Source organism: Lactuca saligna, chromosome 2 (assembly GCF_052625555.1).
Source record: "Lactuca saligna cultivar CGN05327 chromosome 2, ASM5262555v1, whole genome shotgun sequence".
Taxonomy (NCBI): Eukaryota; Viridiplantae; Streptophyta; class Magnoliopsida; order Asterales; family Asteraceae; genus Lactuca; species Lactuca saligna.
This window is the reverse complement of record NC_136418.1, coordinates 29,756,116-29,828,204: the sequence shown is the minus strand read 5'-3', so window position 1 is coordinate 29,828,204 and position 72,089 is coordinate 29,756,116. Positions and strand designations below refer to the sequence as shown.

Genomic DNA, 72,089 nt, shown 5'->3' with positions numbered 1-72,089 from the left:
TACATGCTCTCAGCATATCTTCCAACGTCTGAATCGTTCTTTCACTCTGACCATCAGTTTGCGGATGGTAAGCAGTACTCAAACACAACTTTGTACCCAACTCCTCTTGTAGACTCCTCCAAAACCTCGATGTGAAACGACTATCACGATCTGACACAATAGTAAGAGGGACACCGTGAAGTCTTACAATTTCCTTCATGTAAGCATTTGCGAGCTTATCCATAGACCACTTCTCGTTGGCTGCTATGAAGTGTGCACTCTTGGTGAAACGATCCACGACTACCCAAATCATGTCGTGACCATTCTTCGTTCTGGGCAGTTTAGTCACAAAATCCATGGTGATGTCTTCCCATTTTCCCATGGGTACAGGTAAGGGTTCTAAACTCCCATACGGTTTTTGATGTTGTGCCTTAACCCTCGCACATGTTACGCACTCAGCCACATACTTCGCAACATCGAGCTTCATCGTCGGCCACCAGTAGTAGGGTTTTAGGTCCCTATACATTTTAGTGCTATCGGGATGAATCGAGTACATGGTCTTGTGTGCTTCTTCCATTAGAAGATCTCTTATTCCTCCCGTCTTAGGTACCCAAATTCGATCTTGGAATACCTTCAGTCCTCGACTGTTCGTACCGAACACTAAGGTTTTTCCCAAACGTTCTTCCTTTCGGTCATCCTTCTCTAAGGCTTCTTCTTGAGCTTTCCTGATACTTTCCACAATCGTCGAGATGACTTCAATTCTTAACGCTCTTGGCCTTTTTCTTTCAAGATTGACTTTCCGACTGAGAGCATCAGCAATAATATTTGCTTTACCTGGGTGGTAAAGTATCTCACAGTCGTAGTCCTTGAGAAGTTCTAGCCAACGTCGTTGCCTCATGTTCAACTCCTTCTGATTAAAGAGATACTGGAGACTCTTATGATCAGTGAAGAGCTTGCACTTCGTGCCGTAGAGGTAATGCCTCCATATCTTTAAGGCAAATACTACCGCTGCCAACTCCAGATCATGAGTGGGGTAGTTCTTTTCGTGCTCTTTCAATTGTCGAGATGCGTATGCTATCACCTTTTCTCTTTGGGTCAGAACACAACCCAACCCGACTCCAGATGCATCACTATAAACTGCGAAATCTTCGACTCCATCGGGTAGAGAAAGTATCGGTGCTTCACATAACTTCTTCTTTAGCTTCTCGAACGCCTCATCGTGTTTCTCACTCCATGTATACATAGCTCCTTTATGGGTCAAAGCTGTTAATGGAGCAGCTATCGAAGAAAAGCCTTGGATAAATCGTCGGTAATATCCGGCTAATCCTAGAAAGCTTCGAATCTCCGTGGGACTCTTCGGACGTTCCCACTTCATTACAGCCTCGATCTTGGTGGGGTCAACCATTATTCCTTCTTGGTTAACAACATGACCCAAGAATTGGACTTCCCGTATCCAAAAGTCACATTTGGAGAACTTTGCAAAAAGCTTCTCCTTCTTTAACACCTCCAACACTTCTCGTAGATGCTTGCCATGCTCTTCCTGGCTTTTCGAGTACATGAGAATGTCGTCGATGAACACTATCACAGATTTATCGAGGAATAGTTTACAAACCCTATTCATCAAATCCATGAATGCTGCGGGAGCATTGGTTAGTCCGAATGACATAACCAAGAACTCGTAGTGTCCATACCTTGTTCTGAATGCAGTCTTCTCAATATCCTGCTCTCTCACCTTCAGCTGATGATATCCTGACCTAAGATCGATCTTTGAGAAGTAGCTCGAACCTTGCAGCTGATCGAATAGATCATCAATCCTCGGCAATGGATACTTGTTCTTCACCGTTGCCTTATTCAACTCTTGGTAGTCTATGCACATCCTCATGCTTCCGTCCTTCTTCTTCACGAATAACACCGGAGCTCCCCAGGGTGATGAACTAGGTCGAATGAAACTGCTGTCCAACAGCTCCTGAAGTTTCATCATGAGCTCCTTCATCTCCGTCGGTGCTAATCGGTAAGGTGCCTTTGCTATCAGTGTTGTTCCTGGTAATAAGTCTATACGAAACTCTACTTGCCTATCAGGTGGTAATCCGGGAAGATCTTCGGGAAAGACTTCCGGATAATCGCACACAACCGGTATATTCTGCACCTCTTTCTTTTCTTTCTTAGCATCGATTACGAATGCCAAGTACGATGCACATCCCTTGGACAAACATTTCTTGGCTTTCATCAAGGAGATGATTCCAGAACTCACTCTGCGTTTGTCCCCGTACACCATAAATGATTCCTTTCCGGGTGGGTTTATCCTAACTATCTTCTTTCGGCATAATATCTCGGCATCGTTGGCGCTAAGCCAATCCATACCCAAAACGATGTCGAAACCGTTTAACTCTATGGGTAATAGTTCCTCCTGGAATTCGTTTCCGTTTAGGTCAATGACGATGTTCCTAATACGATTACTAACAGGTACGAATTTGCCACTGGCAACTTCTACAATTAGGGCGTTATCAAGTTTTTCTACAGGTAATGCTAATTTCGCACTAAATTTATGCGACACAAAGGAGTAGTTGGCTCCGGAATCAAACAGTATATTTGCAGGCAAACCATTTACAAGAAAGGTACCTGAAGCGACGTCTGCTGCCTCCTTTGCAGCCTCGAGCGTCATCTGGAAGGCTCTCACCTTCGGCTTTGGTGGTATGTTGGGTCTTCCTGCCTCCTTCTTCTTCGGGCAGTCCTTCAAAATGTGCCCTTCTTCATTACACCCATAACAGGCCTTCTGGTTAAGGGTGCATTCATTGGCATAATGCCCAGGCTTTCCGCATTTGTAACAAGTGACCCCTCCATCACACTTCCCAAAGTGCTTCTTCTTGCACTTGTCACACCACTTTGCTTCTGATCCTCCTCCTCTCGAACCAGGTTTCGAGAATCTACTATTCTTGTTGGACTTCGAGGATCCATCGAACTTCCGTTTCTCACCGACCTCAGCCCTTTCCATACCTCTTTCCTTTTGTTGGGTCTCCACATTCTTAGCTGCTCGAACAGCTGATTTCAGAGTGGTTGCCATCTTGACTGTTGGGCCAAAGTCAGCCGGCAGTCCGTTTGCGAATTTCTCAATTTTAGAAAGTTCGGTTGGCACTAGGTATGGAAACAACTTCATCTTTTCCGTAAATGCAGCAGCATAGTCATCGATGCTCATTCTCCCCTTCTTCAAATTTTGGAACTCATTGTTCAGATCAATCAGGTCTATCTCTGAACAGTACTGCGCCTTTAGTTGTTCCAAGAACTCATCCCATGACATTTTCAGGGCTTTTCCTCGTGGCATCGTATCTGCCAATAACTTCCACCAACTCAAGACTCCAGTTTTCAATTGTCTCACAGCGAAGATAGTCTTCTGCTTTTCGTTGCAGTCGCAGTTGTCAAACACCATCTCCATCTCGGAGATCCAGTCCATAATCTCAACAGGCTTTGGGCTTCCTGAGAGACTTGGTGGTTTTGCACCCAAGAAATTTTTGTACATCCGCCCATCCTTGTTGTTTCTTCCTTCTGGGCCATCCTTTTGTTCACCTTGAGTCCCTATTTGACTCACTTGACGGCTATAGTTCCCTTCCTCAGATGGCTCGAGAACTGGCTCCGTCGGTTCAACATGTATGGTAGGTTCGTCTCTATTCTCGCGGAGCATCCGTCTCATTTCTTCCCTTTGTTCAGCTAGCATAGCCTGAATCATGGCTTGAACTCCAGCCATGGTAACTGGCTCAGGTGCAACTTCTTCAACAATAGGTATTTGCTGAACTACTGGGGGTTGGTTCGTACCTCCATTTGCGTTCACGTTTCCGCTACGGGTCCTTGCCATCATGATCTATACACCGAATAAGGTGAATTCAGATCTTTATTTAGGAGAGACGTTTTAAATTGTCCTTATCACTCCGAAACGTTTACATGCTAGTTCTAATATCGTAGTCGTACATTTAGAATCCTAAACACATAAGATTTCCAGATCCAGTCGGCAACAGACCATAGATCCGAACAAAATAACGGCATATCATGCATAAAGCGTTTAGCACATAAAAGCATTTTAGGCACAATTCCTAAAATAAGCTAGTACTCACACCTCACAATCATCGCTTAGCATTCTAAGTTTAAGTCTAGAAATCCTACAAATTCCTAGTTCGCTTAAACTAATGCTCTGATACCAACTGTGACATCCCCAAAATCACGGCCAGAAAAGACCGGTTTTGTTTATACTTTATTTCAAAATCAGAGTTATCTTTTAATAAAAGGGTTGCGGAATTTGTCCCAAAACAATAATATGATAAAGATTTATCAAAAGCATTTCCATAGAAATATATTTCATTAAAAGACTCGGGATGTCATGTTCGTACAGATCAAAAGTATAAACAGTACAATATAAGCCTTACTACATTATTTCATATCTACAGGCCTATATCCGTAATCCCTCGTCCAAAACATCACACCTATGCTCATGCGCCACTACCTGTAATGCATAAAACTGAGTGGGTCAGGCTTGGGAGCCTGGTGAGCACATAGGGTTTTCAACCCACAATAAATAAGTTTATTAATTTCATCAATCAACAATAACCCGATTACCTGTTCCCGTTATCCTCACTTTACGTCCCTAAACACCTATCATAAGGGACCTAGCCTAAGGATCATCATCGGGACGAACACTACTGCTAAGGGGATTCCTCAGCAATAAATGTCCTAATAGGCAACCATGTGGGGGATGGAGTACACCGGTGAACACATCATTCACAACACCTACAGGTTGCGAGCCTGCTAGTGTTCCACTGGACTGTCTAGAAGAGTCCGTGGTCGTCATCTATACTCCGCTAGATGACTGGATCAACAACAACAACATCGAGGCCTCTCATCATTTTATCACACATCACCTATTACATCTACCCATGTTTTACCTCAACATTCTCGTAGATATAAAATACATATACAGTTTAAATCATTGAAAACATGTATAACAACGTTCATCTAACGTAGATAGCAAGTATTCAGATAATATGCACACATAGCACGTAATTTATATAAAATACTTCATATCTATGTGTAAGCTGAAAGTAACTATGCACTCACCGGAAAAGGTGGTGATTCCGAACTCAGACAGCGCTTCGCTTCTTATAAAGAATTTTTTCTTCAACGAAACCTAATATTATTACCACTAGAGTTTAGTTTATTATTCGTCGAGACTAATTAATAGTCTAGCTATTATTATTATTATTATATAAGCGTCAAAAAAATACTTATATAACCCATAATAATAGCCCAAGTATTTATTATAAGTTCCTAATAACGTTACTATAATTAAATAAAAGTTATATTAAAAATAGCGTAGGCGTAGCTCACTTACTACGGGTTTTATAGAAAACCGGCCTTTGCTTGGAGCAGCGTTCCCGAGCCGAAAAGCTCTTCTTCTCAGAGCCTTCGAGCACTCCGGGGCTTCCGCCTCGTGCTAGGGAGGTTCCCTAGGCTTTTCGGGGGATTTTGGGGCTAGAGAGAGGTTCTAGAGAGAGAGAGAGAGTAAAGAGAAGAAAGAACGGGAAAGGTGTGAAGAAAATGAGGGTGGGAGAGGTGGTATTTATAGGGTGAAATGTGGCTGAACTTGGTGCCACATGTCACCATCTGGTGGCAAGCCTTGGGGAGAAAGCAATGACCAAGATTGTGCCACATCACCCATTTTCGCATAGCACACTTCCGACTTCTAAAATCCGTAACTTTCACATACGACCTCCGTTTTTGACGTTCTTTATATCCACGCGTAGGTAATAACAAGATCTACAACTTTCATTTTTACACCGTTAGCTAATTCTCGACCGATCTTAAATTTAATAGTACAAGGAGATTATACTGTTAAACGTCTGCGTAAAATTAATAACTTCTACATACGGACTCTGTTTTTGTCTGTCTTTTTATCGTTGATTTCCTATTAATGAGATCTTCAACTCTCATTTACGTTGCGTAAGCCAAAAACCGCTCGAACTAAAATTCGAGTTTCAGGCCGTGCACTACTAAGCCGAATCTTAGAAAAATCATAACTTCTTCATACGAAGTCAGATTTGGGCGTTCTTTTTATCGATGTTCTTAGTTTAACATATTCTACGACTTTTGTTTAGATTGCTAAGGCTAAAAAGTCTTCTATCGTAAATTCACTATTTACGTCTCCCGGTGTCGTGTCGGTTTTGCCGTAAAACTTCGGCGAGCCATAACTTCTTCGTTATAGCTCGGATTTCGGCATTCTTTATATGTACGGAAACCTTGAGACATATTCTACAACTTTATGTAGAGATATCGGGATTATCTCACACTTTAATTTTGACGCTCATTTTTATTCTTTATTAATTATACATTTATAATTAAATAATAAACACATAAACACACATAATTCACATAATACTCAAATATTTCATATTTATTACTTCAAAAAGAGTTACAATAGTTGACCTAGACTATTACATTGACAAAAATGCTTAGCCCTGAAAACCCGGGCGTTACAAGAATGGACACGCATTAAGTCGCCATTTTATAAGCAACAACCTTATACCTACCTTATAGACCGGCTTCGTGAATGAGGCCTACTAACGGCAAAATGACTTGTTCTTATACATATATATAGTAATTAACCATTAATGTTATAAATAGTATAAGGGTTGAATTTTAACTATTAAAACTCTAAGGGTTGGAATTAAAGTTTATTAAAGTGTGTGAAACTTTACAAATTCCAAAACTTGAGGGCAAGTTTTGTAACTATGCAAAACTTTCCATTTCATAACTTATGAATTAAAGGTTCATAAAAATGAAGACTCTTCATTTTCATGTAACTTATGTGTTTTAAGTGTGTGTTAAATAAAAGTGACCTTTGGAAATCCATAACTTGAGGACAAATTATGGACTCCATTAAAACACATAAATTATCAAGAATTAATTCTAAACAATTCAGCAAATAATTCCTATCATTTTCTAAATTCATAAGAACATGAACATGATCATCAAAATTTCAAGAATTATATGAACACATAAAATCATGGAATTTTGATATATGCTATTGTAAATGGATTAGAACAACCATTACACCAACTAAAATAAGTATTTAAAACACGAAAACAGTTTAGGGTAATGTTTCTAGTCCATTTCCAGCAGCAAAAGTCGAAAATATGCACTCTGTCGATCCTACTCGTCGAGTGCATGAACCTACTCGGCGAGTAGGTTGAAGATACACATGGACTCGGCGAGTCCCCCCATGGACTCGGCGAGTTCATCAGTCAGACAGCAAGTTTTTCGACTTTTTCAACTATTTTGCATCAAGTATCAAACAAGCAAGCCTAGGCTCTGATACCACTGATGGGTTTTGAGCAATCTAACACTTCCTAAGTGTGCATGCTACCCTAATAAACCTTGGATCTATGTTTGTCTAAATACATGCAAAATAATAATTTTTCCAAGGTTCATAACCTATCTAACATGCCATGGGGTACTTTTAAACATAAAAGAGTTAGAAGAGATTACATACCTTTTTGATGGGATTGATTCTTTGGAGTTTGAGGGCCAAGCACCAATAATGTGAATGCCTCAAATGGAATCACAAATCACCACAAACACTTGGAAAACTTTGAGAGAGTATACACACTCTTGTATTTTCGGCCACACACAAGCACACACACTAGTTCACTAGTCCTATTTCATGCTCCATAAGCATGCTTATATAGTGTGCATGGTTAGGGTGAAACCCTAATAACCCATGTCTTTTCCTTTCCAAGGATCCATGGGTTGAAAGCTCCATGGTTCATCCATGGACTTCCATATAAGCCTAGCCCATTAACAAATGAGTATTAGCCCACACTATATAAAACCAATAGCCCATAATCTAATTAGTCTTCCTTTTAATCTCTAAATTAGTTCATAATTAATTTAAGACTAAAACTAATTAAATAACATAACTTCATATTAATATATTATAACTTATAATATATTAATAAACATATGTGTATAACTCTCATAAAATTATCCATAAATAGTTCGGATGAAATGCAACCCAAATGGACCATGCCGGGTCGGGTCAAGTATATACCAAATAAGTTATGGACTTGGACACCTTATCCAACACCATGAAGAAGGCCTTAAACTCGGTGAGTTGGATGAACAACTCGGCGAGTCCTATGAAGATCGTCTGGTACTCGACGAGTTGTTCTTCAGACTCGGCGAGTCGTATGAACTGTTACTGAGTACGAGGGGTTTAAGTGTTGGAAGTCAAACCCTTCGTGTTTGCACGTAGAATTAGCAATCTAACGTGTCACAATAGTCCCAGAAGCCCAAATCCTCATGAAGGATGCTCAAATGAGGATCTGGAAGCGAGTAGGAGGTCTGCTCGCATGGACTCGGCGAGTCGGATCGCGAGCCAGTGTTATCGTTCCAAGTAGCGAGTTAAGGGCGACTCAGTGAGTGGGAAAAAGGACTTGTAGAGTGGGACCGGGTTAGTGGGAGAAGGACTCGACGAGTCGGTGCCATGACTCGGCGAGTCCAGTCAATTGGAAGTTGACCTTGACCAAGGAGTTGACCTTGGACCAGGGGTGGGTCAGTCATCTGACCTAAGGGTGTGTATGAGATGCTAACCTATGTTTATGATTTATAGCCGGAGGATTTGCGATTCAGCAGTCAGGCACTTAGCAAGTAGACTACAGCAACTACTTTCAAGGTGAGTTACCTTCTAGTAGTGGTGGGTCTATGGCCACAATGCCGACCCACCAGTAGGAGGTGTATGTTAGGTAATTGTCTTTGTGATATCATCTAGGTTTGCTACTACCTGATACGTTATATGATGACATGATATGTGATAATAGTAGAGTTCGGTCGTTAGGACCGAAGGGTAGGCCAGGCACCCCAGCTATGTCTAACAGTATGTGATGAAATGTTTATATGCCAGTATGATATGTTATATGTGTTAGTGGTAGTAGGAGGGGAGCAGTCCCCGAGTTTCGGTTGTTAGGACCGAAGGGTAGTCAGCACCCGAGAACGGCTTGACATGGGTAGTTAGCACCCCAGAACTGGTTGACATGGGTAGTCAGCACCCCATAATGGCTTGACACGGGTAGGTCGGCACCCCAGAATGGTCGTACTGGGTAGGTCGGGCACCCCAAAATTGCCTGACAGTATGTATGCTATGTGATTATATGGTATGTGGTACAGTGGGGGAACTCACTAAACTTCGTGCTTATGGTTTTCAGTTGTTGTTTTAGGTACCTCTTCTGTAAAGGGGAAGGAGCTGGCGCAGTAGCAGCGCATCACACACGCTCTTTTGATTTCCGCACCAAGAGTCATTATGGGATTTTGTACTCTGACATTTTCATGTTTTATGTTTTTGTTTACGGCCACGAGACATGTTTCATCGAATATTATGATCGTGTGATATTTTGTTACAAACGCTTTTTCAAATCGCTTAATTAAAAAAAAAAATTGGCCCATATTTTTGGGATGTTACTGTCACACCCCGAAAATCAAAGGCGGAAACAGTTCCGGGGTGGACTCCACATTGTGTATCAAATCCAATGTACATAGTAATCACAGTAAACAACCATTATATTACATATACATGAAAGTTTACATTTGTTTAAAAAAGTAAAGTTATACAAGATATACATATGCATCATATTAACAAAAGTTGAGACGAGTCTTCTTAGCACTCCGTCTTCACCAAAAGATAACGTCGGGTACCTGTCTAACTTGGACCTGAGAATACAAGCGGTTTGAAAATCAGCATAAAGCTGGTGAGTTCATAAGATGTTTGTTTTTCTGAAAATGTACCAATTTCCTTTAGTTTTCTGAAAAGGTTTGCTATCCAAGAAAATCCCATATTTTCTTATGTAAAGTTAGTTTAGTTATCATTTGTTACCAATATGATTACGTGTTGTATTTTACCCCAGGAAAATCCCATATTTTCCTAATTGTAAGACCGGTTGTATATCACAAAGTATAGTTTAATACACAAAACTATATATTGAAAATCATGGGATCACTATCCCGAACGAGATATAAGATAGTTTGATATATATATGAAAATACCGATTAAAGACCATGGGACTACCATCCCGGACTAGATACAAGATAATTTGATATATATGAAAATATAGATTGGGAACCATGGGATTACTATCCCGGACAAGATATAGTTTTAAACCATGGGATTATCATCCCGTACTTGATATAGATCGAAATCATGGGATTACTATCCCGAAATAAATATAGATTGAAAACCATGGGATCACTATCTCGGACAAGATATAGGTGTAAACCATGGGATTACTATCCTGTAATAGTTATAGATCCAAAACCATGGGATTACTATCCCGTATAAGATATAGTTAAAAGCCATGGGACAAACATCCCGTACAAGTTATAGATACCATATAAAAAGTAGATACGGAATCAAAACAAAGTCAAAACCAAACCCAAAACGATATTGTGAATAAACTTATATTAATACATTTTGTGAGTCGGGTAACCATGCTGATACGACAATGAGACCTCCTTGACGCTTGTCAGACGTCGAATGATATCCAGAAATTTGTCACCCCAGGCGTGCCTGCCTAACTGTAGCTAGTAGTTAAGGTGTGGGATTGTCAGTCCCGAGTAGATCTATTCACAAATTCCTCGCTCTCCCTCCAGGAGACTCTGGTTACACTTCCGGGGAGGATTTACTGATCATCCATAAAGGGTAGTGACTAACTGACAGACTAGTACTAAACTATTCACAGGGTTCTCATACGATATCAAACATACAAAAGATTATGAAACATAATACAACGAATATAGATATATACAATGAAACTATCTGGCAATACGTTCAAATGATACGGAGATAAACTGAATCAGACATAGTTTATCTAATAACTTTATATACATATTAGTACATGATAAAACGAACACTAAAGAACCCCAAATTATTCCCATAATAATTTGATTAGTTTGGTTATTTTCTTAACTAAAATCCATTTAGTTGTAGTTGATTAATCATTCCTTATGCTCAGCATAATACATAAGGAGTAAAAGTGTTTATAAGTTTTCCAGATATTATTTGAAACACATCAATGTTATAATTCGAAAACAGTTGTAGTTTGCTTGTATTCCCCCTGAAAACATTGAAAAACACGGAAAAGGGCGTAGGGGTGTGAACTCACCGAACGAGAAATGTGACGATTTCGGACGCTAAACGTTGGTCCGGGCCTTGCAAACGCATGAGGTTCCTAAGTATAATGTAAAGATACACATTTGTATCTAATTAGGACTTAGATCAACTATTTGTTAGGGACAATTACTTCTAGTCGTGAAAACACCCCGATACAAGTGTTTTGAGGGACCCGGGTGGCGTTTAAGGACGTGTAATGGCACTAAGGACTTGGAACTTGAGTTTACTCCCCATGACTAAACTTATACAAGAGTTTTTGGTCTAAAACACCCATTCCCCATGAGTTTACATCCGTAAACTCATGGTAGGGTAGTTTATGGTGCAAAATGACTTCAAACACTTAGGGATAAATGTTAGATTTTGGTTTAAGGACTTGGAATAATTTTTAAACACCAAATAGACACATTTAAGGGAGTTTACGGCCTAGCATAGGACTCATGGTCGTAAACTCCTATAAACCCATGAAAAATTGTGTTTTTGGATTCCAAACAAATCACATGTGATTGCTAAAATTGTTCCAAGGCCTTACATAAATTTTTAGGCATAAAATGACATGTTTTTAGAAGTTTACAGCCATGGAGCACCTTCTATGGCCGTAAACTCTCAAATGAAGAGTTTTGATGTGTTTAAGGTCCTTAAACTATTTTTGGTTGGTCCTATGATTTATTTCAAGGCTTTTGGTGGTGTTGGATGGCTTTCTAACACCTTAAAATTGATTTTACACCATGTTTTAAGGAGTTTACGGCCCAAGCACATGCCTTGGCTGTAAACTCATATAAGTCCCCCAAAATTTATGTTTAAAGTGTTCCAAGGCTAAAGCAATTATTCTAGAAGTCATATCCATGTCTTGTTGAGGTTTTGGAAGGGTTTAAGGTCATAAAAACCCCATATACATGAGTTTACGGCCCAAGCATGTGCCTTGGCCATAAACTCCTTCAAATCACTCAAAATCCATGTCTAAAATGTTATAAGTCCATTCCATGAAGTCATATAGCCATATCTAAGGTCCAATTGTGTTTTGGAAGGGTTTTTGGGCTCCAAAACCCATTTCATATGAGTTCACGGCCTAGGATGGTTCCAGGGCCGTAAACTCATGAATGTGGTCCTAATCCATGTTTTGAACTCGAATTTGAAGGCTAGGGAGGTTACATAACAAGCTAGGGAAAGTACCTTAGAGATTTGAGGCCTTAAATTTGAGTTTTGGACCCTTAAACTTGGATTTAGGAGAGAGGTTAGAGAGAGAGTAGAGAGAGGAAGAAAAAGCTTCAAATGAATGTTTAAACATGTTTATATAGGTCCCAAAATTTGGACACTGAGGAATTCTACCCGATACCGGCATTAAACGGGGCTTTAGGTCGCACCCGATTAAGTTTCCGTCACCCGGCGGGGACGTTTCTAAAACTTATGAAATAAATATTTTGGGCTAATTACATGAGTTCCTAAGGGGTTTGGACACTCATTAGCATCAATTAAACATATAAGTTTAATTAACTTTACCCAAAAACGACATCGGAACGTTTCGACATACGACGAGTTATACGGGTAGAATGGGTTTTCGGCAATGGAAAACTTCGGGTTGTTACAGTTACAAGTTGGTATCAGAGCCCTGGTTTGAGGGATTTGGACACACCTTCGGGGGTGTCTGAACTCAAATCGAGGGATTAAAAGATTTTGAAAAAGAAAATGTTTTCTAAGAGTTTTAAGAAGGAACAAAGTGTGTGATGTGCGCGACCAGCCGAGCTCAAGTAAGTATTCCCCAAAGTACCCATACAAGCTTATGCTATGTTTATCAGTTTTAGTAGAATAGAATGCTAGAATAGGACTAAGGATCTAGGACTGATGCCTTATGTGCCTACTTTATGTGCTTCAGTGTATGAAAATTTCATGCTAGAATTGAGTAGACAACAGTAGGATAGCCTGTTAGGGTTATGCCTGATAGTATGAGTTTAGCACTGTATGCTAGTTCAGTTTCTCTCTATGAGAGCGGAGTTGCTTGAGATTGTTTCATTTTGTCTGAATACTGCTTGCTTTGTGCTTCGTGGGACTCTAAGCGATGGGAGTTAGCCATTAGGTGAATACGTCACGTCACATGTGATCAGGGTTGAATAATCTTAGAGTGCTGGATTTCTCCCTATTGCGCAGCTCTTGTTTGAGTCTAACTATTGTAGGGACGAGTCTGTTACTCGAAGGATTATCTGAGCCTCATCACATGTGATGGTATTCAGGTAATGGCTAAGTGGCATTACACGGAGGCCTTCAGCAACTGAGGACCGGGTAGGGTGGAGTCAGAGATTTCCCTAAGGCAAGCCTAGGATGAGTATAGCAGTGATCAACAGTAGTGAAAGGGATCTGGTGGAGTCGAGGCAGTCCTTGAAGAAGGTACGGATAGATGTGGAAGGTAGTATGGGCCCGTACTACTGAAAGCAGAGGATTCGTACCCGAACCAAGGAAGGCCAAGATAAGACCATGGAACTTGTAGTAGATGTGATCCCTCAAGAAGTATCAATATCACTAATGAATGTTATTTATGTATTGCAGAATGGTGGTACTACGATTGAGGCCGACAGTTGGCAGTTCAGGAGAGGGTTTGGGCTCGGGGTCAAGTTCCGAGCTAGTAGATGAGGGACTATGCGAGTTCATCGCATTAGATATCACCAGGGGTATCCTTAAGTCAACCCCCATTATCTTCGGGTCGATCAAGGAAGGGATAGTCGAGTTAATGGAGGATCGCCTCCAGGCATTCAGGAGCGACATGGCATCAGGCCAGTCGGGATCGCGCACACTATCCTTTAAGGACTTCAAGGAAATGGTGCGCTGGATTTTCACGGGGCAAAGGACCCCATAGCTGCCAGGCAATGGATTACAGACATTGAGCCTGCGCAGTTAACTAGCTTCTGCCCTGAGGGATCGAAAGTGAGATTTGCAGCGGGATGTTTGAGAGATCGAGCTAGGGATTGGTGGGAGTCTGTTGGTGACTCGTTGGGAGCCTCGGCTATCAAGGTAATGTCCTGGTCGGACTTTGTGACCAGGTTCAGGGCAGAGTTTGCACTGGCTGTCGAGCTTCAACAGCTGGCCAGAGAGTTTTTGGACATGAGGCAGACAACGGAGATTGTGGCGGAGATCACCGCCAAGTTCCGGGAGATGGCATTTTTGGTGCCCCAGTACGCAGGTGATGAAGACATGAGGAGGACCCGCTATCATGACATGCTACGAGATGATATTCGGGAGCATGTTAGTTTTTCAGCTTGCCCTACCGTAGACTCTATGATTGCCAGGGCGAGGGAGAGGGAGATAGATCTGGAGCACATACGGAAGAGGAAGACAGAGGAGGGACAGATAGGAGAGACTTCGGGGAAGAAGCCCAAGGGATCAGATGGTAGGCCGAAAGGCCAGTCAGGACCGAGCCATTGCAGGAAATGCGGCAGGCCTCATGAGGGGGCATGTAGACTGGGATCGTCAGGTTGCTATAAGTACGGCAAGACGGGGCATTTAAGCAGGGATTGTACCGCCCCTGCACCTGTGATACAGACGTCTGAGTTGCTGTGTTTTCAATGCAACCAGAGGGCCACAAGAAGGCCAATTGCCCTCAGTTGACAGCAACCGTGCCAATAAAGGCGCCAGCTCTAACGACCCTGCGGATCGCTGATGGACGACAGGGTAAGGTAGAGGCTCCAGTGGTGAGGAGCCGGGCATTTCAACTGACTACCGAGGAGGCACGCGCCGCACCCGATGTGGTGACGGGTATGATTCTTTCCCTCTATTTCATTTTCAAGATGTTATTTTATTGATATGTGCTCTGTGTATATGCTTTAGGATCGTTACATGTGAACGGTATCCTTGTTCAGGTGTTGTTTGACTCGGGTGCCACCCGATCGTTTGTTTCTCTTACGCTTAGCAAGAAGTTTACTGAGTCTTCAGGCATGTTGGATTGCCCTTTAGAGGTAGAGATCGCCGATGATCGATCGATGCGGGCATCATCGGTGTTTAGAGATTGTGTTCTGAGGTTATTCGAGGAGCGCTACTTGGTGGATTTGGTTCCTATTCTGTTGCGTGGGAAAAAGGTGATTATAGGCATGGATTGGTTGAGGCCTAATGGGGCGGTGATAGATTGCGCACAACAGCTAGTGCGAATCAGGACCCCAAGTGGGGGAGAGTTGGTGATCCACGGGAGAGGCCACAACGTGGACCCACAATATGTTCAGCAGCGAGAGCTAGACGCAACCTTCAGCAGGGTTACGCGGGATATGTCGCGTATGTTGTGGATACCCGAGAGGCGGGTAAGGAAATAATGAACGAGGTTCCAGTGGTGCGAGACTACGCTGATGTGTTCCCGGAGGAGCTTCCTGGAATACCTCTGGAGCGACAGGTAGAGTTCAGGATCGACCTAGTTCCTAGTGCGGCTCCGATAGCCAAGGCACCGTATCGGTTGGCTCATCCTGAGATGCAGGAGTTGTCTACACAACTACAGGAGCTGTTAGACAAGGGATTCATTAGACTGAGCAGTTCACCCTGGGGAGCCCCGATCCTGTTTGTGAAAAAGAAGGACGGGTTGCATCGGATGTGTATAGATTACCAGGAGCTGAACAAGGTAACAGTAAAGAACCATTACCCACTCCCGAGGATTGACGACCTCTTTGATCAGTTGCAGGGAGCATCCTAGTTCTGCAAGATCAATTTGCGTTCAGGTTATCATCAGATGAGGGTCAGAGAGGAGGATGTGCAGAAGACCGCATTTCGGATGCGTTATGGCTATTATGAGTTTGTGGTGATGCCGTTCGGGCTCACCAATGCTCCTGCCGCGTTCATGGACCTCATGAACCGCATGTGCAGACCGATGCTGGATCGATCTATGATAGTTTTCATTGATGAAATCTTGGTTTATTCCAAGACGTAGGAGGAGCATGAGGAGCATCTGAGAGAGGTTTTGGAGACCCTGAGGAGGGAGAGCTTGTACGCTAAGTTCTCCAAGTGCGAGTTCTAGTTGCGCGAGGTGCAATTCCTTGGGCACCTTGTCAACCAGAATGGTATACTGGTCGACTCGGCCAAGATAGAGGCCATGATGAGATGGGAGGTTTCGAAGTCTCCATCCGAGATTCAAAGTTTCCTAGGATTAGCGGGCTACTATCGGAAATTCATCCAGGATTTCTCCAAGATAGTCGTACCCCTGACACGATTGACTAAGAAAGATGTGGTCTTTCAATGGGGTCCTGAGCATCAGGCAACATTCGAGATTCTGAGACAGAGATTGTGCGAGGCGCCAATCTTATCCCTGCCCGAGGGCATAGAGGATTTTGTGGTATTCTGTGACGCGTCCATTTCGGGGTTGGGCACGGTACTGATGCAGAGGGGGCATGTCATTGCCTATGCTTCGAGGCAGCTGAAGCCTCACGAGGCGAACTACACGACACACGATTTAGAGTTGGGTGCGGTGGTCTTCGCCCTAAAGATTTGGCGGAATTACCTCTATGGGGTTCGATGTACCATCTACACGGACCACAAGAGTCTGAGGTACCTCATGGATCATCCGAATCTGAACATGAGGCAACGTTGGTGGTTGGACGTGGTGAAGGACTATGATTGCGAGATCCTTTATCACCCAGGTAAGGCCAATGTGGTGGCCGATGCACTTAGCCGAAAGGCGGCGCCGATCAGGTATGTATGTATGAGGATGACGGTGGTGACTCCCCTGTTAGAGCAGATTCGGGAAGCTCAGCAGGAGGCTATGAAGGAGGAGCATCAGAAAAGTGAGCGGATAGTGGGTCAAGTCACCTCCTTCGATTATGATAGCTGAGGATTATTGACACTACACCGTAGGGTGTTGGTGTCGTATCACAGAGGCGTGCGCCAAATCTTGATGGAGGAGGCGCACAAATCCCGATTCTCTATTCATCTAGGGGCAACGAAGATGTATAGGGATCTTCGTCTAGACTGTTGATGGCCCTTCATGAAGCAGGATGTGGCTTGGTACGTCGAGCGGTGCTTGACCTGCAGGAAGGTCAAGGCGAGCATCAGAGACAGCACGACAAGATGAAACCGTTGGATATCCCATTGTGGAAATGGGAAGATCTTACAATGGATTTTATCACAGAGCTTCCCAGAACTGCGCGAGGAGTAGATTCGATTTGGGTCATCATGGATCGATTGACCAAGAGTGCCCATTTTATTCCGATCCACGAGAGTATCTCGGCCGAAAAGTTGGTCGATATCTATATCAGGGAGATAGTGGCGCGACACGGGGTACCGGTGTCAGTGATATCAGACAGAGACGTGCGGTTCACTTCTAGGTTTTGGAAGAAGTTTCATGATGATTTGGGCACTCGTCTGCATTTTAGCACCGCCTTTCACCCGCAGACGGATGGTCAGAGCAAGCAGACCATCCAGACTCTAGAGGATATGTTACGGGCGTGCGTGATAGACTTCGGTGGCAGTTGGGATACCTATCTTCCATTGGTTGAGTTCTCATACAACAACAACTACCACGCGAGTATTGACCGTCCTCCATTCGAGATGTTGTACGGACGAAGGTGAAGGACCTCGATATGTTGGGGTGAAGTGGGCCAGAGGGTCATGGGGAGCACCGAAGTGGTGATCAAGACTATTGAGAGGATTCAGCAGGTTCGGAGCAGGCTTCAGACTGCACAGAGTCGACAGAAAAGTTATTCCGACAAGCGTCGTTCGGATTTGGAATTCCACGTCGGGGATATGGTTCTCCTGAAGGTGTCGCCATGGAAAGGCGTCATCCGGTTCAGAAAGCGACGTAAGTTGGGCCCAAGGTACATCGGGCCATTCAGGGTGGTAGCCCGGGTGGGCAAGGTGGCATATAGGTTGGATCTTCCAGCCAAACTTAGCCGAATCCACAGCACTTTCCACATCTCTCAGTTGTGAAAGTGTTTGGTGGACGACTCGACAATAGTACCTTTGAAGGATATTCAGGTCGATGACAGCCTGAATTACATCGAGCGGCCTGTGGCGATCCTCGATAGGAAGTCGAAAGATCTGAGGAACAAGAGGGTGGAACTCGTAAAGGTGCAATGGCAGCATCGGAAGGGATCGGAGTGGACTTGGTAGCCGGTGGAAGAGATGATGGAGCCGGCCTGTGGCGATCCTCGACAGGAAGTCGAAAGATCTGAGCCATGGACTCGGCGAGTTGGTTCCCCGACTCGGCAAGTAGGCCCTGTTTGGGCAAAAACCCTAACCCGAGTATTGACACCTTATTTAAGAACACTAACTCGGCCTCCCTTATCCCTAGCATTTCCAGAGAGCTGTAGTGAGAGACCCTAGCCCCCATAATGTTCTTGTAAGTGAGTTTTGCTTGGTGAAGAAAGTTTGGAGCTTAGAAGAAGAAAGAGGTGGTTAAAGAGTGCAAGGAAAGGAGTAGATCCGAACTCTACTCAGGGAGAAGCTTCCATTCAGGTAGAAAATTCCCTACCTTGATCTTTAGGTCATTAGATATCATTTTTGTCCCAATTTGGTGGTTTTCAAGCCCTAAAACACCAAACTCCATGTGTTGTGCTTAATGATCCGAAAGGACTTCAGATCTAGACTTATTGGACGTATTAGAAGCATAAAGTTCTATGGTTGAAGTGATTGAGGTCCTCATTGAGTCTATGACCTCTTAAAGAGCATGGAATTGCATTTTTGAGCTTATAGGGCCATGCATGCACGCAAAGTTTGCAACTTTACGTGTTAAGCATGCCCTAGGACCATAGATCTGTGGTTTTGAAGCGTTGCATGTTTCAGATTTGGCCTATATGGGAAATGGGTCAAGGGACTCGGCGAGTTCCATGAAGATGGCCTTGAACTTGGCGAGTTGGATGAACAACTCGGCGAGTCCTATGAAGATTGTCTGGTACTCGACGAGTTGTTCTTCAAACTCGGCGAGTCGTATGAACTGTTACTGAGTACGAGGGGTTTAAGTGTTGGAATTCAAACCCTTCGTGTTTGCACGTAGAATTAGCAATCTAACGTGTCACAATAGTCCCAGAAGCCCAAATCCTCATGAAGGATGCTCGGATGAGGATCTGGAAGCGAGTGGGAGGTCTGCTTACATGGACTCGACGAGTTGTTCTTGGACTCGGCGAGTCGGATCGCGAGTCGGTGCTATCGTCCCAAGTAGCGAGTTAAGGGCGACTCAGTGAGTGGGAAAAGGGACTTGTAGAGTGGGATCGAGTTACTGGGAGAAGGACTCGGCGAGTCGGTGCCATGACTCGGCGAGTTCACTCAATTGGAAGTTGACCTTGACCAAGAAGTTGACCTTAGACCAGGGGTGGGTCAGTCATCTGACCTAAGGGTGTGTATGAGAGGCTAACCTATGTTTATGATTTATAGTCGAAGGATTTGCGACTCAGCATTCAGGCACTTAGCAAGCAGACTACAACATCTACTTTCGAGGTGATTTACCTTCCAGTAGCGGTGGGTCTACGGCCACAATGCCGGCCCACCAGTAGGAGGTGTATGTTAGATGATTGTCTTTGTGATATCATCTAGGTTTGCTACTACCTGATATGTTATATGATGACATGATATGTGATAGTAGTAGAGTTCGGTCGTTAGGACCGAAGGGTAGGTCAGGCACCCCAACTATGTCTGACAGTATGTGATGATATGTTTATATGCCAGTATGATCTGTTATATATGTTAGTGGTAGTAGGAGGGGAGCAGTCCCCGAGGTTCGGTTGTTAGGACCGAAGGGTAGTCAGCACCCAAGAACGGCTTGACATGGGTAGTCAGCACCCCAGAACAGCTTGACATGGGTATTCAGCACCCTAGAATAGCTTGATACGAGTAGGTCGGCACCCCAGAATGGCCGTACCGGGTAGGTCAGGCACCCCAGAATTGCCTGGCAGTATGTATGTTATGTGATTATACGGTATGTGGTACAGTGGGGGAACTCACTAAGCTTCGTGCTTACGGTTTTCAGTTGTTGTTTCAGGTACCTCTTCTGTCAAGGGGAAGGAGTTGGCACTGTAGCGGCGCATCACACACGCTCTTTTGATTTCCACACCAAGAGTCATTCTGGGATTTTGTACTCTAACAATTTCATGTTTTATGTTTTGGTTTACGGCCACGAGACATGTTTCATCAAATATTATGATCGTCTGATATTTTGTTACAAACGTTTTTTCAAATCGCTTAATTAAAAACGAAATTTTTGGCCCTTATTTTTGGGATGTTACACTAAGGAAGCCACTCTCGAGAGAGTGAGTATAGGATGTATGCGTATCCTATTTTTTCGGGATTTCTTTCCAGGTGGTCTGTGATGACCCCTTTAGAAAAATATGAGTATGCGTGAAAGGTAGTATGGGCCTGTACTATAGGAAGCATAAGATCCATATACATAGCAATGAAGTCACGAAACCCGAGGCTTTAGCAATTTCTATAATGTTGTAATGGTATGAATTATGGATCTTCTGATGTATTCAGTTTGTTTTTCAGTATGTCGATCACTAGAGGTTCTGGATCAGGAGTTGGCGGCCCGATGCGGCCAGGACTGAATACCGATGACATTTGGGAGATGATTATCAATTAGGTGACCTTGGCTATGTGGAGGCAATCCTGGGGGTTTTTAGGTCTATCAAGACCACCATGATTGAGCTATTTGATAAGCATTATGCTGTCGTCACCGAGGCTTCTGCTTCCGCAACCATTGCAGTTGTTGTTGTTGTTGTGAGACTCCAGGGGAGGGGGTCATTTCAATACCCAGACTTCAGTAATAAGACCCCCCCTATAGTTTGAAGGTTCAAGGACCTGATTGTCACTATGAGGTGCTCATCCGATGTGGAGGACTAATTCTTCACTTGCTTGTGCCCGGAGGACCAGAAGGTCAGGTGCACGCTGAACCTTCTTCAGTTCGGGGATAAGGACTGGTGGAAGCTAGTGACCATTGCTTATTCTCCAATGGAGAAAGCCGCAATGATGTGGGAGAAGTTTTTATAGATGTTCCATACTGAGTATGTGTTGTTGGTAGAGAAGGATAAATTAGCCTAGGAGTATCTGTTGTTGAAGCAGACGAGGGAGTTGGTGATGGAGTTTACCAAGATGTTCAATGAGAGAGCTATTTTCTGCCCTGAGTATGCTACTTTAGAGCAGGTCTAGATTTCCTGTTATTTGAGCATACTCAAGACGGCGATCTGTGAGTTTGTCTCAACCAAGCAGTGTAGTTCTCTCTCCAAGCTATAGTCTTTCTCTCGGACCCCAGTTTAGACCCTACCAATAACAAAGAGGTTCAAAACTGTTGATTTGTGATCTGAAGGAAAAAGGGGTCACACTTGTGGCAAGTGCGTAAGGTGCATGAGGGAGCTTGCCGCTTAGTTTCTGGGTGCCAAAAATGTGGTAAGGAGGGGAATTTTATGAGGGATTGTATTCGGTAGGCTCCAATATTTATTATTGTGATCAGGTGGACCATGTGAAGGCTAATGTCCCTTGCTCACTGCTAGGACCCAACAAACTATCTTATAACTTGGAAGAGGGATGCCTTAATCTAAGCTATACAATATTTGAAGGTAGGTAAATGATTATTTACTAATTTCCACAATGAAAAACGAAATATAATTAAGTTTTAATTGGATTTGAAACTCGTAGATCTGTTGAGATACATTTAACATTCAATGGCATCTTTGAATCTCAATTGTGCCCTCTCAAGTTTATGCCTGGGATGCCGAGGATCACAAACAAGGTGTGAATAACCATGTAAATTGACTTGGTACCCTTAATTTTATCACATAATCAATGTGTCGGCTAACCACACGCGCTCCACCAATCTATGATAAAACTTAAGTCACCCTTTGCCACTCTTACTAGTACTTATTAGTGTCCACTAACGACTTGGTAAGGTACAAAGTGTAATTTCATGGGTTAGCACCATTTTCATATTTTCCTAAAGTAGCTAAGATTGGGAATTTATAAATGTTTAGTTACTTAGTATTTATCATTATACTTTTAATGAAGGGAGAATTATAGTCCTTTCCTACCCGTTCGGCTAACGACCCTCCACCAGTCAATGAAGCGGTGGGTGAGAGTGGACACCCATTAAATTACCATTTTATAGACAGTAACTTTATACCCCCCCCCCTTATAGGCCGGCTTCATGAATGAGGCCTATTAATGGTAAGATTGACTTTATCCTATACATATCTATATAATTAAACTTATAATAATAGTATAAGGGTTGAATTTTAAACTTTTAAAATTCTAAGGGTTCGATTTGGAATTAAAGTATTAGAGAGTAAGACTTTACAAATTCCAAAACTTGAGGGTAAGTTCTGAAACTATTCAAGACTTTTGATTTCATAACTTATGAGTTTAATGTACATTAAAATGAAGACTCTTCATTTTTTATGTAACTCCTTATCTTTTAATAACAATTTTAAGGAAGTGACTTTTCAACATCCATAACTTGAGGACAAGTTATGGAGTCATAAAACCATTTAATGAAAAAGACTCTTCATTTTTATGTAACCTATGACACTTTTATGAGTTTTAATATTCATAAATATGACTTTTCATATAAATTGAAGACAAGTTACAAAAAACATATTTTATGAACTAACTTTAGATTAATTTCGATTGAAAACAACTAAAACCCAAATTTTATTTTTCATTAATCTAAACTAACTCATAAATCAAGGAAACATAAAATCTTGGTAATCCATAATTTGAGGACAAGTTATGGACTCCATACAATTTCATTGAGATCAAGAATTATACTAACAAACAATTTGCACATAATTCCTATGATCTACCAAAACTCATAAGCACGAACATTAATAATCAACATTTTTCAAGAATTACATAAACACATAAAACTTGAAACTTTGACTATAGCATTGAAACTGGTTTAGCATAATCATTACCACTTAAAAAATAGGTTTTATAAGTCCAAAACACTCAAAGGTAAGGATTCTAGACCAATTCCAGCACCAAAACGCGAAGATATGTTGTTTGGGGGTCCCACTCGTCGAGTGCACAAATCAACTCGGCGAGTTGGATGCATTTTGCCTTGGACTCGTCGATTCCCTTCATGGGCTCATCGAATCCCCTGTCCAAACAACACAAACTTCGATTTTTAAGCAGTTTGCATCAAGTATAAGTGAAAACAAGCATAGGCTTTGATACTACTATTGGGTTTTGAGCATTCTAACACTCATATGGTGTACATGCAACCCTAAATACATTGGATCTATGTTTTCTCTATTATACATGCAAATATCAATTTTTTTAAGGTATTATCCTAACTAGCATATTATGAAGTACAAGTAATATAGAAACTAGTAGAAATACATACCTCTTTGTTGGTGCTTGATTCCATGGAGCTCAAGAGCCTAGTGTCCCACATGTGACACCTCAAATGGTGCACACAACATCATATGCACTTGGAATAACTTAGAGAGAAATCATCACTTCATGAAATCAGCTTGCCCTCTACATACACACATAGTGGCCGATTTTGCACAAGAATATGATGCTTATATAGTTGTTACAATTAGGGTAAAACCTAATTGTCAAGGCTTTCCATTTCCTTGGATCCATGGGTTCAAATACACCATGGAGCATCCATGTAGTATCCTATGGGTTTTAGCCCAACTTAATAATCCATGGAGTCTTAGCCTACTATACAAGTATGCATGATTTACATAATCAACCCATATATTTAAATAGTCTTCTTTTGATCACTTAATTAATTCTAGATTAATTCTTGATCAATACTAATTAAATAATCTTATTAATATATTAGAACTTATAATATATTAATAAACCTTAAGTGTTATTTCTCTCATTTTAGTCTATCCAAATGCATGATGCCATGCAACCCAAATGGACCATGCCAGGTCGGGTCAAGTATATAGCAATTAAGTTATGGACTTAGACACTAATCCAACAACCAACACATCAGACCCGCCTCCCCTCTTTCATCCGAACCCACCATCCGCACCAAGCACCTGACCTGCAACTACCCTCCATCAGCAGCCTTACCTTCCGCCTCCTCCCTTCTCTTCTTCCCTCCAGCCCCTCCCTCCTCCTCTCCCCCCTCCTTTCCTCCTTCCCTTTTTCCTCCCCTCTCATCAGCCCCCCCCCCCCTTTTTTTTATACCCTCTTTTTTTAGCCTTTTTATTTCTTTATTTTTAACACCAATTTTTTTATTTAGCCATTTTTTATTAAAACCAATTATTTTTTACACAAATTGTTTTTTTAACACCAAATTTTGCCACAACCAAACCTTGGGTTGTCACATTGGTTCATTTCATGCCGGTTATTTGGAAGAATACTCCTACCGCAGTCGGACTTCTTATCATTCTTTGTGATGCTTGCACCGCAACGGTGATTGATCAACAAAGTTGTTTCACATTCTTCACTTTATGAGATTTTATGACTTGACGCTCTTGATTTTTGGTTGATGAATCATGTATCTTGAGCATGTGGACTTTATTCTCTATTGAAGACCACTTCGAGAGTTCTGGCACCGCAGTTTGGATATTTTGGCATATTTTTGGCGCAACAGAGATATTTTGCATGCAGTGATTCTTTGTACTTTGGTATTTGTTCGAGCAGTCTTCAGCAACTTTATCCCCCGTCTTCTCATGAACGCAGAGTATCTATTTTACTCTATTTCTCGTGTCTTATCGAGAACCTTCATACATCTAGGGAGGGCTCTCTTAGCTCTTGGTATCCGACACTCTCCATCCGATGATTTGTTAATTTTTGATATCCGGTCATTGGTTATCAAAAATAGGAAGAAAATATCATCCGGATTTGGTTATTATGATTGTTTGAGTTTGGATTTTTGAAGACTTCTAAAGATGATTACTTATTTAGTGATGCAATGTGACACTTATTTTTGGTCTTCACGGATCAAATTTTTGGCATTACTCAATGTTTTCCGCTTCAACTTTTTATTATCCAGACTCTACCACAGGATGATTTTGTGTTCGCATCCGGTTCACGAGTTTGGATTTGTGATACTTTGAAGACGAATATTATTTTGGCGATGTGATGTGGCACTTATTTTTGGTCATTGGATCAAATTTTTGGCATTGATGGGTCATGTCTTTGAACTCACATTATTTTAATCCAGACTTAATTTTATAGATGTTTCACATTTTTAGTAGGTTATTCTTTGAAGAATTTTGGTGAATTATGATTCGAGAACTCGAGATGTTTTTCATACTTTTTGAAGCCGAAGTGTTTCTTTTACTGGATCTTCTACTTGCTCATGGTGACCTTCTTCTTCTTCCGGTGATTATGATTGGTTTGAAGCTTTGGATCTTATTTTTCCTGCTTCATTGGTTGTGCTTTGAAGCCAAAGACCTTCATTGTTTAGAGATTCATGGCCAGTTTCAGACTGCATAGACACTTTAGAGTTTCAGAGACATTTCAACATATGGTTCTCATTATGTTTCATTTTATTACCATACTTGCTAGTCGGATTACTGTATTATAGCCTTGTATCACTTATTGTATCTCTTATCATTTGTAAGCATTTAGGGAGAGAATGTTGGAGCATGAAAATGCTCTACAAATAATGAGTGGTAGTTAGGTTGTATTTTTCCCTTTATTGTATTGTTGGTGTATTTTATCTTCCCCTCCAATATAAAGAGAGAGGTGGTCATTTTTCTTAAGCAACTTTCTCATCATGTAATTTTAGAGAGAGATCTGGTGGGTTCTCCCCACCTAGGGAGAGTTTCTCTCTCCCACCATTGTTCCTCATGAATATAACTATTATCTCTCTTTTCTTTCTCATATTCTAAGAATTCTCATCATGTTCTTCATATTTTTATATTTTGATACACGATAAATCTCAAGATTATTCTTCCGTATCCACCGTTCGTTATAAAAAATGGGTTCTAACGGAATCTATCGTAATAAGCTTCTGTAGACTCACTTTCCTTCTGCTTAAAATCGGCCAACTTCAACAAGCATTGCGTCACCAAGCTCTTCTTGGTTCATTCATTACCTTGATATTTATCCTTCAAAGTGTCCCAAATTTCTTTTGCGGTTTTATAGCCTCGAACATAGTTGTAAACAACTGGTGGCAAAGTTGTGTGCAGTTCACAAAGATACCTTTTGTCATTCACCTTCTTCTTATTTTCTTGAGCAATCGTGTCTTCAACAACATTAGCATTTCCAACTATTTGAATAAGATCAGCACGATAAGGTCTTATTTCAATATATCGCCAAAGATCTTCATCTATCCTGTTGTGATAGTCTTCCTTACGATCTGCCCATTGATCGTAATACTCTGGAAGTAATATTGGAACTTTTATCGCATATCTAAGCATGTTTGCATAATTCATCACGACGTTGGCATTCAGATTCACCATTTGATTGAGTTAAAATACGATAATCTTGAAAAGAAAGAAATCAGATACGGAATGATTGACAAAACAAATGCATAATTTTTTAATTACAACGATCTAAAGAATTACGTTTCAACTTACAAAATAATTGAATCGAAGCAAATGATTCAATTAAGAAGAAAACTTGAAAAAGGTTATTCAAACGGTGTGTATATTCTTGCTCTTATAATAATTGAAAGATGTTTTAACAATCGTAAATATAAATCAAAGTAAGTATGAACACCAAAATCTAAATATGATATTGATTCAGCTCTATTATCTGGAATTGGTACAAGTGAAGTCGTAATGAGAGAGAAAGCCTAGATCATAAAAGTGAAAAAGTTACAACCCATTTAGGTACCTAATCTATTTATAGGATACTTACAAAAAAACTAGGACTCGACATTGGATAGAGAACCTCTAAATGTGCCTAGTAAATAAATACAAAACGGAGTCTTCTGGACCTTCGTTATTTATAGACAATCGTAAATAAGACAACTACTTAAGGTTCGTCATATCATAACATAAGTTGTGTCTACAAAAACATTTAATCCACGACTATAAACATAAATCGTAGTGAGTTCCCAAAAATACAACAAACAACAATATACATATAATGACCTTCAACATGAAGCTGGTCCGTCCTTTTGGCCTTTAGCATAAAGCTAGTCCACCCTGACCTTCAACATAAAGCTGGTCCGCCCCATTGGTCTTCAACATAAAGAGATTCCGCCCTAAACTTCACCAAACGTTGGCTCGCCCTGAGTATCTTGGCCTTCAGCATAACGTCGGACCGCCCTCAACTCGACCATGATATGTCGACATATATACATACACAAAAGACAAACAAACAAACCAATAATAATAGACACTCTCTAAACAAGTCTACTTGCCTAACATGTCATTAAAACATACTAACATCCTAACATCAAGATGATCCATATTTTAGTCTAAAATATAATGAGAAACTCACCTCAATAGAATCCAAAAATCTCAGCTACTCAAGCATAATCGCAAGGCCGGTCTCACAAATCACCTAGGTATAAAATACAGTTCAAACTTTAGTCTGACACCAACCCCACAGTTTAACCAAGGGCCAAACTTCACCATAAGTCTAAAAAGTCAACCTGCTGGTCAACAGGCGTGTCACTCTCTCTACTGGGCCCCCCACACTCAGTACATGATTAAATAGTCGCCACTGTTGGATGTTTGCCTCAGTCAACGACATTCTCCCGCCATACGACTTAGATTCGATCATTTTGTTCGATTATGTTTTACATGTTTTCGGGTTGCATCATTTGGGTATGGTCCACATTAACCAATAGTTCGATACATATCCCTAATGAAGTCTTTATCTTATTACAACCAAATTTTCATGATTAGTGCCCCGAATCACCCAAGTTACAATGGTCAAGCTGTATTGTTTGTGCATCCCATCATATGCATGTAGGGCTATTACTCGAGTCAACCCGATCGAGTTTCGGGTTAAAGGGGTCGGGTTAATTGGGTTTTTTCTTTGAAAAATCTGACCATAAACCCGACCCTATTAAGGTTCGGGTTAGTTGGGTTAGGGTTAGTTGGATTGGGTTAGTCGGGTTTAAATAGAAATAAAATAATATTTGTTTATTTTAGCAAATAACTTATAAATATAAGGACCTAAAATGTAACTTACACTTTGTATATAGAATGAATTTAAAAACTAAAAAACCTTGGGTTCATAAACTTGCTTAACTTACGTATACATAATTTTTGTTACCTTTAGTATAACTATCGATTAATTCCTTCTATATGTTTATTTTATTAAACCAATATAATTTACCTTTTAATACACCTTAATATGAAAAGATCCAATATGTATCCTTTTAGAAAATATAATGTAAGATTAGTAAATATAAAATAAGCCAAACATATATGCATAATAATTTTCTTATTTCAAAGAACATGTGTTCGTACTTCACATGTGGGGGATGCAATATGTAAAAAAAAGTTATAGTCTACCCCTTATTCAGGTTAACCCGCAACCGATTTTTTTTTTTTTTTTTTTTTTTTTAAATCAACCCTAAACCGACCTTAAATGCAATTCGGGTATATCCGGTTAACCGGAATGATCCGATTTAGAATTTTGACCCTATTAAAACCGACCCTAAATACCTTATTCGGGTTAATCGGATTCGGGTTTTTTTTACACCCTTATATGCTATGTTTTCATGTTTGTAAGAGGAAAGTAGCTAGACAACATTAATTGCCCCGTACGGAAACATTGGTGTGGTGCCACACTAGGATTGTACTTCTTGCTCCAAAGTATGACGGCTACAAGTTTGGCTTCTACGATTCCTAACAACTACTTATTACTAAACTTACAGATCTTGTCAAATGTCTAAAGGGAAAATGCCTTAAAAGACCAATTAAGTTTCAAAAACGTTCATATTACCCCAATTACGTTTTTGTTGTTCAAAAAAAACCAACGACCTTATGTTTTTTATTATAAATCCAAATAAAGTTACGAATATAAATAACATTTTTTAATGGTGACCGGCATGTTGCAGGTAAACGATGAGTTGGCATATGTGTTGTTGAGTTGGCATATGGTTGGCTACGTGGCATTTGTGTTAGATAGATATAGGGCATAATGGGGGATACGACTCCTTAATCAATCGACTTCTTCAATCGACTTCTTCAACATGGCTTCGGGGGATACGACTCCTTAATCAATCGACTTCTTCAATCGACTTCTTCAACATGGCTTCTTCGTCTCGATCCTCCAACTCATGGTCAAGATCAAAAATTTCCAAGTCAAAAAGCACAATTGATAAGGCACATCCTTGTGATTGTGGGTTTCCTTCTCGCATCTGGATATCAACAACAAAGGCAAATCCTGGTAAAAAATTTAGGGTTTGCCCTAACTCTTTGGTAAGTATATATCTAAAAGCTTGTTCTTGTTTGGGTCCCTTTTTGTTTTTCATGCTACAATATTGTTTGTTTATGTTATAATTGAAGATGAAGGATCCAAAGGATAAATGTGATTTCTGGGAATGGGTTGATGATGATGAAGAAATTATAACCAAGAACGAGAATAAGAAAGATGAAGAACATGATTTCAATACTGAAGTGAAGATTGCAATATTGGAACATGATTTCAGTGAGTATAAGATGAAGACTGATAAGGAATGTAAGAGTTTTAGAAAGGAATTGGATAAAATGAAATGTTTAGTGTTGATGTTTGTTGTTTTGTTTGTAGTGAAGTACATGATTTAGTGTTAAGTTTATTATGTAAGGAAAATGTACTTTGAAATTATCAGGATATGTATATTCAAAGTGGTTGCACTGTACTCATGTAAAATGGTTACGAAGTGGGAATGAAAAGAAGGTATTTGTGAAGACTGATACACATAGAAGGTGTTTATGAAGGCTAATAGTCCATAAAAGTAACATACTTTTTATTGATTGATAATAGGAAGGGCAAAATAGTCCATAAAACCTGTGCACTTTATCAAATGATAATAACAGGGACAAAATAGTCCATAAAACATGTGTTTGACATTATGCATGTAATTTGTGTTGTAAATGATTTTTAAATACAAGGGCAGTTTTATTGAAAACACACATAATAGCAACATACTTTTTATTGATTGAAAATAGCAAGGGTAAAATAGTCCATAATAAGATTACACTTTATCAAATGATAATAGGAAGGGCAAAATAGTCCATAAAACCTGTGCACTTTATCAAATGATAATAACAGGGACAAAATAGTCCATAAAACATGTGTTTGACATTATGCATGTAATTTGTGTTGTAAATGATTTTTAAACACAAGGGCAGTTTTATTGAAAACACACATAATAGCAACATACTTTTTATTGATTGAAAATAGCAAGGGCAAAATAGTCCATAATAAGATTACACTTTATCAAATGATAATATGAAGGGCAAAATAGTCCATAAAACCTGTGTTTGCCATTATGCATGTAATTTGTGTTGTAAATGGTTTTTAAACACAAGGGCAATTTTATTGACAAAATAGTCCCACAAAACAGTTTTTACCAATTTTAACATAGTTTTAACAAATAGGGGCAAAATGGTACATTGTTATAATATGCATAAAAGGTAATAAACTACATATGAAAGCATAATTAAACCACATAATCAAGCATGTGCACATGGCACTAAATGTTGGTAAATGTGCACAACACCAAAAGATAAGCCTAAGCATCAAAAAGACAAGCCTAAGCACAAAAAGATGTGCACTAAGCACCAAAAGATGTGCCATTTCAAAGTATCTGACATAATCCTAATAGAACACACTTATCCTAGTTTATAGTAACTGGATGTTCAGTACTTTCCCCACTTCCATCTTTTGTTACCACCTTCTTCCTTAACTTCAGTTTCGTGATCCTCTCAGAAGGTAATCGCCTTTTGTTTGCAACAAAATGCTGAAAAAAAACAGGTTGATGCTGATGGTGATGATTTTCTTGATGGTCAATCTCATCCTCTTGTTGTTCAATTTCATCCTCCTGGTGGTCTTCAATATCGCCTTCTTCAACAGCCTCTTCTTCACCAATTCCAACTTCACTAACCCCATCTTCATTGATCCTATCTTCATTGACCCCATCTTCACTAATCCCATCTTGACTAATCCCTTCTTCAACATCCCCTTCACTAATCCCTTCTTCAACATCCCCTTCACTAACAGTTGCTTTATTTGCTGCATTGTTAAAACAAAAATAATAATTATTATACAAATGTAGATGAATGAATAATCAAAATAAAAACGAACCTTCTTTGAGCAATGGACATCGCCTCTTGTTGTGTCCTTCTTGATGACAATTACTACATCTTGAGATGGACATCCCTGTCTTGTTAATTTTATGCTTTCCTTCATTTTCTGTAGGACATTTCATTCTGTTTACTTTGGGCCTTCCTGGCATTCTCCTACGCCGAGGTGGTAATATGGGATCAAATAGAACATCAGGCCACATGCTAGCTCCATTTATTGGTTTGACTGGATACCTATAGCAACTTCCAAACATGCTTGTTTTAAACCATACGGCTACATAGTCCTCTGCATTTCCATTCAGGTATAATATAGCAGCAATGGCATGCACACAAGGGATACCACTGAGTTGCCAGGCTCTGCAGCCACAAGTTTTGCTTTCAAGGTGAACAACATAAACTTCATGGGCTAATTTCACTTCATATTCTTCCTCGCCACTTGGAATAACATCCCAGTACCTGAAATCATATTAAGAAGGTAAGTTATTTCATATTAAATCACTTACAATTAAATAATATACCTTTGTTCTTCTTTCATCTTCTCAATCCTCTTTTTAATAGAGGGGCAGATTTCCATGTCCCACTTATGCCCCTTAATCTTTTGATTGTACATCCTCTCCATCACGTACAATCTGATTTCTTCCAGCATTGTTATTATTGGTTTCTTCCGGGCCTCTACAATTGCTGCATTGAAAGATTCAGATATACCGTTTTCCACCGCATCACAACAAGTCTGAGGTTCAAAGAATGCTCTGCACCATGTATTTGGGTCTCTTTCTATCAGGTGCTCATAAGCTTCTGTGGACATTGTACGAATTTCCCTCATGTATGATCGGAAATTGGAATCGGTTGTAGCCTTTGCAGCACTCCAAAATAACCTCCTAAACTCAACACCCGTGAACCCCTTCTTCTTAAAGTTGGCATAGATGTGTCGGGCACAATTCCTATGCTCACATGATGGTGCCCTTTCCTTAACAGCCTCCATTAAACCCTACAAGGTGATAACAAATTTCAGTTTTAAAGTACATAATAACACATAATAAAGTAAGTAAAATGTAAACTATAACATACCTTGTGTTGGTCTGAAATAATTGTAAGACCCCTACCATCTCCCATCTCAATGTCCTCAAGTAGATGATCAATGAACCACATCCAAGTTTCCTTGTTTTCAACTGGCACAACAGCCCATGCTAGAGGATACATTTGGTTGTTTGCGTCCCTACCAACGGCTGTTAACAACTCACCTCTGCAAATACCCTTCAAAAAACAGCCATCAACACCGATAACCCTTCTACATCCTTCAATCCAGCCATCCTTGATAGACTTCAGGCAAATATACATCCTTTTGAAGTAGTGTGTAGCATCAGGCGTATGATTTGTCTCGATCAAGACTGTTGACCCAGGATTAACCCTCAATAACTCAGCACCATAATTCCACAGTTTCTCATAATGGCTTACCAAATTGCCTGAAATCTCATCTAGTGCAAAGTACTTGGCATTTCTACACTGCCCAAGACTTACCTTGAGACCATAGTCTTTCCTAACCACTTCTGCCATTTTCCTATAGCTAAACTTAGGCCTTTCCAAAATGTCAGGTATTAACATTTTTCCAATCCACTTATACGTAACAAGACAACCCAATTTTTGTTGTCTAGCACAATTATGTTTATCAATTAGTGACTTGATCTGGAATGAATTTTCCTTGTTCATGGGACTAGCCCATAGTCTAAAAGGGCAAGATGGCTTCCCTTTTTCATTTTTACTGCACCTTACTAACAATGCTTTTGCCTCATTTTTTTCATACCACAATGAATAACCCTTAGACACAGCATAATTTGTTAACATATGTTTCAGTTCATCTCGATCAGAGAATTTCATACCTAACTCAGGCATCATAGTGTCCCATTTTTGGTTTGGATCGTGAATAGGATGTTTTTTTACCTTACCACCAGCTTCTTCCTCTATGCCTCTTTGTGGAATAAGGTTCTTCTGTGACAAAAAAGGATCAACAACTTCAGGCAATTGAATGTCCTCATCATCAGCTTCATGGTCCACCGATAGATCATCCGATAATACCGAGTCCACATCATCTTCATATGTTTCAGTACCACTATCCCATTCTTCAGCTTTTTCTTCTTCAATCCAATCTAGTAAGGGTTCATGATGGTCATCAATGTAGATACTTATTTGATTATCATCATCATCAAACCCAGCATCAACGAACCTAACATAATCATCTTCATCCCTGAGCTCCCTTAACCCATCTACGAGGGGCCGATTTTTAAGACAGTAATACATATCCCGACATCTATTGTTGATCAATTTTTGGAGATAGGTCTTGAACTTCTTGAAATCCATGTTACGTACATCTAGCCCCATAACAGGTACTTTATCAGGATGAAAGTAAACCAAGGGATTAGGAGAAAAAACACCTTGATGGTAAACATCAATGTTGAGTGAGTCACGAGACACGCTGGCTGCACGAGACATCAATGTTGAGTGAGTCACGAGACACGTTTGCTGCTGAGAACCCTTGCTGCACAATCGACTAACTTTCCTTCACCTTCTGTAAAAATCAATTTCACTTACACGAGTTCACCGTTCCATTATGTAAGAACCCTAGATATCGATAACTTTCCTTCACTGAGAACCTTGATGGTGAATCGATATCTTGTGGCTATTATGTGGCACTTATGTTTGATGTAATGTGGTTTAATAATCCACGTCAGATTATCACCGGTAAACATTCGAACGTAACCCACAAATGCCGGTCACCATTAAAAAATGTTATTTATATTCGTAACTTTATTTGGATTTATAATAAAAAACATAAGTTCGTTGGTTTTTTTTGAACAACAAAAACGTAATTGGGGTAATATGAACGTTTTTGAAACTTAATTGGTCTTTTAAGGCATTTTCCCAATGTCTAAATATATAACTGGACTCATCGGTTCAAAAGTTCAAATATATGCCATTAAGTGCATAGCCATATTCAAATTCATGGATCTACCGCTAAAACAAATGGAAACCGAAATAAATTAATAAGGCCAACTCTTTTTTCTTTTCGGCGTATCACAAAAGAAATTATAAGGTTAATTAAGGAATAACGGAAATATATAAAACGTGAAAGTGCCATATTCTACACGCTCAAAGACTTTGAACCAGAATGAAAACGACGGTCAACCCAACAGGCTAATCGTCCAATTAAATTCTTCCCAGTTTTCTCTTTGAAATGTGCCCCTATATTTTCGCAAAATTACAAAAATGCTTATATTGTAATTCTTACGCCCAAAAATCATTTAGATAATGTTAATAAATCAAAGAGAGTTTTACGCATATGTTTGTATATCCACATATAAAAAAAGTATTGAAACTTTTCATTATTTTTTTATTTTTATTTTGTTGTTTGTTTGTTAACTCATTGGTGAAATTAAAAAGCTAATATGTTTTATTTATTTATTGGTTTTGTTTCTAGCTCACTCCAAGTATATTTTCACGACATGTAAAGTTTATTTAATTTGTATGGTTTTAAATGTTGAGGGGCTTATTTTTAAATTCTTTTTATTTTTTTTTTGAAACAAAACTCAATCTACTCATAATTACCTATTACCATTTATGTCACCAGGAAAGAATAACAAACCGGATAACTTTACATCTTTCACAATTGGTAACACACAATCAGGAAAGTATTGGACTTTCCTGGTAATACATTGGTAAATAACCAGAACAGTATGTCAAATCAGATAACCTAACTGTACATTTACACAAGAGAAAACATGTTTTCAGTGTACAACTTTACTTTACATGTTGACAAACGATAACAAACCTTTTTAAGAAAATATGAGATTTTCTTGGTGTGCGTAACATTTCAGAAACAGAAAGGAAACTTGAATATTTCACAAACAAAAACCACTTATGAACTCACCAGCGTTATGCTGATTTTTAAACCGCTTGTGTTCTCAGGTCAACGTTAAAACAGGTACCCGAAGATTCTTTTTGTTCGAAGACGGAGTACTCAGAAGACCCACTTCATTTTGTTTATATATACTATGTATCACAACTGTACAACTTTACTTTTGAAACAACTGTAAAACTTTTCTTTATGTAATGTAATGGTTGTTTTACTTTACTTACTATGTGCATTGGATTTGATACTCAACGTGGAGTCAACCCCGGAAATGTTTCCGCCTTCGGTTTTCGGGGTGTGACAGATTGTCTAGACCAAAACTCCTTATGGAATCCATGCTAAACATTTTTATTTTTTAGCTAGTTTAAGATAAATTTAAAATACTTAATTGGTACAATATAAAATACATCTATAAAGAAATAAAATTATATTTAATTCCTAATTTATAAAATACATCTATTAAGACTTAATTAAAGATAACTCAATTGGTAATTTGTCTAACACGATTATTTTCTGTTATAAACTTATATTATAGCTTTTACAATTTAAAAATATTTATTTTGGATATACTATGTTTTCTAAAATTAAGTTTATTAAAAGAATGCCATGAAAAAAGAAAGTAGAAGTGGGAGGGCCCGCAAGATGCAATATATGATAATATGATTGGCTGGTGCTACGTGTAGTAAAGAATCGATGGACGGAGACCAAAAGTCAACCCAAGTCAATATAATTGACAATTCACAAAAATGCCTAAACTATTAACACAAAAAGAAAAATTAAATAATTTTAGTTTTAGAAAGCTATATTTAACTTGTAAATTCATATTTTCTTGTAATGTTTTTGACTCTGCTATTATATCATTTAAGATACAAAAATATATAGAATTAATAAACAACCTTTTATTAAACTTATATTTTGGCCATATATTTGTATATTATGGTTTAATATACAACCAATTAAGATATAAAAAATTTAATCCGCAAATACTATGAAATACATTATATTTTGGCCATTTCTATAAGTTTACGCTTATATTTCTATTTCATCAATAAATCCTATAAAATTTATAATACTTTCTATCTTGACATGTTAAACTATAAGGTTAAAGTGATATATATATATATATCCAAATTCATTAGATTTAATAAAATAACACTAAACTACTAAATTGATAAAAATTTCTATTATAACTATTTTAACTATGTCATAAACAAAATTGTCAATCAATTGACTAAAATATAATGGGTAAAATACATAAAAACTATAGTGTACTTTTATTTAAATTTTATATTCCTTTCTTTTTAGAAATAATAAATTCAATGTCCTACAAAATAGAAAACTAAGAGAAAGTACATGATAACTAAAATTATTTTAATAACTCATATATAATAGTTTTTTTTTTTTTTTTAACTACTTTATAAAATAGTTTTCTATTAATTCCTTTTAATAAACTAAAAAAAAGTGTTATTATAAATGATTAAAAAAACATGATAAATCCATAAAAACAAATTATATTTTTTAGTTAAGAAAAGAGCTTGAATGGCATATTTGTAATTAAAGTCTCAATTTTTGATATTTCCATACTAAATTCATATAAATAACTAAACACTTTGATTCGAGTCTGAAAAAATTACGACATCGTCGGCCGGTAAAAGATGAGCAAGAATGGAGCTGGAAGGTCTGCACTTCAGCAGAAGTTCCAATCTGGAGCACTTGTGCTGGTGTTTCTCTCTATCTGTACTCTTTCCTTCTCAGAGGTCATCTTCGAGGAGCGATTCGATGGTAATTTTTAGCAATTGTGAACTCGTATCTTACTTTTTGCAGCATCTAGTGATTCCAGTCAAAGTTTTAAGCAATCAGATAACAAAAAACCTAATGTTTTGTCAAATCAACCTGATGATGTTACATAATCTACCGATTTTAAGTTAGTCTCAAGAGGTTTTTAGTGTAATACCGAAGTCCGAAGTGAAGGTTTAGATTTTCAGTGAGAAATGTGTTTGAAGAAGTATTTCTCGTTGTATGTACATGTCGTGTAATTCCGTTTAGGATTTCCTGCTACAAGTAGGGATTTTACGAAGGAGAATCATATCTCAACTAAAACAATGTGAATTTGGGATTCAACCTGTTTCGTAAGTGAAATTACTGTTAGTTTTTGCAATATTGGCGGATTGCTTTGCGATATCTCATATCTGTACACTGCATAAGCTTCTAGTGTAAAATGTAAATGGAGAAGGAGCTCGTAGCTCAGAAATTTACGATATTTTAGGGGTTTTTGAGGGGCCATACTTACCATAAACATAGTGCACCTTTACTTGATCAAGTAATGTGTTGTTCTTGCTTTGAGCTTTGAATCTGATGACTTAACTAAATTTGTTCATTTTTTTTCTTTTCAATTGTGGGAAATAGATGGGTGGCAGAGCCGATGGGTGAAATCTGATTGGAAAAAAAGTGAAGGAAAAGCTGGATCATTTAAGCACACAGCTGGATCATGGTCTGGTGATCCAGATGATAAAGGTAAAACATTAAAATTTCCATGTGTTGTAAATGGATATATATATATATATATATATATATATATATAATTTTTTTTCCCTAAAAGTCTTCTTTAGGAAGGGCCCATTTTTAGGAATAGTCTCATGGTTAGTTTGTCTATAAAATCTTGCAATGCTTTAGACTGGATTTTCTTTCCCTTTTTGTTGCATTAGTTTCTATCCTCACCAAATAATCACCTTTTTCACATTTCTCTATTTCGCAAACAAAAATGTCGTTATTACTTTAATCACAGAAATGACCAAAATGGGAGGTCTTTTGTCACCAGATAACCACCGTTCACACATTCATCACAAAATAACCACCTATTTCACAACAAGGTCTTTTAGTGAATTAGCTTAAATTGCAAAATTACTTTCTAGACAACTTTTTACAGAATCATCAATCATATGAACAAATGATTTGAACAAACAATTTGATCATTCTGAATCATTTCAGGCATTCAGACATCAGTTGATGCCAGACATACTGCCATCTCTGCAAAAATCCCAGAATTCAACAACAAAAATAGAACACTGGTGTTACAATACTCTATAAAATTTGAACAAGACATTGAATGTGGTGGTGGTTATATCAAGCTTATGTCTGGATATGTTAACCAAAAGAAATTCGGTGGTGACACCCCTTACAGGTTTGTCTTTTCACATCTTTTTATATAAGAAAAAAGGGAAATCTCCTATAAAGTTCCTACATTTTGACCTCATATTCAATCAAGTCCCTTTATTATTTATTTTTTCTGATTAAGTCCCAAATACCAGTTAAATTATTCAGTTGTGGACAATTTTCAAATTAGATGGTTTCACGCTTAGAAATCTTCTATAAAGTCCCTACATTTTGACCTCATATTCAGTTAAGTCCCTACAATTTGACCTCATATTCAATCAAGTTCCTTTATTATTTATTTTTTCTGATTAAGTCCCAAATACCAGTTAAATTATTCAGTTGTGGACAATTTTCAAATTAGATGGTTTCACGCTTAGAAATCTTCTATAAAGTCCCTACATTTTGACCTCATATTCAGTTAAGTCCCTACATTTTGACCTCATATTTAATTGGGTTATCTATAGAAAAGTTCCAAACTTTTTTCAAAAGTTTCAATAAAGTCCTAAAAGTTTTTTTTTTTAAACAGAAAAGTCCCAATATTTTAATGTTTTGCCTAAATTAACGAAAAAGTCATTTTTTATATTTGAACAACAAACGATAGATTATATGATTTTTCAAAATGTTGAGACTTTTCTGTTCAAAAAAACCTTTTAGGACTTTATTGAAACTTTTAAAATAAGTTTGGGACTTTTCTGTAGATAACCCTATTTAATTTAACTGGTATTCGGGACTTAATCAGAAAAATAAATAATAGAGGGACTTAAATGAATACGAGGTCAAAATGTAGGGACTTTATCGGAGATTTCCCAAGAAAAAACAACAATAATACTTACTTTATTAATCTTTTTGCTTTTTTTTGTAAGTTCTTTCAAATGCTTAACATTATAAAGTCTCCATATTATTAGTATTAGTGGTGTTATGTTACAATGTATTAACTTTTTGTTTTGTTTTATTTTCTTGAAGTGTAATGTTTGGACCAGATTTATGTGGCACACAGACAAAGAAGCTTCATGTTATTGTTTCCTACCAAGGGCAAAATTATCCAATCAAGAAGGATTTACAATGCGAAACAGACAAGTTAACACATTTTTACACTTTTGTCCTTAGACCTGATGCAAGTTATAGTATTTTAATAGATGGTAGGGAAAGAGATTCTGGAAGCATGTATACAGATTGGGATATCCTTCCACCTCGTAAAATCAAAGATCTCAAGGCTAAAAAGGTCATTTTTGGAATTTTCTTTTGAGCTTTAAACATTATATTTTATATTTTTATCCTTTGAGCTACATTTTCAATTGTGTTATTTTTTTTTTAAAAAACTTTTCAGCCTTTGGATTGGGAAGAAAGGGAATATATTGAGGATCCAGATCAAGTAAAGCCAGAGGTATGTAATTATGTATCAGATTTAATGATGTTTGGGTTAAATGGAAGAAATAGCAACTTACTTTAATTTATTTTCTTTATTATATTTTGTCCTTTGAAAAATTTACTCAATTATAGCAATGTCATTCAAATACAAACCAATTTGCACTACTATAGTTGCTTTTAGAAATTAGACCTATGCTTTTATATCTTTTTTTTTGATGTGTTTTTTTTTTGTTAAAAAGTTGTTCTTATTTTATTTTTTATATCTCAGGGTTATGATTCAATTCCAAGAGAAATTCCTGATCCTAAAGCTAAAAAGGTTAGTTGATTAGTAAAGTGAAGTTTGTATTTCTGTTTATTTCTTTTCTATTTAGACTTCATATTTTAGTTATGTTTGGATTTCATGCTTTTACATAAATCTTCTAATTTGTTAGACGATATAAAAAAATATTATTACCTTTTTAGTATATAGCAAATATATTGTTTTTTTATATAAATAAAACTTTGTTTTGAAAAGCAGATTTGAAATCCAAAGAAAATGGATTTTAAACACAATTAAGTGAATTAAATAGCTTTTCACATCCAAAAAAAATAATTCACTCTTGGAGATATTATAAAAGTTTATCAATGTATAGATATTAAATATTAAAAAAATACTTTTACATAAATGCGAACGATATAATGCATAAATAAGTAATTCAATATATACTAATAAAAAACAATTGGCATATTTTACATTATGATGAATGAAATTTAAGGTGGAAACATTAGATGTTTTTTAAATTAGCTTTCGAAATAAATACAAATGAAATGATGAGTAAGTAGTTATTGAATCTATACTAATAAAAAAAAAATTATTGACATATTGTAAATAGTTGTTATGAATCAAAATTTTCAAATACTTCTTTGAAGATGGTGATCTTTTTCATTTATTAGTGTAGAGATAGAGATGTATTATACACATATATTTATTTATAAAATTTGAATAAATAATAAATTGGTTAAAATTCAAATTAAAATTCCAAAAAATTAAAGGTATGTTTTGAATTCAAATATATCATCAAATACACAACATTAATAGTGTCATTAGAGCAACCATTTGAATTCTAATATATTTGTAAACTAGGTTATTTAAAAAAAATATATATAAAATTTTAACAATTTGAAAAATTTGAATTTATAAGAAAAATGAGAAAAGTTTTGAATTATTAAAATTAATGATGTTTTAATTATTGAATACATTACATATATAAAATTTTCTAATAAATAATGGAAAATAGAAAATTCAAAAATTTTAGAAAATGTCATGTGTCCAAATTAATGAGAAGAGGACATGTGGCAAAAAGTTCTTTATTTATTAGGGAGGATTAATAAACATTTAACTAGAATGAATACTTTACATATATAATAGTTAGACTCATTAATTAGTAGAATTGATTATTGATTATCTTCTACTATAATAAATGAAGATCAGTTTTTTCCAAATGTCAATCTCTCATTAATTTTGACACTTGTCATTTTGTGATATTTTTTAAATAAATAATATCCACATGTCAATCTATGGGTTTTTTAATTTTTAAAATTAAAAAGCCACATAATACTTTTACTTATATATGTAAAGTATTAAATGTAATAAATATGATAGTAAATTGCAATTAATATTTGTTCATTTCTTATTTCAAAATTTTATTTTAAAAAAATACTTACTATGTAAATCTTAATATTTAATTTTTTTAATCAACCCGTATAATATACGGGTCTTACATCTAGTTGATTAATAAAAAAATTTAAGACACCACATAATGACATGTGGAATTTAAATAATTGTAAAATCTCATATAATGACATCTGCCAAAAGCTTTGAGAAATTAACAAGTGGCAAAAAAAACCTTTATTTATTAGAGAGAAGGAAAGGATTACAACACACATCATCATTACAATAAAATTATACAATATAGTCCAAATTTCACAACTATTGTGACATTATCCTCTTTTATTTTATTTTATTTATTTAATTATAAATCTTGTATAGCCTGATACTTGGGATGAAGATGAAGATGGAATATGGAGAGCACCAAAGATACCAAATCCAGCATACAAAGGGCCATGGAAACCAAAGGTATAAATACATAAAATTTTATTTACCCAGTTACCCTTAAGATTTTGTATAAAATCATATACCCATATTTTATAATTTAAAAAAAAAACTTCTTTTTTGATACAGAAAATTAAAAATCCAAACTACAAAGGGAAATGGAAGATCCCTTATATCGATAATCCAGGTACTAAAATGCTATACATAACTCCATATTACTGTTTATAATGTTTATTACTTTTATATTAAAATTTTATGAAAATTGATTTACATTTTCTTTTTTCTTTTTTCACTTTGCTTAGAATTCGAAGATGATCCTGATTTATATGTGCTGAAGCCAATTAAATATGTGGGAATTGAGGTTTGGCAGGTATGTTTATTTATATAATATTTAATGACACAAATCCCTTTAAAATATTCATGATTTTAATTCGATTACAGTTTGATTTTCTCAAAATGTCCACAACATATATATATATATATATATATATATATATATATATATATATATATATATAATTATATATTTATTTTTGTAAATTAAAAATTCATTTAGGAGTGAAGTTAAAAAAACTTTACATTGTTCACTTCAACCAAAAATAACAAGCAATTTTTCATTATATGTAATTTTGTCCTTTTCTAAATGAAAAAGTACATTAATTTTAATAAACTATACATTCTGTTTAAATATAATAATTAAAATTTATTTCAGGTAAAAGCTGGATCTGTATTTGACAATATTTTAATCTGTGATGATCCGGAGTATGCAAAAGAAGTTGTCAAAGAAATTTTCACCCATAGAGAGGTTTTTTCTCACCTTATTTTTTTTTTTTAATTATAAAATACAAAGCATAATTACATTAAATTAAATCAATTATTCAATTTTTAAAAAAAAATCAGATCGAAAAAGAAGCGTTAGAGGAAGCTGAGAAAGCAAAAAAAGCAAGGGAAGAAGAGGTGATTTACTACACTTATTAACCAATATTTTCATTTTATTATTTATTGATAGATTTTGTATGTTTATTTATTTATTTATTTAATTTAATTTAAACTATGAAAATTTCAGGAAGCAAAAAGAGCAAGAGAGGAAGGTGAAAAAAGGAAGAGAGATCGAGATTATGGTAGAAGACACAGAGATAAGGAGCGTTACAGGGACAGATACAGGGACAGATATGGAAAGGTGAAAAAGACTTAAATGCCCTTCTTATCTTTTCTTTTATTATACTATACAAAATTACAAATACAAATCTTGTTTTCCTTTTCTTGTAATCTGATCCTGGTTTTGACTTTTTTTTTTTTATCCACAGCGTGGTCGTGATTATGATGATTATCATGTAAGTTTTAATTTTTTTTTTCTTTCTATCTATTAATTTGTTTTTTATTTTCAAATTCCAAATTTACCCCTACCTATTGAAACCCAAAAAAATTATTAATCATGCGGTTACAATCCTATCCTTCTCGTGCTTTGGTCAATTTGAATATTATATAAAGTTTGTTACAGGTTATTAATCCTATAGTGATAATATTTTCTCTCATTTTTATCATTGTTTATATAAAATAAATAGTGATTTATAATTGAGTAAATTACACGAATGGTCCCTATGGTTTGGGGTAATTTGCACGTTTGGTCTCTAATTTATTTTTTTTAACTCGGATTTGTTTTTGTTGCGCGCTTGGTTCCTGTCTTAACTAAAAAAGACTATTTTGCCATTGATTTTTTAATTTATTTAAATAATGTGGAGTAGGTAAGGTAAGGTAAGGTGAGATGAAAGTGGGGTTGGGGTGTGTTTATTTAAATAAATTAAAAACTCAAGGGCAAAATAGTCTTTTTAGGTAAGATAGGGACCAAACACGTAACAAAAACAAACAGTAGGGACCTTCCGAGTTAAAAAAATAAGTTAAGGGACCAAACGTGCAAGTTACCCCAAACCATGTCATTTCCAAACTGAAGGGTAAAATTGTCAATTACACACGTTCCAACAGTCCAAAAAGATAAACAAACTGTTTCCATTTTGAATGGGTAATAAATTAATAATGTTTGTTTGGATAATTTGTTGTATACATAATTTTTTTTTTCTTAATAGTCTGAGTGAAACTAAATGACCATTTTATCTTTATATTACAAAAAAAAATCATAATGTTCATCAATTTTTTAATAATCAATTAAGTCATTTTGTTTATATCAAGTAAAAAAAGAAACAACTATATCTAACTGTAGATATTAAGTGTTTAACCCATTAAGTATAAAAAAAGAAACAAATTTCTCGAATCACAAATAAAATATATCATCTCATTGCTTTGGAAAATGTTTATTGATGATGTAGGATGAGCTATGAGATGTGGTGATGCATGGTCTTCAAAGTGTGGATTATTGCAATTCTGATTTTCATCGTATTATAATTATTGTAACGCTTAAATTGCTCACTTGTACCATTTTAATACCACTTTTATCATCCCACTTGATACTACTTTATGCCTATATGAGCCAGATAGATTGCACTTATTTTTGTGTGGAATGATATTGTTAATGCAAATTAATCTCAGAATTTAAAACTCGGTGTTTTATGTTATGATCTTTGTATTTTACTCTAATAAACATGAGATGCAAAATTCCATGAGTAGTTTTAGAGAAAAGTAAAAGATCAAATGCCATGAAAGCATACGAAAATATGTATCAAAGAAAAACGACACTATTGAACCTGTGTTGGTCAAAATTAACAAAATAGTCAATGTTAAGCTTGGTCAAACTTGTTTGTTCATTGGGCTATGCGGTTTAAAATCGGTCAAAATAGTCAATGAGTAAGATGGTCAAAATTAACAAAATAGTCAAACTAAGTCAACAAAAGGGAAAAAAAATATTCTTTGTATACCTATAGTTCTCTCTCCTGTACTATTTTCCTTTTACATTGAGTGATACTAGTAATCGTATTGATGTTTGTCATCATGTCACTTAAAAAGTATAGAGGCCAAACATTTACATCATTATTGATTCTTATATCATTTGAGGACAAAAAAATCAGATGTTACATCAGAAACCTCATTACAAGCTGCCTACTTACTCTCAATATGAACATTCAACCTAAGACTACCGCTATTTCAAAGAACAATAGAGAAAATAATGAAACCCTAATGTTTTCACAACAAAACCAAGTATCCAATTACAGATGTTCTAGAAGATAGACACTTAGCCCAGTCAGCAACCACACAACTAGTCAACGAAAAGAATCTAAGCAAACGAAAAGAAATATCCTTTCTTTGATTAAACTTAAAATATCTAAGCAAACGAAAATAAATTTTCAAATGAGACTTATGCATAATCTGATCAAGAATCTAAACGCTATAAGATATATCAGGCCTTGTTATAGTTACGTAAATTAATTTTCCAACTAACTTTTGAAATTCAGTGATATTATCAAGCATTTCATCTTCATTGTCACTATCTCAATTTGCAACAAAGTTTGCTTTCAAAGGAGTTTTAATATGTTTACAACCCAACATCCCAAATTCATGTAGCAATTCGAGACAATACTTTCTTTGGTTAAGACACAAACAATTATTAATATCTATAACTTCAATTCCAACAAAGTAACTCAATTTCCCAAGATCTTTAATTAGAAACTAAGTTTTAAGAAAGTTTTTAACCTTTTCAAATTCATTACTATCAGTACCAGTCAATACATCAACATAAACAAGAACAACAATAACAAAGTTATTGCTATTTCTAATAAATAGAGAATAATCAGTAACAGTCTATTGAAATCTAAAACTAAACAAAGAATTACATACCTTTTCATTCCATTTCCTAAGTGTTTGTTTTAAACCATATAAAGATTTAACAAGTTTACAAACTCTTGTTTCACCTCGAGTGTGATATCCCTAAGGAAGTGTCAAGCATACATCCTTAGAAAGATCACCATAAGGAAAAACATTATTGATATCCAACTAAAAAATAGACCAATAGTTATTAACAATTAATGAAATTACAATACGAAAAATTACAATCTTTGCTGCAGGAGAGAAACTTTCATGATAATCAACCTCCTCTCGCTGATTATAACCCTTTGCTACTAATCTAGCTTTATATCTTTCAAGTTCTCCATTAGGTTTATATTTTATTTTATACACTCATTTACATCCAGTTGGTTTACGATTTTTTTTGGTAATGCTATTATATCCCATGTATGATTACGATAAAGTGCATCCATTTCATCATGCATGTCCTTCATCCAGTTAGAATCTAACGAAGCTTCTTCATAATTTTTAGGTTCAACAACTTTGTTTAAGTTGGAAACAAAGCATTTATTTTCATTATTAAGACAAGCATAGAATTTAGTTCTTTCTATAACATATTTATCCCCTTACCCTTCAACTATATAACCATTAAATTTTACTGGCATATGTAACTCTCTCCTAGACCTAGAGGACCCCAAAGATTGGCCAAGGAAAATGTAACACCCCGTTTATTCAATAAATAAATAAATAAATTAATGATTGTATAATAGTCCTAAAATCAATAATTATATAGCATGGTGTTAGATTCGAGGAGTTAATTGGCACAATTTAGAAGTTAGGAGTTCAAAATGTAAGTTTCAGGACTTATTTGTTAAGATTTTTAGAAGACAAGGGGTGTTTGGTAAGTATTGGACCTAGTATGAAAGGATTTTAAGTGGGGGTATGCATGGTAATTATTAGGACTTAATATGGAAGGAATTATGGAATCAAGGGCCAAAGGGGTTAATTATGGATTTAAATTGTAAAGTTTTTAGGAAGCTGGGGGCTAAAAGGTAAAATTTAGATTTAAATTGGAAAAACTCTAGTGGGGAGGGGCCGATATTGGCAAAGTGGCCAGAAGTTTGTGAAACAGGGGTGAACCCATCACCCTCATGTGTGCAGTCTCCATATATAACCCATGCCATATTAACCATAACCCTAATTGATAAACCATCTGCCACCTTCCATTCTTCTATTTTTCCGGTGCCGCCACCACCGTGTCGAGGTCGCAAGTCAGTCGCCGAAGCCTATCCTCCCTACGTCGGAATGAAAGCATGTATGTCAGAGGATTGATTGCTGCTGTGAGACACCGGACCTCAGCCTCCATTACCATCGCTCCTCCATCGTTCTCCTTCTTCACTTCCGACAACCGCCATCATCGGAGTTGCCCAACTGTCATCCGGTCACGAGCAACCCAAATGCCAATGGAAGCCGTAACCACCGCTATGCGTGCGCTGCTACTGATGCCTTTCGACGATGACAAGGCCGCTGCCTGCTACCTTGATGATGTGTGCCTTCACGATGTGGTTGCCGACACCGTAACCGAATCGTGAAGGTGCCGCCGCCACCTCCCTTGTTCCTGTTGTATCATCACAGGTTCGCTGCTGTCGGAGATTCCGTGAACCGTAATGACTGACCATTGCTGCCGCTGTGAGGTGGTGGTTGCAATCGCCATCTGCCGCCAGGTGGGTGGCTAGGTTCGTATTGTAATAAGTTAGGGCGTATGTGTGTTATTTCAGTGATGTATGATTGGGTTTGTTGGCTAGATAGATCAAGAAAGCCACTGTCACCACCGTGAGGTGGTGGCTGCCGCCTTGTACTGCCGCTGGCCACCACTAGAGTGGATGTGTGTGTTAGACTAGTTAGTGTGTGTGTTTATTTATGGATTGAAATCTTGTAATTGTAATTAGTAGAAGATGTAATGAAGTAGCCTTAACCACCACCGTAAGGTGGTGGCCGCCACCGTGAGCCGCCATTAACCACCACTACCCGAGGTGGTAATGGGTGGTGCCCCCTAGCAAAACCCTAATGGACCTAGCAAAACCCTAATGGGTTTGAAGATTAATTTTGGTCATATTGGGCCATGTTTGGGTGGAAACCCTAATTAGGGTTTAGAAAACCCTAATTGTGAGTATTTGGGCCTTGGACTTATTGGGACCCACCTTTGTGCCATTGGGATTGGATTGTGTATTAAGCCCAAATTATTCCATATCATTTATCTAGTAGAGTAAAGGACTTAATGGATTAAGTCCTTAATGGGTTAAGTGGGAAACACTTAACGCTAATCGTCATTTTATGTGAAACCCTAATTTCACTTGGCTTCATGTTGGGCCTTCCTATTGGGCTTTGGTGTTTGAGCTAATAATGGGCCATCCATGATCAATCATTGGACTGGAATATTTAGATGGGCTTTAAGGTAAGGCCCATATGAGGGTGTGGGCCCAATTTGGAAAATTGGGCCATAAACGGGCCATAGTTTGGGCATTAATGGTTATATGATATTGGGCCATTAGAAATATCAAATGTTTGGACTGGACTAAGTACTTGAGCCTTTAATTATAGCCATGCAAAGGTTTGGGCCCAATTTGGAAAATTGGGCTATATGTTGGGCTTTGACTCATAGTTGACTATTGGGCCTTGGGATTGGATCAAGCTAAGATTGGGGTAAAGCAGTATTTTACCCCAATCATGAACTTATGAGTATATGTGACGGAACCCAATTGTTAATTGGGTGTTATTTTGATGTTGACAGATTCGGGAATCTGTCATCCAACAACTAGGATTTTATCAGTAGGACTTCAGCAGTGTGAGGTGAGTTTTTCCTCCAGTAGGAACAGGTTTAAGGCACCAATGCCAACCTGTTTATGTAGTTGTAGTATGCCGAGGTAAGCCTGATGCTGGGGTTAGCCCGATGCAGTTTACATGTTTCCGGACTTTGGTCTGATGCCGGGGTGGTCCCGAGAAGTAGTTATGTATGCTTGATGTCTTTGTGATTCATGCATGTTTATGTTATGTGTTATATGTTCTGGACTTCGGTTCGATTCAGGGCAAGCCCGATGCAGTATATGTGATTATGTTATATGTTCATGTTTTTTCCAGACTTCGGTCCGATGTCGAGTGGGGCCCGATGTAGTGGTCAGTGTTCTAAAAGGCGCGCCATGGCACGCGCCAAGGCGCGCCATGGTGTGAGGCGTGGCTTCACCGTTACGAAAAACCTTATAACGTTGGTGTTAGGCGTGGCGTGTGGCAAGGCGCAATGTGGCGCGCCATGGCGTGTTATGACGTGTGTTTTTTCATTTGAGATAGTTTTTTGCTATTTGTTATGTCTTTTCTAATCGGAGATACAAGTATTTTGGTTTTTGTTAACTTTTTGTCATTAGTTATTGAACTAATATTGCTAAAAGTAGTTATATTTAATATAAATTTATATTTATGTGGTAATATAATTTTAAATTAATACAAAATTCTCGCCTTACATCACGCCTTGAATAAACGCCATGGCTCGTTAAGCTTGAGGCTTGGCCTTGCCGCCACGCCACGCCTCACACCATTTAACCTTGGTAGTGGGCGTCCCCAAGTTATTCTGGACTTTGGTCTGATGCCGGGCGGGCCCGATGCAGTGGGTAGGGACCAAGTTATTCCGGACTTCGGTTTGATGCCGGGAGGGGCCCGATGCAGTGGGAGGGGCCCAAGTTATTTCGGACTTCAGTGTGATGCCGGGTGGGGCCCGATGCAGTGGGCAAGGCCCATTATTTGTTATATGTGCTTTTGTATGGTATGTGGTAGTTTGGGGCAGCTCACTGAGCTTCGTGCTTACAGTTTTCAGTTTTGGTTTTAGGTACTTCATCTAGCAAAAGGAAGGGCCCGGGATGACTGCATGGCACACACCACAATTTTCTTAGCCTGGGAGTTTACTCTGATAATTTATTTGAGATTGTGATATGTTGACAGATTTTATGAGACCTTGAGATATATGTTTTATGATTTTATACTATGATGATAGTTATGTGTGAAAACCCGAACTTCGTTCCATCAATTGTAACCTTTTTCGTTAATATATATTCGTCGTTTTCGATTTCGTTTCCGTTACGTCATTTAATTAAGTCATAATTGTGGGACTTCTATTATGACTTAATGAGTGTCTAAACAAGTTTAGAACTCACATTAACACTTCGTATTAGTAATCGGAAATATTTTAGAATCGACCATATCGGGTTACGGTAACGTAATCGGGTGTGACCAAAAGCACCGTATAATGCTGGTATCGGGTAGAATTCCACCATGTCCAAAACTTAGAACCTATTTAAAGAGGTTTAAGCTTCCATTTGAAGCTTTTTCTTTCTCTCACTACTCTCTCTAACCTCTCTCCTCAATCCAAATTCAAGGTCCAAAAACATTGATTTAAGGCTTCAAATCCTTAAGGTAACTTCCTTAACTTGTTATTCAAACTCTTTATCCTTCAAATCCAAGTTTAAACATTGATTTAGGACCATCTTCATGAGTTTATGGCCCTGGAGCATGCTTGGGCCGTAAACTCAAATAAATTGGGTTTTTGAGCCTTAAAACCCCTCCAAACCAAGTTTGGGACTTAGATATGACTTTATGGCTTGCTAGTTCGGACTTAGAACACGTTAAACATGGTTTTTGAGGAGTAAACATGAGTTTAATTCCCAAGAACAAGCATGGGCCGTAAAATCATCATTCATGGATAGTAAACTCAAAACCAAGTGTTTAAAAGCCATTTAAACACACCATTAGCCTTGGAATAAATCCTAGAATCAACCACAACCAGTTTGGAGGCCTTAAACATGATGAAATCCCCTCATTTGAGTGTTCACGGCCGTAAACTCCCCAAGAATGAGTTCCTGGGCCATGAACTCACTTACACAAGTCATATGATGCTTAAATCTCATTCCAGGGCTTGGATAAATTGTTAGAAACACATGTGATTAGTCTAAGGCCATTAAATCAACAATTAAAGGGGGGTATAGGAGCTTACAGCCATAAACTCCATGTTTATGGCCGTAAACTCCCTTTGATGGTGTTATTGGTGATTTAATTCATTCCTAAGCCTTAGATAAATTCATCCCAACATTTCCCCAAGTGTTTCAAGGCCATTTAGCATCCAAAAACACCACTTATGAGTTCACGACCGTGAACTCATGTGGGTGTGGTGTTTAGGGCCGTAAACTCCCTAAGGAGTTTACTCTAGAAGTCCCAACTCATTATCTAAGCCATACACGTCCGTAGATGTCACCCGGGTCACTCCAAACACTTGATTTGAAGTGTTTTCGCTCATTGGAGTGTATTATCACATCTAATTAGTGTTTTAAAGTCTAATTAGATACCTTTGGATACCATTTCATATTACATGGGAACTTCGCATGTAATCAAGCCCCGAACCAACACTTAGCATCCAAACCGTCGCGTTTTCTCGTCTGGTGAGTTCATACCCCTACCCATTTTCAATGTTTTCACTGTTTTCAAGGGGGGAATATGTCACACCCCCAAACCAGAATGGCGGAAATATTTGGGGGTGGATAACTTCATGTAGTATCACAATAATTGAATATTGTAAAGAAAGTAACACAATCACCACATATATAATGAAAACAAGTGGTTTTGAAAAAGTGTCAGCAATTAAGTTGGTGAGTTCATGAATTGTTTTGCATTGAAAAGTGTGTCCTTTTTAGTAGTAAATCGATGAACGAGGTTTTCAGAAAATCCAATATTTTCTATAAATGGTTTGAATAGTTTTCAGAATTAGTATGTTCCATACTAGAATAATAATGATAACTGTGTGCCAAAATGATGTAGAAAAACTGAATGCATAATGATTCTCGTAAATCAAACTTGTTTTTTTATACTTTTATGTGAGTTTTATAACCATACTATTGACATTGATGGCCTGTAACAACATTCTTCAGGTGTTGTAGTGTTATGACATTTGTCACCCCAGACCTGCCGGTCTAACTATAGCTAATAGTTTAGGTGCGGGATTGTCAATCCCGTATAGATCTATACACAAGTATCACGCTCTCCCTCCAAGAGATTATGGTATATAATACAGGACTTAAAATGCATACTCGAACGTATGTGAAGTTTGAATGTCTCACATTGCTTGGTATAAACAGATTTACGGTAATAAAGACTTTAATTCTTTTGAAAGTATTTCATTTGTCAAGATATATATGTATGATGTACAAATAACTTGATAACTATATCCATTATAGTTTCTCAAAAAGTATGTTTCCATTTTTGTAAGAACAACTTAGTGTTATAATAGCCCTTTAAACATAAAGATATTTGTATCAAAGCCCTATAAGAAAGGTATTATAACTATGTTTATAAAATGATACTTTGATTTGTAATGTACTTGTATTCCCCCTTAAAACGTGAAAAGAATTGAAAAGTAGGGGTATGAACTCACTCGTTAAGTTTGAAGAGAGAGGCTAGGGTTGAGCAGAACTTCGACCGCGGATAGTTGCGTCGTCGACTTCTTCGGGGATCTCTGCAGCGTAAATCTTTCGTCGGGGGCTCGAGGACGGAAACCGAGGTGAGGGAATGGTCTTTGGTGCTTGGAAGTGTGTGAGAGTAACTGGAGATTTGAGAAAGTGTGCCTAAACTCGCAGCTGATGCCATCTATTTATAGTGCTGGGAGAGTGAGTACGCGGGGCGTAATTTTGGAGTACGCGGAGTGTACTCACGTACGCAGCGCGTACCTCGTTACGCTGGGCGTAAGAATGCTTCATGGCTTACGACTCCTGGCTAGATAAGCATAGAGTGGGCGGGCCGATGGGACTCGACTCTGGGTCTAGTACGCGGGGCGTACTCCCAGAGAACGCGGGGCGTAATCTGGCCTGTCCTCTTCTAAATTCCGTAACTTTCGCGTACGAGCTCCGTTTTTCGTGTTCTTTATATTCACGCGTAGGTGAGATTATGCTCTACAACTTTCCTTTAGACTCTGTCGGCTAGTTTTGACTTTATTTTTAATGACATAATTTTAAATAGGCTGGGCCTCCTAAAGTTCGTTAAAGATTTATAGGTCTTTATTCGGCGTCGGTTTCCGTTTCTCTTTTTATCAATTTGCTCCTATTGTGGAGATCTTCAACTCTCATTTAGATTGAGTTAGCTAATTAACACTCGATCTTCAATTCGAGTTTTTAGTCCTCTACTACTGTTACGAAACTTTGAAAATTCGTAACTTCTTCATACGAGGTCCAATTTGGGCGATCTTTTTATGCACGCTCACCTTTTAACGAGATCTACAATTTTTGTTTAGATACTTAAGGCTAAAATGCATATTATTGAGATTTTACTTTTTACGTCAAATAATGTTTTAACGGTGTGTCGTAAATATACGAGTGGTTATAATTTCTTCAATATAACCCGGTTTTGAGCGTTCTTTATGTTTTCGGAAACCTTGACACGTTATCTAATATTTGATGCATCCCAACTTAGATATTTGAACACTTTATTTTCAAGGTTAATTTAGTTGTATTTGATTTTTTTGAGTGTTATAATGCTTTTGGAAAATATAGGGTTGTTACATCATCCCCCTGTTAAGGGAATTTCGTCCCGAAATTTAATCTAAGATATAGTTTACAGTTTAGGAAAAAGATGCGGGTACTTTTGTTTCATCTGATCCTCTCGTTCCCAGGTGTATTCAGGTCCTCGCTTGGCGTTCCAGCGGACCTTTACGATAGGTATGCAACTTTGTTTAGTCCTTTTGACTTCCCGATTCATGATCTCTACTGGTTCCTCTACAAATTGGAGGTTTTCATTTATTGCAATTTCGTCTAGAGGGACGACAAGGGTCTCATCGGATAAACACTTCTTTAGGTTTGATACGTGAAGGTAGGGTGTACGTTGTGGAGTTCCTGAGGTAGTCTAAGTTTGTAAGCCACTGGACCGATCCTGGCAAGGATCTCGAATGGCCCGATGTATCTAGGGTTCAGTTTCCCACGTTTTCTGAAGCGTATTTATCCTTTCCAAGGTGAGACTTTTAGTAGGACACGGTCTCCAACCTGGAATTCCAAGGGTTTTCGTCTCTTATCTGCATAACTCTTTTGTCTATCCCTTGATGCCTTTAGACGTTCTCGGATTTGAACAATCTTCTCCGTAGTTTCCCTTATGATTTCTGGTCCAGTGAGCGTGTTGTCAGTTTCTTGTCCTCTTGCTAGTTGTGTGTCCCCCACTTCGGCCCAGCATAAAGGTGACCTACACTTGCGGCCATAGAGGGCTTCGAACGGGGCAGCTTTGATACTGGTGTGGTAGCTATTATTGTACGAGAACTCGACCAAGGGTAGATGTGTGTCCCATGCTTTGCCAAAATCGATTACGCAAGCTCTCAGCATGTCTTCTAGGGTTTGTATGGTTCTCTCGCTCTGGCCGTCGGTTTGTGGGTGATAATCGGTACTCATGTCTAGTCTTGTCCCCAAAGCTTTTTGTAGCGACTGCCAGAACCTTGAGGTGAATCTACTGTATCGGTCCGAGATAATGGATACGGGCACACCATGCAGTCGTACAATTTCTCTGAGGTATGTCCTTGTTAACTTCTCCAATTTATCCGTCTCTTTGATCGGTAGGAAATGCGCTGATTTAGTTAACCCGTCGACAATTACCCAAATGGTGTCGAGTCCGCTTGTCGTTTTGGGTAACTTGGTTATGAAATCCATGGTTATCCGCTCCCACTTCCATTCGGGTATTTCTGGTTGTTGTAATAAACCCGAAGGCTTCTGGTATTCCACCTTGACTTTGGCACATGTCAGGCATTTGCTCACATAGGTAGCAATTTTGGCTTTCATGTTTTGCCACCAGTACAACTTCTTGAGGTCGAGATACATCTTATCAGAGCCGGGATGTATGGAGTATCGTGTTTTATGGGCTTCGTTCATAACGATTTCTCTGAATCCACCAAACTTCGGTATCCAAATTCGATCCATGAAATAACGAACTCTGTTGCTCTTGGTCTCAAGGTTCTTATCCATTCCTCTTAGGGCTTTTCCTATCACATTTTCGGATTTCAAGGCTTCTATTTGAGCTTCCTTGATTTGCGTGAACAGGTGTGAATGGATCATCATAGTTAGGGACTTCACTTGGCGACCTGAGTACTCCTTCCGACTGAGTGCATCAGCCACTACATTAGCCTTTCCGGGGTGATATCGAATTTCGCATTCGTAATCACTTAGTAGTTCTACCCATCGTCTCTGTCTCATGTTGAGTTCCTTCTGGTTGAGGATATGTTGGAGGCTTTTATGATTGGTGAAGATTGTACATTTTGTGCCATAGAGGTAGTGCCTCCATATCTTCAGAGCGAAGACTACTGCTCCTAGCTCAAGATCGTGTGTTGTGTAGTTTACTTCGTGCGTCTTTAGTTGCCTTGAGGCGTAGGCAATGACCTTCCCTCTTTGCATTAAGACACTCCCAAGTCCTTGGTTTGATGCATCACAATAGACCACGAAGTCCTCCGTTCCCTCTGGCAGGGTTAGGATGGGAGCACTACATAAGGCTCGCTTTAGTGCCTGAAATGCGCTATCTTGTTTTTTCTCCCCAATCGAAGGTCACATTTTTCTGGGTTAGGGTGGTAAGTGGCTTGGCAATCTTTGAAAAGTTCGGTATGAATCTTCGGTAATACCCGGTGAGTCCCAAAAATTGTTGGATTTCTGTAGGGGTCCTTGGAGTAGTCCAACTATCTATTGCCTTTATCTTGGAAGGGTCCACGTGTATTCCTTCTTTGCTTACAACATGTCCTAGGAAATCCACTTCCCAAATCCAAAATTCGCACTTGGAAAATTTTGCGGAAAGTTTCTCTGCCCTTAATGTTTCTAGTACTTGGCGGAGATGTTGGCTGTGTTCTTCCTGGCTTCTTGAATAGATGAGTATATCATCTATGAACACAATCACGAATTTATCCAGGAAGGGACGACATACTCGGTTCATCAAGTCCATGAACACTGCTGGAGCATTCATCAATCCGAAGGGCATTACCAAAAATTCGTAGTGACCATAACGTGTTCGGAAAGCCATTTTGGGGATGTCCCCTTCCAGTACTCGTAGTTGGTGATAACCAGATCTTAGATCGATCTTTGAGAAGTAGCTTGCTCCCTGTAGTTGGTCGAATAGATCATCTATGCGCGGTAAGGGATATCGGTTCTTGATTGTCAGTTTGTTGAGCTCCCGATAATCGATGCACATGCGAAAAGACTCATCCTTCTTTTTCACGAATAGGACTGGTGCTCCCCATGGTGAGAAGCTTGGTCTGATGAATCCCTTGCTCAACAGCTTGTTCAATTGACTGGACAGTTCCTGCATCTTGGCTGGAGCTAAACGGTAAGGTAACTTTGCTACTGGGGTAGCTCTGGGGATTAAGTCGATTCTGAATTTGACTTGACGTTCCAGTGGGATTCCTGGAAGATCTTCTGGGAAGATGTCTGGAAAATTACAGACTTCCGGAATGTCTTTAATGTTTTTCGATTCTCGTTTCTTGTCTACTACGTTGGCTAGAAAGGCACGATATTCTTTGCGAAGATATTTTTGTGCTTTAATACAGGAAATGATTTGTAAATTTGAACTAGGTTTGTCGCCATAAATGACAAGAGTTTCGCCGTTTGGCAGATTTAGGCGAATGGCCCTTTCGTGACAAAGTATATCGGCATGGTGAAGGCTCAGCCAGTCCATACCGATGATTACATCGAAGCTTCTTATGGAAATGGGCATAAGATCGACTCGAAACAAGTGTTCGTTTAAGTTTAGTGTGCATCCTACGTACAAGTCACTTGTGTTTTCTGTTTTACCGTTTGCCATTTCTACAATGAATATTTTATTGAGTGGTTGAGGTTTTCGACTAAGTAGGTGTTTGAATTTATGACTCACAAAACTTCTCTCCGCTCCGCAGTCAAAAAGTATGCATGCATAAGTGTTGTCGAGTAGAAACGTACCCGTAACCACCGTGGGGTCTGCTATTGCTTCATTCTGTCCTATTACCAGCACTCTCCCCACACTGCCAGCATTCCTTTCCTTGGGACAATTCCTCCTGAAGTGTCCAGTCTCTCCGCACCCATAACATGTCTGGCTTACTCCAGTACCAGAAACTTGAGTGATCGGTCGTGCCGGTGCTTTACAGAAACGGGCTGTGTGCCCTTTCCTGTCACAGTTCTTGCAGTGCATCTCGTGGCAAATACCGTGGTGATGGTAGTTGCACTTGCTGCACTTGGGCAGATTCCCAGCATATTGTTTTGTTGGTGCAGAGGTAGCAGGGTTTGCAGCGGGGGTAGTAGCGGCATGGACCGCCACCATTTGTTTCTTTGAAGGTTCTTGCGAAGTTTGCCCCTTCCTCTTGTTCCAGAATTTCTTCTTCTTGTTGTTGTTGGCATTGATCTCGTTGTTGTTGTTCCCTTTGGTTGGTTCAGCCATGATAGCTGTGACTCCTTGACAGACACCATGATCAACGAGAGATTGCGCCAGTTCTTTGGCGCTGTCGAAGGTCATGGGTTTGGAAGCTAACACACTTCCTCGAAGTTGGGGTGATAGTCCCCAGATGTACCTCTCGACCCTTTGGCTTTCCAGGGTTAGTATTCCTGGGAAAAGTGTTATCAAATCACTGAACCTGTTGGTGTAACCTCTTTTGTCCGAGCCTACCATCGAAAGGCTCCATAGTTCCTGTTCAAGCTTCTGAATCTCGCCTCTTGGGAAGTATTCCCGAAGGAGCATTCGCTTCAAGTTTTCCCAACCCATGGAGTTCGCCACCACTAGGGTTAGTGTCTTGACGTGGCCGTTCCACCATGTCAGGGCGCGTTCAGAGAATGTACAAGCAGTAAACTTTACTTTTCTCTCTTCAGGGCATCCGCAAATTTCGAATACAACTTCTGTTTTCTCTATCCATTGAGATAGAGCTAATACTCCCCCAGTTCCGTGAAAGGAAATAGGTTTTCCATTTGTGAAGTCCTTGTAATTGCATACTCCTGAACGGCCTTGACCTTGGCCATTTGTAAAGCTGTTTGTTCCTCCTCCCGATCCGTTATTTCTCATTTGAGCCATTGCTACGGTTACAGCAATCTGGAACATAACGACGTCCATAATTGGAGGAGGTGGTGGAGGTGGTGTTGAAGTTGAGTTTCTGCGTGTTGATCTACGAGGAGGCATGTTCTGGTAGAGAAAAATAAGAATGAATACTATAAGTTTCTAATGTTTGGACAATAGCGTGTTAGTTGTATTTTGTAACTTGTTTTGACTTTAGTTTATGGTTTCAGGGTAGGTATAGAAATTTTTAGTTAAACCCATAAGTTTCCGAGAGGTATAATAAAGAAGTAATTCATATTAATATATATATATTGGTCACACCCGTGGTGTGTTACATATCTTGCTTGGGAAAATTTGACCTACCTAGAGGTCTCCGATTACAGCTACAAAAGGAAATACGCGAAAAGAAAAAAACTTTTATCCGAAATCCTATTTTATAACAAAATTGTTGGGGCTTGAACAAGCTCTACTTGCGGCGTTTGGAGCTAGATTCGGCATCCAACCGTTTGACTCCCATCAGTCACCTCTCAAGATCTGCTTGTTGTTCCTTGATCTCTCTTATTTCAGCTAGAGCTGTTATCATTTGGTTCTGAAGTGTCCCCGTGTAGATTTGGGTATTCTCATGTAGTCCTTCCAACCTACGGATGTCAGCGGCGTTACCTTGGGTATCAACATTGATCTCGCGAACTCTGGCTGCTTGTTGGTCCACTTGGTAGTTCTGGTTAGCTATAGCGTTCACGACGACAGGAAGTGCTCGATCAGCTGAGCCTCCCCCACTGACGTTGTAAAAATCCCGACACATGCCGAATGGAGGGCGTACACCTTGCTGACGGCTCCAGTAGTAGAGGTGGCTTCCCCAGATAGGAATGGGTCCCGGTTGATATGGTCTGATTACGGGAGGATGAGGGATGGGAGGGTCGATTACTTCTGGTTCGGAGTCTGTTCCGCTAGAAACTTCCACGATCTCCTCGTCGACTTCGAATTCTTCTCCGACTTCGATTTAGAATTCTTCTTCGACTCCCTCCTCGAACTCTTCTTCGACCTCTTCTTCGATTTCTTCTGGATCTTCCTCCGGGTCCTCCTCTATCCAGCCGCTGTTGCCTTGGTTTGGGTAGTAGGGATCTCCTGGTAAATGGAATCCGGCCATTTGTCTGTACTAGGATAGAGGTATGAGCATTTTATAAGAAAATAAATTTCTATTTAACGACTTCCTATGCCTATCTATATTTTTACGGAGCGCAAATATTTTATTGTTCAATTATTTTTAACAATAGACTTATAGTATTTCAATTTCGCGAATTCTAAAATAATTTATATTTGGTAAGTTCTTGGCTTGTTGTCCACCATGACCATTCCTCGACGTACGTTGGTCAAATCTAGGATAAATATAGTTGATCAGGCTATATATATTCTCGATTTGATTACATACCTTGAGGTCCAATCATAGTGTCGCAACTTGCCTAAATACTTTATTAGAAAGCTTGACATAATACGAGACTGATGCATGCGGGTAAAATGTATGTATATTGTTTATGAAAATATTTTGTCAGAGGGTTTTTGGTCCCCTTTGCATTTATAGTTTTTATATCTTATGTGGTTTGATATACTTAGTTCACTATAAATAATGCTCTGATACCAATCTGTCACACCCCCAAACCAGAATGGCGGAAACATTCGGGGGTGGATGACTTCACGTAGTATCACAACAATTGAATATTGTAAAGAAAGTAACACAATCACCACATATATAATGAAAACATATATTGTTGCTTTATACATGTTATCAAAAGAATATTACAATATGATGATAAATGTTCAATAATAAAAACATCCTTAGTGTTCCTTCTCCTAAAAGCTGGTAGTTACCTGTATTACTGATTCCCTGAGAAATACAAGTGGTTTTGAAAAAGTGTCAGCAATTAAGTTGGTGAGTTCATGAATTGTTTTGCATTGAAAAGTGTGTCCTTTTTAGTAGTAAATCGATGAACGAGGTTTTAAGAAAATCCAATATTTTCTATAAATGGTTTGAATAGTTTTCAGAATTAGTATGTTCCATACTAGAATAATAATGATAACTGTGTGCCAAAATGATGTAGAAAAACTGAATGCATAATGATTCTCGTAAATCAAACTTGTTTTTTTATACTTTTATGTGAGTTTTATAACCATACTATTGACATTGATGGCCTGTAACAACATTCTTCCGGTGTTGTAGTGTTATGACATTTGTCACCCCAGACCTGCCGGTCTAACTATAGCTAATAGTTTAGGTGCGGGATTGTCAATCCCGTATAGATCTATACACAAGTATCACGCTCTCCCTCCAAGAGATTATGGTATATAATACAGGACTTAAAATGCATACTCGAACGTATGTGAAGTTTGAATGTCTCACATTACTTGGTATAAACAGATTTACGGTAATAAAGACTTTACTTCTTTTGAAAGTATTTCGTTTGTCAAGATATATATGTATGATGTACGAATAACTTGATAACTATATCCATTATAGTTTCTCAAAAAGTATGTTTCCATTTTTGTAAGAACAACTTAGTGTTATAATAGCCCTTTAAACATAAAGATATTTGTATCAAAGCCCTATAAGAAAGGTATTATAACTATGTTTATAAAACGATACTTTGATTTGTAATGTACTTGTATTCCCCCCTAAAACGTGAAAAGAATTGAAAAGTAGGGGTATGAACTCACTCGTTAAGTTTGAAGAGAGAGGCTAGGGTTGAGCAGAACTTCGACCGCGGATAGTTGCGTCGTCAGGTTCTTCGGGGATCTCTGCAGCGTAAATCTTTCGTCGGGGGCTCGAGGACGGAAACCGAGGTGAGGGAATGGTCTCTGGTGCTTGGAAGTGTGTGAGAGTAACTGGAGATTTGAGAAAGTGTGCCTAAACTCGCAGCTGATGCCATCTATTTATAGTGCTGGGAGAGTGCGCGGGGCGTAATTTTGGAGTACGCGGAGTGTACTCACGTACGCAGCGCGTACCTCGTTACGCTGGGCGTAAGAATGCTTCATGGCTTACGACTCCTGGCTAGCTAAGCGTAGAGTGGGCGGGCCGATGGGACTCGACTCTGGGTCTAGTACACGGGGCGTACTCCCAGAGAACGCGGGGCATAATCTGGCCTGTCCTCTTCTAAATTCCGTAACTTTCGCGTACGAGCTCCGTTTTTCGTGTTCTTTATATTCACGCGTAGGTGAGATTATGCTCTACAACTTTCCTTTAGACTCCGTCGGCTAGTTTTGACTTTATTTTTAATGACATAATTTTAAATAGGCCGGGCCTCCTAAAGTTCGTTAAAGATTTATAGGTCTTTATTCGGCGTCGGTTTCCGTTTGTCTTTTTATCAATTTGCTCCTATTGTGGAGATCTTCAACTCTCATTTAGATTGCGTTAGCTAATTAACACTCGATCTTCAATTCGAGTTTTTAGCCCTCTACTACTGTTACGAAACTTTGAAAATTCGTAACTTCTTCATACGAGGCCCAATTTGGGCGATCTTTTTATGCACGCTCACCTTTTAACGGGATCTACAATTTTTGTTTAGATAATTAAGGCTAAAATGCATATTATTGAGATTTTACTTTTTACGTCAAATAATGTTTTAACGGTGTGTCGTAAATATACGAGTGGTTATAATTTCTTCAATATAACCCGATTTTGAGCGTTCTTTATGTTTTCGGAAACCTTGACACGTTATCTAATATTTGATGCATCCCAACTTAGATATTTGAACACTTTATTTTCAAGGTTAATTTAGTTGTATTTGATTTTTTTGAGTGTTATAATGCTTTTGGAAAATATAGGGTTGTTACATCATCCCCCTGTTAAGGGAATTTCGTCCCGAAATTTAATCTAAGATATAGTTTACAGTTTAGGAAAAAGATGCGGGTACTTTTGTTTCATCTGATCCTCTCGTTCCCAGGTGTATTCAGGTCCTCGCTTGGCGTTCCAGCGGACCTTTACGATAGGTATGCAACTTTGTTTAGTCCTTTTGACTTCCCGATTCATGATCTCTACTGGTTCCTCTACAAATTGGAGGTTTTCATTTATTGCAATTTCGTCTAGAGGGACGACAAGGGTCTCATCGGATAAACACTTCTTTAGGTTTGATACGTGAAAGGTAGGGTGTATGTTGTGGAGTTCCTGAGGTAGTCTAAGTTTGTAAGCCACTGGACCGATCCTGGCAAGGATCTCGAATGGCCCGATGTATCTAGGGTTCAGGTTCCCATGTTTTCTGAAGCATATTTATCCTTTCCAAGGTGAGACTTTTAGTAGGGCACGGTCTCCAACCTGGAATTCCAAGGGTTTTCGTCTCTTATCTGCATAACTCTTTTTTCTATCGGTTGGGAAGCCATGAAAGAACTCCTTTTAGCTGAGTACTGCCCTCGGGGCGAAATACAGAAGTTAGAGCACGAGCTCTGGAACCTGAAGATGAAGGGTTCTGATATCGCAGCATACACATCGAGGTTTGATGATCTGGCACTACTCTGTCCGGGAATGGTTATCCCGGAGAGTAAGAAAATAGAAAGATTTATTTGGGGGCTGACCCAACCAACCAAGGGAAACATGTTATCGATACATATGATAGTGCCAAAAGTTTAGCTCAGATTCGGATTGATCATAGTGATGAAGTTGAGGAAACCACCACCACTCATGAACCGACTAAGAGGAGTGTTGAGAAAAGGAAATTTTGGAGGAAGAAGAAGGGTCAATCTTCCAAGGATCCTCAAAGAAACAACAGACTGTAGCAGTCCATGCTGCTACTACCCCCGTTGCTGCTGCTTCTGTTGTGGGATCTACAACTCAAACCCCTACCAGTAGGTATGCTGGTAACCTCCCCTATGTGAAAAGTGCAAATATGTGACAACCCGAAAAACTTCTCGCATGCACTCTTCAATTCTTTCCAATATTAGACTTATTTTACTATATAGTAGTACCCATTAGAGTCTAATGAAGTGTTCTAAATGTGATATAATCAAGGTAGGAGTGTTAAAAAGGGTTAACTCGAAGTGTAGGAATCAAAAACAGGCCAAACACTCCAACACATGGAGTGTGCGACTACACACTTGAGTGTGCGGCCACACACTCTTGTTTGCGGCCTCACACCCTTCCCAACCGCACACTCCATATATATATATATATATATATATATATATATATATATATATATATATATACCACACTTGAATCATTTTTGAACACTTCCTTCATTTCTTCAAGCATAGAACACGAAATCCTCTCAAGTATCATCCATTCTCCTTGAAGATCTTCATAAAAAGGTACCAAGAACACCAAGAACACCAAGAACACCATCTGGCCGCACACATGGCAGCACACACCATCTGGCAACACACATGGCCGCACACATGTGCTAGCAGCACAGTAGGCCGCACACACACATATAGTGTGTATTTTGGCCATACACCCTCTTGTATAGCCTTATAAACCCTCATACAATCATATATGATTATAACACTTCATTATAAGTGTTTACTAGTCCCTATGATAGTCCCAAAATCATCAATTAGTTGTTCATAACACTAATTATATCCATACATGTGCTAATATATGCTAAATAGGCTTCGCGTGTGTACTCAAGTCACCACTTGACACCTAGCATCAAATCCAACCTTGTCATCAGAACCACTCACTACAGGTGAGTTTATACCCCTTTAATTAAGCTTTGAAATACTTTTAATGTTTTAAATACTTTTATGGGGGGGGGGGGGGAATACAAGTTGAATACTTATAGTTATTACATCAATCACATGTGATTAATAACTACAAAACCAATGATTTCATAACTATTTCAAAATGTTTATCAAACTGTTTTACTTCGAAATGTTTTACAAACTCTTTTACTTATCAAATACTTTTATTTAAAATTTATTATACTTCTTATAAATTGCATGTCCATATATGCATAGATATATAAGAAATGTTTAAAAGGCTTAGGAAGGCCATTCGCCCTATTTCCTTTTCCTTGATTTGGATGTGGTCTGGTGGGATGTCGGGTAGCCGTCCGAGGGTCGTTTCAATATTAATTATATATCATAGGTGCATATATAGACATAAAAGTACTTCCATATTCATGCTTATCAGTTACATCATTAGTAAGTTACCATCGGGATAACACAGGATTACACTTATACTATTGCTAGATCAATGAGTCAGTTCATTCATGAGTTAATACTTATCACTATGAGAACATATACATTACATTACTATAAGTACATACACAACTATACTAGAAAGAAAACATATACAACTATACTAGAAAGGGAACATATACGACTATACTAGAAAGAGAACATATACAACTATACTAGGAAGAGAACATATACAACGATACTAGAACAGGAACAATACATTACATATACATACATACACTTACATAAATGTGATCCACTGTATCGGAGCATGCCGTAAATTTCATGGCCCGAGTTATAACCAGAGTCTCTTGGAGGGAGAGCGTGAGTTTGCGTATAGATCTATACTGGATTGACTATCCTACACCTTGCTGCTAGCTACAGCCGAACCTGTAGGTCTGCGTTTGCCAAACGTCATACCTTTTTACGACCTACATTTTTTGTTGTTACTCAGTCGATAGTATGGTACAATTAATCCCATGACACCTTAATATAAATCCGATTTAAGGTAGTTAGTACAGAAGTAGTTCTTATAATACAATACTAAGTACTACAATAATTTATCCTTTATGTACATTTAGTGATTATTTCACTTAAACAATAATGTACAAACTATATTTTGATAATGATAGTTACACTTGGAAAATTTCACACGTTTACGATAAACAATCATACAAAACAGTTACGCCTTGGTAGAAGGCTACTTTTAATAGAAAATATAGGTTTTCTGAGAGATGCAAACTTTTACAAACATCTATATACATTTTTCAAACTTACACTTGGGACATGCTCAAACGTTTTAATAACAAACACCGACACTAAAATACTTATGAACTCACCAGCTTAAATGCTGATAAACTCTTTCAAAATAACTTGTATTCTCAGGTCATCAGTAGACAGGTATCGAGACCAGCTTTTGAGAAGATGGAGCGCATTCAGGACTCATCTCTTTATTTTGATTTACATTATTTTTGGTGTCTATAACTGTACAGAACACACTTGTATTAAAAATTATATATTTAATGCAATGGATGATGTTGTTTGCTTGTTTACTATTACTGTGTTGTGATACATCACATGACGTCCTCCGCCCTAGAACGTTTCCGCCGTTCTCGGTTTTGGGGTGTGACAAAATACCACAATAACCCCGGCCCCTACCGTGACCTAACATGAACCAACTGTGGTAAGAAGCGGCACACGGTCCGATTCTATAAGGTACCAACCCAATCTGCAAACCAATGTTCTGGAGCAGGTGTTGGTCAAGCCTGCTACAATTGTGGAGAAGTTGGGCATTTCAAGAGGAACTGCCCCAAGAAGGCAAAAACTAATAATACTGGGAGAGTCCTAGCCATGGGACGGGAGGAGGCGGTCGCCGATCCCACTGTTGTTTCGGATACGTTCCTTCTCGACAACTCTTATGCTAGTATTCTTTTTGATTCGGGTGCTGAAAGAAGTTTTGTTAGTTATTTGTTCAAACATAAACTAAAACCTAAGCCCCAACCATTAACCAAAATATTTACCATCGAGATGGCTAACGGTGAGAAATAAAGCGCTGACGATGTATTCATAGGTTGTACCCTTACCCTGAACGATCATTCATTTCCCATCGATCTTATGCCAGTTTCCATTAAGAGCTTTGATGTTATCATTGGAATGGATTGGTTGAGTCCCAATCACGCTGATATCCATTGCTATGAAAAAACCATCCGTCTCAACCTTCCTTCGGGTCAAACTCTCATAATCTATGGTGACAAACTCAACTCCAATCTTCGCATCATTTCCTGCATCAAAGCTCAGAAACTCTTGCGAAAGGAGTGCCAAGAATTCCTAACCCATGTCATTAATGAGAAAAAGGAAATTAAAGACCTCGCGAGCATCCCTGAAGTCTGTAACTTTCCTGATGTCTTTCTAGAAGAGCTTCCAGGAATTCCTCCCGAACGTCAGGTTGAATTTCGCATTGACCTAATTCCTGGAGCTACCCCCGTAGCCAAGTCTCCACATCGCCTAGCTCCAGTAGAAATGCAAGAGTTATCCAGCCAACTCAATGAGTTACTCAGTAAAGGGTTCATCAGACCGAGTTCCTCACCCTGGGGAGCTCCGGTTTTATTTGTAAAGAAGAAATATGGATCCGTCTAGATGCGTATCGACTACCGTGAGCTGAACAAGTTGACCGTTAAGAACCGATATCCCCTTCCGCGAATAGATTTGGGGAGCCATTTACTTCTCAAAGATAGACCTTCGGTCAGGGTACCATCAGTTACGAGTTCTTGAGAGTGATGTTTCCAAAACAACTTTTAGGACTCGGTATGGACACTACGAGTTCATAGTGATGTCCTTCGGTCTAACCAACGCACCAGCAGTGTTCATGGACCTGATGAACCGGGTGTGTCGTCCTTTCTTAGACAAATTCGTCATCCTGTTCATTGATGACATCCTTGTCTACTCTAGGAGCGAAGAAGACCACAAGCAACACATGAGGTTAGTGTTGGAAACCCTAATATCCGAGAAATTGCACGCGAAATTTTCCAAGTGTGAATTCTGGATTCGGAAGGTAACTTTCCTCGGCCACGTGGTAGGCGAGGAGGGTATTCATGTGGATCCTTCCAAGATTAAAGCGATAGAGAATTGGTCGGCACCAAAGACACCCACAGAAATCCGTCAATTCTTGGGTCTCGCTGGATATTATCGAAGATTCATCCAGAACTTTTCCAAAAACTCCAAGCCCCTAACCACTCTAACACAGAAAGGCGTACCCTTTTGTTGGAGTGAAAAACAAGAAACATCGTTCTAGACGTTAAAGCAAGCCTTGTATAGCGCACCTGTTCTGTCCCTACCCAAAGGGACAAAAGACTTTGTTGTCTATTGTGATGTGTCTAATCCGGGCTTAGGCTATGTGCTTATGCAAAGAGGAAAAGTGATTGATTATGCCTCGAGACAGTTAAAATCACACGAGGTTGATTACACCACACATGACTTGGAGCTAGGAGCCGTAGTCTTTGCATTGAATATTTGGAGACATTATCTCTACGGAACCAAGTGTACGATCTTCACTGACCATAAGAGCCTGAAGCATATCCTCAATCAGAAAGACTTAAACATGAGGCAACGACGATGGGTAGAACTACTCAGCGATTATGAGTGTGAAATCCGCTACCATCCCGGCAAGGCCAATGTGGTAGCAGATGCCCTTAGCCAAAAGGAAAGTTCAAGCCGAAAAGTGAAGACCCTAACGATAACTATGCATTCCTACTTATCCATGCAAATCCGAGAAGCCCAGTTAGAAGCCCTCAAACCCGAGAACGTGTCAATCGAAGCCTTGAGGGGAATGGACAAGAAACTTGAAATCAGAGGTGATGGAGTCTACTGTTTCATGGACCGAATCTGGATTCCAAAGTCTGGAGGATTTAGGGAGATTGTCATGGAGTAAGCACACAAGACCAGATACTCTGTTCACGCAGGTTCGGACAAGATGTACCTAGATCTCAAGAAACAATACTGGTGGCCGAACATGAAAGCCGAGATCGCTACATTTGTGGGCAAGTGTCTGACTTGCGCCAAAGTGAAAGTTGAGTACCAGAAACCATCGGGTCTGATCCAGCAATCCAAGATACCCGAGTGGAAATGGGAGATGATTACCATGGATTTCATCACCAAGTTACCCAAGTGTCCGAGTGGGTACGATACCATTTGGGTAATTATCGATCGTTTGACCAAATCCACTCACTTCATCCCGATTAAAGAATCATGTAAGATGGAAAGACTCGCACGGATCTACATCCAAGAGGTAGTTCGACTGCATGGTGTACCTGCATCCATTATCTCTGATCGAGATAGCAGGTTTACCTCTAGATTTTGGCAGTCTCTCCAGAAGGCTCTTGGAACTAAACTAGACATGAGCACGGCCTATCACCCTCAGACCGACGGACAGAGTGAGAGAACTATCCAAACCCTGGAAGACATGCTTAGGGCATGTGTCTTCGATTTCGGCAAGTCTTGGGACACACATTTGCCATTGATAGAGTTCTCGTTCAACAACAGTTACCATACCAGTATCAAGGCTGCCCCGTTCGAAGCCCTCTACGGTCGCAAGTGCAGATCCTTTCACACCCCAAAACCAGGAACGTCGGAAACGTTCTGGGGCGGAGGACGTCATGTATAATATCAACAACAATGTAAAGTAGTAAACAAGCAACAACATCATCCATTGCATTAATAATATAATTATTATACAATTGTGTCCTGTCAAATTTTGATAAACACTAAAGCATAAATCAAAATGAAAGATAAGTCTTGAACAAGCACCATCTTCCTTTCTCCTTGCATCGGTACCTGTCTATGATGACCTGAGGATACAAGAAATTTTGAAAGCGAGTATCAGCTTTGAAGCTAGTGAGATCATAAGTATTAATGTGTCTTAATTTGTAAAACTTATAATTTTTAAGACTTGACATCGTTTTGAAAGAAAGCTTGTATAAGTATAAAAATGTTTGTAGAACAACTGTAAATGTTTGAAAAACCCTAGAAATCCCTATGATTCCTATTAGTAACAAAAGGAGTCTTCTACCAAGACTTGACTGTTCTCAATGTAATCTTCTACCAAGACCTAACTATTCTGAATGTAGTCTTCTACCAAGACCTAACTGTTTTGATTGTAGTCTTCTACCCTGACCTAACTGTTTTGATTGTAGTCTTCTACCAAAACCTAACTGTTTTGATTGTAGTCTTCTACCAAGACCTAACTGTGTTACTATTATTATCATTATAAGAATTTGTATCCTTTGGTAGTAAGATACTTACATATAATTCACCTCATTGGTTATGTGAATGAGTCACAAAATAAAGGCAATAATACAACTAACCTGAATATTACCCTTTGGTACTAGGGTAACTATCATTGTTAACTTTAAGACATCCGTAGACGTACTCTTACCTCTGTTGCTAACAACTGGGTATAGGAATAGTTAATCCCTTAATCGTATACCTGTAATGGTACCAACCGTTGACATCCGTGGATGTACTTTCACCTCTGTAGCTAACAGAGATTTTAGGAATGGTCAATCCCACAACTGTATCCTTGGGTACTAGGATAATAAATCCAATCTATCTCGTCGATTATGTGATTGAAATCACAAAGTAAAGATAAGAATGAGGGTTTTGATAACAGAGTCGATACATATAAAATGTAATAGGACTCCTCCTGATATATCTATGTAATAGTGCTCTTATAAGTATGATCATGTAAAAGTAAACATGTATATGTACTTATGTAAATGTGATCATGTAAGTGTAATCATGTAAAGTAATCATGTATATGTACTTATGTAAATGTGCTCATGTAAGTGTAATCATGTAAAAGTAAACATGTATATGTACTTATGTAAAAGTGCTAGCTGCAACGTGTGTTCTCTCTATCTAGCAAGTATAGTAATGTACTGTAATGTTCTAGAAGGTATTGACTCATGAATGAACTGACTCATTTGTATGATATCTCGTTCTAATAATTGTTCTAGCATCTTCCTGAACTACCCATATGGTAGCTTTCTAGTAATCTAAATGGTATGTATGGACATGGATGTATACCCTTGCTACCCAAGGGTATAGGATGAACTGGAAGGACCTTTTATGACTATATATGTACATATGATATATAACTAATATTTAGACGACTTTCGGACGAATACCCAATATCCCACCAGACCACATCTCAAGGCGCGAAAAGGAAATAGGGTGGATAGCCTTCCTAAGTCTTTTAAACATTTCTTATATAACTATACATATAGAGGCATGCAATTTATAATATAAAAGCATAAATAAGTTTTGTAAGACATTTGAAATATAAGTATTATTTTAAGAAAAGATCGACTTGGTGTCAATCTATAAAACAATTTGAAGGCATAAGTTTAATAAAACAGTTTAAGTATAAGGAAACATTTGTTTGAAACACAGTTGTAAATGAGTTTGAAAGGTAATGTACGGAGTAAGCTGTACAGTGTAAAAAAGGAGTTTAAAACATTTAAAATGTTTATAAAAAGTCATTTGAAGGAAATTGTTTGGTAAAACGGCTAATGAGTAGCCAAATCATTTGAATGCTGTATATTAATCACTTGTGATTGATGTAATAAGTAATATAATCCTACTTACTAATCACATGTGATTGACATAATAAGTAGCATGATTCTACTTGTATCCCCCCCATAAAACATTTAAAAAGAGTTTAAAACATTAGTTAAGGGGTATGAAGTCACCTGCAGTAGGTGACTGGAATTGAACGGGCTGTTATCGTACGGAAGGATCGGGCAAGTGCTTGGTGTCAAGTGGAGACTTAGACACACACAATGATCCTAATTTCATATGAAAACATATGTATATAAATAATTAGTGATTATAACACTAATTATACAAGTAATAACATTTAAGCGCGAGGATAACACTTTTGGTCAAGTGCTAGGAGGCTAAAGGGTTGCAACAAAGGAGTGTAATGCCCCTAATGTGAGTTTAAGGTCAAAAGACCATATTCTTTGGAGTTTACGGCCCAAGGAAGTAAGTTCCTGGCCGTAAACTCCCAACCAAGGCTTGGGATGGTACTTTCAATTACTACAACCTTAGTGGGAATTGTTTCAAGGCATATACAAGTGTTTGGGCACCATATTGACTCCTTTGGGGAGTTTACGGCCCAAAGACCCTTTTCCCTTGGAGTTTACGGCCGTAAACTCCATTGGGAGGGTGATTATGGTGCTTTCAAGTCTCAAACATTTCTAGGAACAAGTCTAGGCTTTAGTACTTGGCTTTAGGAGGATTTATGGCACCATTTGGTACCATTTCTTGGAGTTTATGGCCATAGAACATCTTGGGCCGTAAACTCCCTCAAACATGGGGTTCTAAATGTTTTAGCTAGTCCATAACTCATCTGGGTACTTGTCCAAATTGTCGCTTGGCCTTAGGAAGTGTTTAAGGTGTCCTTTGACCCCTTTATGGGAGTTTACGGCCCAAGAATTACTCTTGGCCGTAAACTCTTCAACACTTGTGTTTTTCTTATGTTTTCTAGGTCCTAAATAGTTTAGGGTATTTGTCTAACATAAAGTCCAAGCTTTAGGTGCCTTAAAAATACCATTTGAGCATATTTCAAGGGAGTTTACGGCCATAGCTTTTCTTGGGCCGTAAACTCCTAACTTTGGGTGTTTCTTGGCTGATTTATTGTACCTAACACACTCCTATACATGTCCAAGGTAGTTACTAAGCACGGGGGACAATCTAGGCTCGGTTTCGGGAGTTTACCGCTCAAGAACACCTTGGGAAGTAAACTCCTAAATCGGATGATTTAGCTATGTAATCTATGTTATGAACACATTTAAAGCTTTCTAACACTACTAGAAAGAGTTACTCACAATTTGGGATAAAAACCCAAAGATCCGTCAGAGAGAAAATGGCTTATCTCTAGTTGGAAATGTGAATAATGAATAAATTTGGTTCAGAAAACTATTTATAGTCCTGAAATATTTTGGCAGAAAATATTTCTATTCTCGGAATGGATTCCAATGATCTAGGGTAATGGAACTTAAAGTTTTGCATAAAATCCTAGTGCAACCACTCTCCGAATATCCCTTTTTGGTGTAAAACCCTGAAACTGCCAAACTTACATTCTAAGTCTGAATTTTTACTGTAACTGCTCTACTTCTATTGGATTGAAATGGTTTGATTAGAATGGAAAATTTCAGGTTGTCACATCATCCCCCTGTTAAAGGGAATTTCGTCCCGAAATTAGAATTTAGGCAAGGAAGTATGCACGAATGATCGAGTCGTGAGGAGAAAACTTCCTAATCGATTGGTTCTAGCGCACTTAAGTGAAATCGGGCTCTCGGTTCGCATTCCAACGAACCTTCAATAACTGGCGACGATGTTGCTTCGTCCGCTTGACCTCTCGGTCGAGGGTCACTACGGTTCTAATACGAAGGCGAGGATCTCGATGAGTGGACTTGCAAGAGTCCTAACGGAAAGGTATGGTTTCACGATCGAGAAGCGAAGTGTAGAAAATATGTTACTGAGTTCGCGGAGTAGGTCTAGTTTGTGCGAGGCACCGGACTGATTCAGATAAGAATCTCGGAGGTCCTGTCTAACTTGGATTTAGCTTTCCATGCTTTACGAAGCCTATTAAGCCATTCCCAGAGTGAGTTATCCTAAAGAACTTTCTCACTCACTTGGAATCTCAAAGGTTCCTTTTCTTGCGTAACTTCCCTATCAAAGGCCACCCCTTGCTGGGTCAAAGTCGTACGAGTTTCTGTAGCTTGCGAGGAGTTCTAAATGAACCAAGGCGGTAGGTCGGTAAGACCTAGA

General features: G+C 38.4%; 2 protein-coding genes across 2 annotated transcripts; one reads left to right on the top strand and one right to left on the bottom strand.

The window, feature by feature from the left end:
* Positions 1-30,821: 30,821 nt before the first annotated feature.
* LOC145029626 (uncharacterized) lies at positions 30,822-33,774 on the bottom strand. Its single transcript, XM_078978121.1, has 4 exons — positions 32,356-33,774; positions 31,806-32,275; positions 31,289-31,743; positions 30,822-31,216 (listed from the first exon to the last, which is right to left on the bottom strand). The coding sequence occupies exons 1-4, from the start codon at positions 33,772-33,774 to the stop codon at positions 30,822-30,824; spliced, it is 2,739 nt and encodes a 912-aa protein (XP_078834247.1).
* A 3,027-nt stretch (positions 33,775-36,801) lies between these two features.
* Positions 36,802-44,374, top strand: CRT3 (calreticulin 3). The gene is made up of 14 exons (XM_078979250.1): positions 36,802-36,973; positions 37,598-37,705; positions 38,180-38,372; positions 39,308-39,566; positions 39,672-39,728; positions 39,981-40,028; positions 41,742-41,828; positions 41,934-41,991; positions 42,107-42,174; positions 42,517-42,609; positions 42,705-42,761; positions 42,871-42,984; positions 43,112-43,138; positions 44,129-44,374. The coding sequence occupies exons 1-14, from the start codon at positions 36,847-36,849 to the stop codon at positions 44,138-44,140; spliced, it is 1,308 nt and encodes a 435-aa protein (XP_078835376.1). The 5' UTR covers positions 36,802-36,846; the 3' UTR covers positions 44,141-44,374.
* The last annotated feature ends 27,715 nt before the right edge of the window (positions 44,375-72,089 follow it).

Bases quoted from the DNA above. Each gene is read 5' to 3' on its own strand.
- CRT3 (XM_078979250.1), top strand. From the start codon at position 36,847: ATGAGCAAGAATGGAGCTGGAAGGTCTGCACTTCAGCAGAAGTTCCAA. The intron at 36,974-37,597 runs GTAATTTTTAGC...TGTGGGAAATAG, and splicing joins CTTCGAGGAGCGATTCGATG to ATGGGTGGCAGAGCCGATGG. The intron at 42,610-42,704 runs GTTTTTTCTCAC...AAAAAAAATCAG, and splicing joins AAATTTTCACCCATAGAGAG to ATCGAAAAAGAAGCGTTAGA.
- LOC145029626 (XM_078978121.1), bottom strand. From the start codon at position 33,774: ATGTCTCGTGCAGCCAGCGTGTCTCGTGACTCACTCAACATTGATGTT. The intron at 32,276-32,355 runs GTATGTTATAGT...ATCACCTTGTAG, and splicing joins TTATTTCAGACCAACACAAG to GGTTTAATGGAGGCTGTTAA. The intron at 31,744-31,805 runs GTATATTATTTA...ATATGATTTCAG, and splicing joins AAGATGAAAGAAGAACAAAG to GTACTGGGATGTTATTCCAA.